The sequence below is a fragment of the Pinus tabuliformis genome, chromosome 8, assembly GCF_031772625.1.
Source record: "Pinus tabuliformis cultivar Carrire ecotype Pingquan chromosome 8, CPIR1, whole genome shotgun sequence".
Lineage (NCBI taxonomy): Eukaryota > Viridiplantae > Streptophyta > Pinopsida > Pinales > Pinaceae > Pinus > Pinus tabuliformis.
In genome coordinates, this window is record NC_142294.1 from 1854170969 (window position 1) to 1854243057 (window position 72089).

The window sequence follows — 72089 nt, forward strand, 5'->3', positions numbered from 1 at the left end:
CAATTGATTGAACAACATACTTTTCTTGTTGTTTTTCACTATTCAAATCATTGAACACCTATCGTTCAATTGATTGAACAACACATTTTGTTTTTATTTTGATTTCACCATTCGAACAACTGAACGACTGCCGTTCAATTGATTGAACAACATTTTTTGTTTTTGATTGATTTCGTTGTGCAAATGATTGAACGATTACCGATTCAATCAATTGAATGACACTTTTTATTTTATATTTTTTATTTTTCCGTTCAAATGATTGAACAATTGTCATTCAATCGATTGAACCACACCTTTTAAGAGCTAAATTGTGAATTTTTCTCATTTTTCTCTTGATCATTATGCCATTTTCTTCTTCTTTTGTATTGCAAATAAGCACCATTTGCTTTGATTTGTGCCTCTTCTAAAGAAAAATGGTACTAAAAATATCATTATGACTTCTAAAAGCCTTTTGTTGGTTATCTTTATCCATAAGCTAATACGGTGTATCTTTACAATGGTTGTTTGAACATCTTTTCTTTTGGACACATCATGAAATGATTCATTATTCTTAATCCATGTTGGCTTATGTTTATACTTCCAAATGGATAAAAATCATTGATATAATGTTAAGGGGATAAGAGTATAACACTTCCATTGGCATCTTCTTACTTCTTACACCATCCCTGACTCTTAAGGAGAAAATGAGCCTCCCTTTTTCTACAAGAAAGATTCCAAAAGAAAATGAAATAGCAAAATTCTTAAAACATTGTCCAAAGAGGATAGGGGGTCTCATCACGAGCCAGGCTACCATGATCATAAGGATGTAACAAGTGACATTCCAACTTGGCTACCAAACCAAGGCAATGACCTTCTTGATAATTAATTTGTCAGAAGAACAGGGGGTCTCATCACGATCTAGCCTGATCATTTTTGTTACACCCTGGTGAGTGGCACTATGGTTATCTGGTCACCATGCTAGCATAGTGGTCTCTTTGTGACAAAAGAAATAAAAATTAACTGTAAGAAGGACTCTAGCTCATTTGGGAGGGTTAAAAAGCAACCCTGCCAAGGCTATGAATGCTTGCTGGCAGTAGTGGCTCTGCTTGTGGTATTGGAGTATCATCTTATATTGCCATATGACATCTACCTCTTATCACCTATGACTTTATTTCTAACGAAAATTTCCATTTGGTAGCACTTTTACAAGCCGAATAACATGGTGACTTTAATCTATATTTATTATATTCCATACGTCCGAGCATTAAATGATAGTCATTAAACATAAACCGTCGATTATGCTGATGTGATTAATTCCACTCACGGTAAAGATCTTTGACATAATGACTTAAAATTGTTGTTTTTATTTGATTTGGCCAATTCACATCTGACGGCGAATATTGCTTAAATTCTTTACTGATTTGCGTGTTGTGTTTTTTAGATTGGTTGCCGACATTTATTTCGCATTGGTTTATTTGCCTGTTTTCCGCATGCTGAAAGGACGTGGACGCCCTTTTCTCATCAGAGGGGGGATGGCCTGCATATGGATGACACGTATTCCAGTTATGGATAACTATGTGACAATCATTCGGATTACCTCCGGAGTACGAACTGCATGATGAGCATGAATGTGTAATAATTAGCAGAAAATTCTGATTGGTCAAAGAATGGCAACCATTATGGCAGGCATGTGAACTTACAATTTTGTGTTAAGTATGGCTGACAGGATGAACGACTTAACTAAAAATGATAATAATTATCCAAGTAGCGTCATTTCCTTGATAGTTGTTGTAATATACATTGTTGTTGTGTTGCATTATAGGGGTAAAACACAGTTGTATATAGAAGAACCAGCCTCAAGTGCAGTAGCTATGGGCGGAAGAGCAATCCGGAGTGAACCTCCAATACTGATGGTATCAGATCAAGCTTAGAAAATAGTTGAACAAATAGGGAACATTGAAAAACAGAATTGCACCCATGACCAGTCGGCCCCTGCTGACAATTTTGGTCATGAACAAACCCAGCCATGCACTGATGCCATGGAGGAACAGAGGGAGTCAATTCTTGCTATGGAAACACCCCTCGAAGTCGAGGAACATGAAGGAACAACCAGCAAAAAGGAAACTCAAGCAGTAGGCACTGGTCTAGTGGACCCCCCAGTAGAAGGAAACCCTGAAGATGAAAACTTGAGAGATGCCAATCAACCAAGTGATATTTCCTTTTCAAAGTCCCTTGTGGACGAGGCCTACCAAGGAGAAGACCACGAGAATGATGATTGTTCAAGAGATACCATTGCATTGGGATCTCCTGAAAACAAAATACATAATAATTATGAGTTGGAAGGAGAAATTCCACCATAAGACACAGTTCCAATTGGGAACATTCCTGATGATGGCATAGTACAACCTATACAGGTAGTAGAGGATAATGCAACTTCAGAGGGAGGCCCTAGAGTAGAGAAGCCCTACAAATCTAGGCTTCAAAAGGTGCTAAAAAATTACAGGAAATAGAAGCAAGTAATCAGGCAGCTAAAATATTGGTTAAAAGAAGAAACCAGAACCAGGAAATTGAAAGTGGAAATGGAAATTACAGGAATGAAAACAGAACAATGTTCTGTGAAGGATGATGAGACTCAAACAGAGTTTCTTAAGGTTTGTCCAAAAGAAACCAGACTAATCCAACTATGAGAGAAGATACTGCCATACAAACTGAGGAGGCATGTATCTTTTCACAGGGAACTCAAACGGCCTACCCCACTACAGACATTGTTGTCCAAACAGATGTTGAAGAAAATGTTCAATTTTATTTTATAATTCAGGAAGCAACTGAAGCTTCTATGCATACTAACCTTATGGAGACCCAGGATGCAGAGGTCCAAACAGATGAAACACCCCTTTACACCCCCTTGGTAAGAGAGACTGTTATCAGAAAATTACAGAATGAGCTACTGATAGTTCACTGAGAACTGGCTCAACACAAGGAAAAGGTGGTCCCTCTACATGAACATCAAGGGTTAAAGAAGAAGTTTGAAGCACTTACCATGACTAAAGATGAGATCTTTTCTCAATATAAGGCCGAGCAAAAGAAGGTTGAAAAATTAGAGGGTCAATTGAAAAAAGCTAGAGAGAAAATGGAGATTGTTTGCTCTCTCTATTCAAAACACTCTATCTTTTCAAGCCCTCGCCACAAATTATGCTTTATTTCTCATGGAAAGATACCTCATGTTAAAATTTAAGGTCGTTAAGGCTAGTAAACCGGCAGAAATCAAAACCACTCCTAACTTTATCAAATGCTTTAGAGAGCATGATGAGAAGGTTCAACGCCTCCTTTGTGAACTCTATATGCATAATTTTGTTTTAGAGGATGACAGGGACAACCACCCTGCCCCTTTTATAGGAGACATTCAATTTCAAGCGTTCCTCTCATTTGCTTCTAATCAGCTAAAATGGGCCAAGGCTCACAACACGTTCAAAAGGCGTGAGTATGGCATTGACCTATGGGTCAGAGGAGAGCCTACACAACCATTACTCCTATTTGTCCAGCATAAACAGTTTATGAAAAAAGACGGTGTCGTAGGCAAATTAGGGCCACTCCATACTGATATCATTCAAGCCAGAAAGGAATACTTCTAGGACATTAAAGAAGAAGCCTTGGCTGCATCAAGACAAAGGTGGGAAGTCTCCAGTAACACTGTGAGGGGCCGAGAGCCATTTGGATATCAAAACTTCCAAGCTTCCTCTTCCCGTTTTTATAAATATAGCAATATGATTTTAACAATGGGGCCAGATTGGATAGGATACTGTTACAGAACCCCAATCATATCATACCCTCCTCAATACCGTAGTGATTATAACTTAAAGGATCATGAGGTAATCCAGGCTTTTGTTGTCCTTAAGCAAAAGAATGGTTTAGGAATTACAAGGAGGAAGTATATCCTACTTATTCCCTCACTTAGTTGCATCTGAACTATACGCTTCCACGAGGACGTGCAACAAGGTGCGCTGGGGAGTATGTTGGGACAGGAAAAAGATATGATTTATCTTCATAAAATTCTTCATTTATCATTCATCCTTATACAATTATCTCCATTTATAGATTAAAATGACGAAAATATCGGCTAAAGTTCGATGAAACTATTTGGTGATAGAATAGGAAAATCTAGCACACAAATGTGATTCTTTGCTATCTTTGTATGAAGAGATGTGAATTGGGCAAAAGTTGTTCAGTTGGAAAAACAGCACGAGGCCATAAAAGGGAAAAACCATGGCGTATTGGGCAGACAAGGAAGCGGAAGATCAGTTCGAACATTCCTATTTTATCACATGATCAGATTTTATATTGTGAAATCCTCAAGATCCCCTGATCCTGAGGATTCACTTTTATCCAATTTCTCTTTTATGTTATATATAGGGCCGAAAGGCAATTAGATACAGTTCAGACTTTTAATTTGTAATTATTCTTTTTGAAACATATACGTTGTTATATTAGTGACTTTGTCAGCTGTTACTTGAAATTAATGAAAGAAGGTTGCGTTTGATACATCTTCGTATTCTGAGTTTTTATTAAGCAGAGGCTTCTGGCAACTCTAGGCCTAGTCACAAGAAGTTCCACTGCTCCTTTGTGTTATAGTTTTATATTCAGTCTTTGCAATTGATTTAATGTTCAGTTATTTCATTTATCGTGAATATTTGTGATATTGATTTATACTGTTGTTCAATTAGATTCAGAGTGAAGTTGTGAGATATATTTAAGTAGTGCTTTGATTAGAATGAGTGAATTTGTGTTGATAGCGGATTTCTGTTCATTTGAATAGATGTTATCATAGATCTTGAAATATAATATTGATTAACTTCTATAGATTGAAATATAGAACGTCTGACATTTAGGAATCTTTTATCGTTATTTGTTGTTCAATTGAGTAATGCAGATTGATCTAGGTTGTTATATATTAGTAGTGTTGTTCAGTGGTCATAGTTTCTTTACTTGATTAAGTGTGATTAGTCTTAAGCTTATTTGAATGATTCTAAGTGTAATTATTATTTGCATTTAGTTTCAATTGATTTCGGAACAAGTTGAATAGAATTGCAGAGTATGTTGAGAGTATTTCTTCCATAGATAGTTCTTTTCAGAATTGTGTGAATTGAATTGAAGAATTAGCCTTTAGTGATTGCAACGATTCGTCATTAGGTAACCTCTATATTCACTGCACATACTGTGTTGGCACTCTTGAGATAAAAATACTTACCTCGGGTTGACAACTAATGTAGGGATTAAGATTGCCTATAAAAAGACATCTTAGAGAGCCAATACCTGATACCCATTGTTATAAGAGAACTCTACCAATGGAAGGTACACTTCCCACTTTTGATATTGATGTATCATATACATCCTCAACATGTCCTCCAATATCCTATTGATCCTCTCTGTTCGTCCATCTATTTGCAGATGATAAGTTGTACTGAAGGTCAACTCTATGCCCAAACCTGCAAATAACTCCTTCCAAATCTTGGAAGTGAACTTCACAACCCTGTCTGACACAATCTTCTTCGGAACTCCACACAATCACGTCCCTGATGAAGACCTATGCTACATCACTCACTGAGAATGTAGACTTCACTAGAATGAAGTGTGCTACCTTTTTTAACCTCACCATTACTACCATGATGGAATCATTTTGTCTCATTGTCCTCAGAAAACCTGTGATAAAGTCCATGGAAATTCACTCCCATTTCCACTCTAGAATTGGAATCAGCTGTAGCATTCCACCTGGATGCTTACACTCTACCTTCAACTGTTGAAAATCCAAGAACCTAGCCACAAACTCTGCTATGTCTCTCTTGAAATTCGACCAATAATAGAATTTCTTCACTGTTGTCAACATCTTCTGATAACCTAGGTGACTTGAATATGGTTTCACAAGAAAATCCCTCAAGGTCACCTTCTTGAGATCAATACTATTTGGTACATATATCCTATCCCTAAATCTAACCAATCCATCTGCCGTGAGACGATATGTAATAGCCCTAGTGAAAATTCCATGTAATAAAAATTAATAAAGGAAAATATAATAACCACAGTTGATAGGACACTTATTCCAAGCTGAATGTTGGGCAAGACATCCTAGTGTGGGTGTTCATTTGGTTATTAATGGCTAAGGAAATTGGAAAAGGAAATGACTAAGGATTTGGAAAGGAAAATTGGCATTTTTGGCACATTTATTTATGAAAATAATGGAAATTAGGAGAAAATGGCGATGAGCGGTCACAAGTTGCATGTGAGAAGGAAAATGAAGGAAAATAGTGGGAAATGAAGAAAATAGAGGCCTCATTCATAAAAAGGCTTCTGAGGATGAATTGGTAACCTTTTTCCAGTTTAGTTTCGGATCTCTTTCATTATTCTCTCTCTCTCATACTCTTGGATACTTAGAGTTTTATTGGAGCACTCTTGGAGGGTGTCGAATACTTGGATTTTTGGAGCAAGAAGGCAAAGAAAGAGTAGGAAGGCATAAGAGGACATCGAGATCAACAACTACAACAAATTTTGATTGTAGGTATCGAGTTTCATGTATGTTTTTCTCACTATTTTTTGCATGCATGGCATATGCATGTGGTTTGTTGGTTGCGATATATCATTGGCATGGAGGATGGTCGAGATTGATAGTGGATTTCCTAGCCTTGCCATTTCCTGGATATCCATGGTGATTGCGGATTTGTTTTCCTTGTTTTTTTTTGTTGGTTCTCATGTTTCCCTAGCTTGGGTTTATTTATTAATCCCGGAAGCCCTGATTGGACAAACGCTCTGGAAGCCTTGTAACAACTTGGGTTGAGTTGCTAGTCCTAGAAGCATTGGTTGGAAAAACACTCTGGAAGCCCTTGGTGTGTTGAGTTACTAGTCGTGGAAGCCCTGGTTCGAAAAACGCTTTGGAAGCCCGGTAAAAGCTGTGGGTTGAGTTATTAGTCCTGGAAGCCTTGGTTGGACAAACACTCTAGAATCCCTAGAAGGCTTGGATAGAGACCAATCTGATGATGGTTTTGTGATGTATGATTGTGAGGTGGAATCATTGTTTGATGGCTTGAGGTGGATGGCCTCTGGAAGCCTTGGATGGTTTTTGATTGATGTGTTCTATGAGATCTCAGATTCATGCTTGGAATATAGCACGAGGGTGAATGGCTAAAGAGAGATTTGTCTCAAGCATTCTATGGTCGGGTGGAACGTGGAAGTCCCATCCTGGGTTTGGATTTTGCATCATCAATATGAGTTTATTTCTCATTGTAATTCTACGAGTATTATATTGGTTATATGTGGTTTATGTGACTGTGATTTCATTAGTATACTTGCTGCTATTATGCTGGTTATATATGTTTTATGACAATAGCTATGTATGGCTCTCATCATGTTTTTACTGGTAAATGAATGAAAAATGTATTTATGACCTAATGGATGAAATGGCAGTTGATGTGTTGAGGCATCAATGTTTCTTAGCGATTCTCAGCTAAGTATGAGACCCCTATGCTCAGATATGTTATTTACACATGTAGATTACATATTCATGATATGTTTGACGAAATTCCTATCATGGCTAGTAGGGATCCAGTCAAGGTCTTATTCAAGTAATTGCATTTGTATTGTCATTTCTCTGTTATTTTATTAGTTCTGAAGATGTCATTCAATTCTAGGTAGTGACCTGGGCTCTAGACCTGAAAAATTGGCTCAAATTCCAGGGACACTAGCACAACATTGTGCAAAATACTCTCTGGATGCTGGCTTGTAGGCCTATGAGAGCGTCTAGAGGTCCTTGGATGTTGGCACGCCCATGGCATGAGAGCGTCTAGAGGTCAAGTGGTCCAAAATCTCAGTACGACCTAGGGGTTGGTTGGAAAAAAGATTGGATTGGTTCCTAAGGGTCCTAATGTTGATGTTGAATGTTTTTATGGTGTTTTTCCATCGGATCCACTTCCTTAATGTGATTTAGGAGGTCAAATCATATCATAGTGGCCTCTCGTCACATGTTTACCTTGGCTAGGTGGTTGCTTGGGTAGATGTGGGAGGAGTGTGTTACACGATAGTCCACATCCTGTGCATCTGTACCTGTACCTATACCACTACATGAACCTATACCTATACTTATACATTTACCACCACCTACACCTGTATCTGTACCAATACCTCAACTCTGTTGTAACCTGTGCACAATCTCCATATACTTGACATCCCATTGACCTACTTGCAAGATCATATCCTATAAATCTGTTACATAGGAGCTCATCAATGCTACACGATTTACTTGTATCTGCTTGCTAAGAGCATCTTCCACCGTGTTTTCTTTACCCTTGATATCCTTGATCTCAAAATAGAACTCACTGATCGTGGCCAACCACCAAGCCTGCTTTCCATTTAGATTCAGTTTTTCAAATAGATACCGCAACCCACTATGATCACTCATCAATAAAAACCTCATGCCAAGAAGATAGTCCCTCCACATCTTCAATGCACATTGTATGATCACTGCCAACTCAAGATCATGTTTCAGGTAGTTCTATTCATGCTCATTCAGTTTCCAGGACTCATAGCATACCAGCTATCCATCCTGCATAAGGACTCCACCAAGTTCTCTCTTGCAAACATCTATACATACTACAAACTCTTTGTTTGGATCGAAAATATTTAACACTAGTGCATGTGTCAATAACTGCTTGAGCTAATCAAAATTGGACGCACACTCCTCTACCCATTCAAACCTCTTACCTTTCCTATGCAATGATGTGATAGGATAAACAATCTGCTAGAAATTCCCGATGAAATACCTGTATTAACCTAGTAACCCCATGAAATATCTCATCTCATCCAATTCCTAGGAGATTCGCACTCCATGATAGCTCTTACCATTTCTGGGTCCACTACTATGTCATCCTTGGAAACCACATGTCCCAAGTAGTGTACCTCATTCTAAAAGAAACTACACTTGTTGAGCTTAGCATACAACTAATCCTCTTTCAACAATATCAATGCTGCTGATAAATCCTTGGCATTCCCTTCTTCATTTTATGAATATACCAACGTATCATCAATAAACACAATAAAAAATATCTTGTTTAAATATAGATGCAACACGCTATTCATCAAGCATATAATGGTAGCTGGAGCATTAGTTAAACCAAATGGAACTACTATAAACTCATAATGGCCATACTTGGTCCGGAAAGTTGTCTTGTAGACGTCATTTTCTTTAATGTGTACCTAACGATATCCATATCTCAGATCAATCTTCAAGAACATTGTTGCTCCCGTCAACTAATCGAACAAGTCATCAATCCTTGGTAACAAATACCTTTTCTTCATGGTCACTTCGTTCAATTTCCTGTAATTAATGCATAGCCTGAGAGTACCATCCTTCACCTTTACAAACAGTACCGATGTGCCCCATGGTGATACACTTGTCCTAATGTATCCCTTGTCCAACATTTCCTTCAACTACAACTTCAACTCTATCAACTCAGGTGTACTCATCTTGTAAGGTGCCTTTGATGCTAGAGTTGTCGCTGGTACCAACTCAATAGAAAAATCTACTTCTCTGTGAGGTGGAAACTCTAAAATATATGAATGAAATACATTTTGAAATTGATGTCGAACTGGGTACCTTCTCAAAACATCTGCATCCTTAACTTCCTTACCTTTATCACTAGAAATGTGCACTACAAATAACACACACCCTTTCCTATGACTATTCTTGGCCTGCATAGCTGTCACCATTCTAACTGATGTTGCTTTCTTCTTACCCCGCAAGACTCTCTGTTCTCCATTGTCAACCAAGAACTCAATGGATTTTTCATAACAATCCACCTTGGTTCTATGAAGGTACAACTAATGCATGCCCAACAACATACTATATGATCCCAATGGTAATACATTCAAATGTGCTGAGGTATGCATACCATTCAGATAAAATGTACAAGCTCTTACCCAATGATGAACCTGCTTCTTTGTACCTGTAGCCAACTACATTGACCAAGACTCTGCATGCACTTCTTTATTTTAACCACACTTATCCACCAGGTTGGAATTAACATAACTATAATTAGATCCAGGGTCAGTCAAAATAGAAACAACTTGATCACAAAGCTTACCATCCATCTCAATGATACATTCCTAATGGTCTGCTTGTTTGTTATCCAACGTTGCACATATCCTAGGAATGATTTTCCCAACATATCCCATTTTCTGTGCGTCATGGGCACTGTAGATCCGCGGTCTACCACCCTTATACCATGGGAAATATCTCCTACAATGCTCTCCTCCACAAGTCCAACACCACACAGGATCCTTATTCTGCTCCTTAGATTGAAGTCCCTATTCTCTATTAGATGCATTGAACTTCTTAGACGATGCTACATTCTCTTTATTAACTATCCGTGAGTTATTTCTCACTTCTTGTCCCATTTTCCTTTGTTCTTTGCATTACCTTTCCATTCTAACTTAGTCTAAGATCTATGATTCGATTTCTTATAGCAATGCTCTAGATTTCACATGGCCTCCTCCAATGATCTAGGCATATCGAACTCAATCCTGTCTTTGAATGAAATCGATAATCCATTAGTGAATCTATGAATCTTGGCCTTCTCCTCCTCGAGGTAAGGCACATACCTTAGTAGCTCTAAGAGCCTTCTAGTGTACTGCTCATCTATCATCGATCCTATATCAAGCTCATTGAATTCTTTTTCTCTATCATCAAATTATCTCTACGATAGGTACTTCTTCTTGAATAGTCTCTTGAAATCATTCCAAGTCAAGTACTCCTCATGAATACCTCTGAAATTCTTCACATCTTCCCACCAAATATCTTCTTTACCTTTGAGACTGAATGTAGCTATTCTAGATTTGATGGTCTAAGTAATCATGCAACCTGAAGAACTTCCTCATACCAAGCAACCATGCCTCTACATCGTGTGATTTCTTCATCTCTCCATCAAATGTAGGTGGATTTACTTTTTGAAACTCATCTGGCATATATCCCTTGTCACTCCTCCTGTAAGGGTGATAAGGATATCGATCATAATGCATGTTAGAACCAGAACTAGAATAGTACCTTTGTCCATCACCTCTCCTATCCAGAGTATTGAAGGACCTTCCATCTTTGATTATGTCATCTATATCTGACCAGTAACCACCATGAGACCTATTGATATATGCCCCATTAGTTATGTCCTCCTGCTCATGGTTGATCTAAAGGGGTCCATGCCACTATAATTCTGACGAACTCTGAAGTATCACTGCATTTATCTCTGCCTGTTTCTCCTGTGCCTATATGATTCTATCATTGTTTTCCTTACAACTCCTTATCTCTACCTTTAAGATTCTCAATGTGTTTGCCAAATCAGAAGAGTTTTGAATACCATTTTGTTCGCCTGATCCATGGAGAGAGTCTCAAGTACTATAGTCTACCATCTTGCTAGTCATCTTTGGTATTTTTCCTACAAGGTATATCATGTTATCTAATCCAAATCACAATAAACCAATGCACCTTAGCATAATTAGGGGAGGATACCTCATCTATAGGATCAACAAATCAACATAATACATGTATAACATAATCATGACAACATATAGAAATATAACACATAAGCATATAAGCAATCATTCTAGCTAGAGTCCAATCAGCAATGCATAACCATATCAACTACACATACCATAACCTCATGCATGAAAACAACCACCATGTCACTGTACACTTGACCACATGTGAATACTAACTTGCATAAGCAATGCATAATCAACCAGACACTCATGATGAAACACTCCACAACAACACCATCAACATATTTACCAAATTCTGAACATGCTCTTCCTCATTTTTAGAATATACCAATGTGTCATCAATGAACACAATAAAAAACTTCTGAAAATAGGGATGCAACACACTATTCATCAATCACATAAAGATAGCTAGAGCATTAGTCAATCGAATTAAAGTACAACAAACTCATAATTCCCATACCTAGTCCGGAAAGATAGCTTATAAATGTCGTTCTCTTTAATGCATACGTGATGGTATTCAGATCTCATATCTATCGTCGAGAACACTGCTACTCCTTTCAACTAATCAAACAAGCCATCAATACTCCGAAATGGATACTTGTTCTTGATGGTCACTTTGTTCAACTGCCTATAGTCAATGCATAATATGACAATACCATCCTTCTTCTTCACAAACAATATTAGTGTGGCCCATGGTGATACACTTGGCCCAATGTATCCTTTTTCAATCATCTCTTTGAGCTGCAACTTTAACTCTACTAAATCAGTTGTACTCATCCTATAAGGTGCTTTTGATGCTGGAGCTGCCCTGGCACCAAATCAATAGAAAAGTCTACTTCCCTGTGAGGTGGAAACTCTGAAAAATTCTCGAGAAAAACATCTTGAAACTACTATAGAAGTGGGTACCTACTCAAAACATCTACATCCTCAACTTTGTTACCCTTGTCACTAGAGATATGTACTACAAATAACACACATCCATTCCTGCAACTACGCTTGGCCTGCATAACTATCACCATCCTAATTGATGTGTCTTTCTTCTTTCCTTGTAATACTCTTGGTTCCCCATTATCATCCAAGCACTTAATGACTTTGTCACAACAATCCACCTTGGTCCTGTGAAGGTATAACTAGTCCATACCCAATAGAATACTATCTGATCATAACAAAAATGTGTTCAAGTTCTCTACTGTAGACATGCCATTCAACTCAAATGCACAAGCTCTTACCCAATGATGGACTCTTTTCTTTGTACCTATAGCCAACTGCATTGTTGGCTTGAGGGGGCCTGACCCAGGTTCAGTTTTAGTTAGCCAAACAAATCCCTACACTATTGGCCCTTTTGGCATGAGTCCGCAAAGCGCAGACTGAAGTCTCACCCGAAGCAGTATGGGGGGATGCTAGAACCAAGTTTCCGCACCCTTGAGATGGTTGTGATGTCGGTTTATTCCAACTATACCTACCTTCATGCAAGTTGCTTAGACCTCTGTTCCACCCTTCAGTACCTTCACAAAAAGGTACAAATGGCTTTCATGCAACCCTAACCTGCGGCTCAAGGACTTTCTCACTGCTAGGGCAACGAAATGTGATATCTCCCAAACTAGGCTAAGTGTCTTACTTATCTTTTTAACCAATCTTAGTTAGCTTCGCGTAAACAGATGTTCTTACTTGCATTCACTTAACCAACACATTTACATACATTCGCGCATCATATAAGCATTATAAATGAAATTCATACCCAACATAACAAGATGCATAAACAGGAAATAAAGATGCAAAAATTGTAGAATGCTTCTCTTTATTGATAATTCCATATGATTACATACTCAACCCACCTTGTGCACTCAACTGCAGGGGTCCGCGCACTCAACTGCGGACTTCTACCCTAGGCCTCTGCGCACTCAGCTACAGAGCCTCTACCTACGCTACAACCCAAGACTTAGACTTCTACTTTAGAGCTATCACTCATACATCATATCTTTTTGCTTGCTCTCAAACTACTTAGAGCTCAGCTCTATTTATACAATTCCATGGACTGCGGACCATGGGTAGATCTTCTACAACCGACATTACAATTCCAAAATAAGGGCATATGACCCTATGAATCTTTAACACCTACGCGCTCTGCAACCACAAAATGCAGAGTTTTTACACTTGGATTACAAAATTTGGCCAAAATATGGGCTTTTAGCCCCAAAACTATCCTTGGGGGATCCCACACCCAACAGGCCCCCAACACAAACATCATGACTCGCCCTCGAGTCACTCAGCAAGCATGGAGATCTTAGCGTGAAGACCTCCCAGCTCTGTTTGGGCAACCGAAACCTCGAGAGCGCACTGAGTGGCCACCTGCTAGACTTCTTCCACTCTCTGCTCGGTGACTGTCATTGAACTGCCACCCTAAATATTCTGCTGAGTTGTCTGCAGTGTCGCGATCTTTCCTTGAATGGAAGTTGTGATCGTATAGGCCTCATTTATCCATGGCTGTAGGTGCACTTTTAGGACCGCTTCTTTATGCCGAGTGGCATCCACCTGTTCCTTAAGTGCCTTTGCCTCCTGCATCCTTATGAGCCTTTGTGTAAGGGTGACCGTTTGCGCAGTCCCTTTGACCTCATCATATGTTTGTTGTAGCTCACACGCCTATGTCTCCAGGCGCTCTACATTCTGGTCCTCCTGCAGGGTGGTCAAGACCTTGAATGACTGTTCAAAAATTCACGTGCAGTCTACTACTACATTGTCGACCACCGTTATTTTTGTTCCAACAGCGATGGAACGCTATTCCCTGACTTCCGGCAGGGTTGAAAGCTGAGCCCTCAAATACAATTCTGTGATCTACAGGTTCAACTCGAGTTGAATCCTGGCCATCTTTGTTCGAGCGTCACGCACCCCTGTGGCCAACTTGCAAACGCACACCTCAACTAGTTCTTCTGCCTGAATGTCCAACTCCAGGACCATTCGGCAGGCTTCCTCCACTACCTCCACTGCACCATTGAGTCATCTCCGCAACTCTGATTCGATCATTCCACCAGCCGTATTAATTCGTCAGCTCATTAACTGCTCAATCGCTAAATGCGGGAATTTCTCGTGATCTGCAAGGTCCCAATCTTCAAACTTTATTACAGGAACCCGCCCTAAGAGCGACCCTTAAAAAACAATTTCATCTGGGAGCAACGGAGTTTGCGGGGTGCTCTTGCTCTCGTCTATGTCCTTTGGCACTTTAGCTTTTCCCTTGCGCGGTGGAACATATTTTGGTAACCTAGTAATAGGGTCTACACCCTAGGTTTCAACTTCCATTTCCAAATCCTCCTCATCCACCAGGATTTCTTCAGATTATTCCTCATCTTCCTCCAAATTAATGGCCTTCACCTTTTCCTGCAAAGTGAGCTTGGTCCTCTGTGGGTTTCTTGGTGAAATGCACACTGGTAGCATAGTCTGCTTATCTATTACACAACATTTTTTCACTGTCTGTGTACTCCCCATTCCTTGATCCTGGAGCACCTCTATAGTGAACCCCACATGCTTTGCCTTCATGAAGAAACTCCCATTGTGTCCCTCTTCATGAGCAGATCATTTCCCTTTTGCACCATTTCCCCTGAAACTTCTGTTTTGCCCAGTTTACAAGATCAACGCTAATGGCCTTTATCTCCCCCGCGCCGATGTGTAGAGATTAGCACTACTCCTCGTGCCAACCGGAGTGACTGAGATGTGTTCCAGTCACACCGGTCCTGTTATGGAAAGTTTTTTAAATTAGAGTCGAAGCTTCCAGCTCTAAAAGCTCCATAACGGAAGTCTGGTAAATGGTTTGGCTGGATGGGGTCGAGGATGATAGTTTGGGCTCCTTTCCCCTATAATGATGGAACTATCTCAAGGGATAATTCCTTCTCCCATGAGAAGAGGATACATCTCCCATCCATATTTCCTATATAAACCTCCCTTCTTCCCAAGCACAAACTAGTGTTAGAGTGTGAGTGTTATAGTTGCAAAGTGTTGATGCTATTTTGGTTTGGAGTAGACAAGCAAGTTATTCCTTGTTGTAGCTATCTAGTTGTGTGAGGGAGAAGTGTGTTTTGGTTCGGAGTGAAGCCTAAAGGGAAGAGCTTTAAAAATATTTGTGTTTGAATCCATCATGGAATGCTAGTAGAAGTGTGTGGGAAGCTGGTCTTGTCAGAGGAATACTGCAACGTCAAGACGAATGGTTGTAATCTCTCTGTTATCACCTGTATTGAACCTTAGGCTAAAGGAAGGCAATGCCAGCATAACCACAAACCACACTTAGCCAAGTAGCTAGCCTTACTAGGCCGGGAGAGGGCTCTCTTCGTAAGGATCTCAGCCAAGATGGTCACTCCAGCTAGGATAAAGTTTGATTTTCCCAAGGTCACTCCAAAAGTGCATCAACTTTCTTGAGACAAATGATATTTTGGACATTTATCCCAAATCATGAGACCTATGTAAAAAATGAAGGAGGTTTTTATTCTTGGGTCTATGTTGGATAAAAACCTCTCTCACATTTGTTAAATTCTTTTTTTCTTGCTCAGAAATATCATTTGAATAGAACCTATCCCAATGTGTAGAACAGGGGATTTGTAGAAATGAAGCGAAATGAAGGGGATGAGGGGCTTCTAATTTCTTGAGAAAATTTTGAGAAGTAAGGAGGGATGTTAGGAAGTAGGGGAAAGTGGAAGTTCAAGGATTGAGTGAGGGAAAGGTGTCCAAAAGGGAAAAACATAGGCCTAACCTAGAAAAGTGTCAAATTGTAGCAATATGCTAGGGTTTGTGAGAAAATGATGAATTTGAGGGATATCAGTGATGGGAAGTGTTTAAGAAGGTATATTAATGATAGGGTAAGGTGTATGAGCATCAGGATACAAGTTTTGTTGATGATTTGACCATCCAAGAAAAATTACCTTCAAAACCCTAGGAGAGGGAAATGAGCCTTACCTAAGCATAACTGAAGCAATAACAAGGTGTAAAATGACCCATTGGAACCTAAAATAATGATGACAACTCTTTGAATGATGGTACACTCAGCTGAATGGTGACATGAACCAATACTTGGAAAACTTTGGAAGGAGTGAAAACAATCCTAGACCTAATACCTAGTGACCAAATTTTACTTGAAGACTCACTGAAATGACAAAATTTGACTTTGACACCCTAAGACCACTTTGTAAGAGCATGTTTGATCGCTGGTGGAAGGCTGCAAATACTGACACTAACATTAGCTCCATTGGGGATGGTAGCTCCTTGGAGGTGCCAAGAACACCGTAGACCAAGTAGCCTTATCCATTGGGCATGGAGTAAAAAAAATCTCAATCTGAAATACATGACTGAATACTGATGACTGAAAGACACAAACTGACTTTTACTCAACTAAAAATTGACTTAATACTAAAACACAACTGACAAACTGGAAAAGATGCTCAAAATGGAGCTTATTCAATAAAACCTACTCTAACTATTCCATTCATCACCTGATCAAGTGAAATGAAACAACCAATGCAACCAAGTAAGAATTCTGGCTACCGTTTGAAATCTCCGCAAGTGCTTGTTTATGAGCAAGAAGAGAGAACTACTGAAATGCAACTCCCATGAAAACTTGTAAACAGATCCAAATTTTCTGAGATTGAATAATGTGAATTCTCTATCTGACTCCAAAAATACTACATGAGGATCTTGAAATTCATGTGCACTAGGACTTAGCTCATCCAATGGACTACTTTGCTTCTCCTCATACCATGAATGCAAACTTTCATCTTAACTTTGTGACGAGACTCGTACTGAAAATGACAAAGAAACTGACTGTCGGATCAAGTTTGTATCAATACTTTTTTCAAGCTCACGGTTAACTAATGGAGAAGGAATTTGACTGCAGACATCATCCAACACATCAGCTATTGGATCGTGAAAAAGTTGAAAAGACTATTGCAACCCATTTTCTATTGGTTCCAATGAGATTGCATGATTTTCTACAGGTTGTTCTTTTGAATATATACTATGCAAAATTCCCTTCAAAAACTAAGATGATTCAAAACATAATGGTACAAAATCATCTTGCATCATTTGATCATATGTTCTAGCTTCCAATTATTCATATGCACCCTGACATTCAAAGGCATTTGGGGGCTGCAAATCTAGATATGATAAGTCTTGAACAAGGATTTCATTGCCCTCTAGATGATCAAGATCAAAACTTATCGACAGTTGATTTATGATTGCACGAAGTTGTCTCTGATGAACTAAAACAAAGTTAAACAAAGAGGCAAAGATCCTTCACTTACTTCAAAAATTTTTGCACTTTCCTCCTCACTTCCATAGTTGATATGCATCATCTAATCACTGTATTCGAGCTGCTGAAAGTGAACTTCCTCCTTCCACAAACCAGCTACTGATTTGTCTACAAGATTAGCTTATGTTTGGAGAACATAATCATCATCATATTGATCAAACTTAGGCAAATCATCAGTATAAAACAAATCATCAAGAATACATGTTAGATCAACAGATCTCTCTTCTCCAAGCTGATCTATAAAACAATCATTATCAAATCTATGACAACTGGGATAAGAAAGAAAATGTTTTGGATCAGCCACTTTTTCTTCTTCAATCAATGAACCATGGTCTTGAACATCATACTCATTCCTTGTGGTGATATTTTGGATCATCTCTTCCACTGCACTCACCAAAATGTCGAGCTTTACCTCTAAAGATGTCAATTCCTCTGGATCTATATTCTTTATCTCTTTTTCCTTCAACTTTTCCCTTCTGATCAGCAGATTAGCCTTTGCATCTACTGCACTTTTTTTCATCTCTTCAAGTGTTGCAAGGTTCCTTTCCCTAAGCTGAAACTCCATTTCTGGATCAAAGGCTTCCGGATAATGCAAGAGAGATGAATCGAGAGGAGGTCTTATATTAAGAGGCATCGAACAATAAGCTTGGTTAAATCTGGAAGAAAATTGTTCTACTATCTCCCTGGCTATCTTTTCAGCTGGTTATACTCTTCTATAATCAAGAAAGGGTTTTGTATGACCACCCACTTATCGAGGAAAACTTTGACGAATTGTTGGAAATTTGAGATGCTTGCATCAAGCAGGGTTTTGAACCAACTCTTGACTTTTCCTTGCAAAGAAAGAGAAAAAAGCCTAATACTAACATCCTCTTCATCAACTTCAAAAAGGACAACAAAAGACTCAAAATTCAGTACATGTCTCTCAGCAGTGATGTTGTCACATTCACCATAAAATCTTGGTAGATATAGGTAATGATTTTTAGGGAAAGCATGGGATATAGGAGGTAAAATCAGAGGCTTGTATCTATCTGGAATTTTACAAGGTATAGGAGTATATACAAAAGTTGTAGAATTATTCTTGATCTCTTGAGGCTCATCAGTTTGAAGACGGTCATCATAAGATTTGGAAGAAGGGTCTTGATCAAGATCAAAGGCATGTGAATATTTTGTATTCGCAATCTTCAAAGGGAAGGAATCACATGCAGGTCTAGGATATTTTCTCAAATACAGTATACTTTGTAAAGCCTTCTTGACATTCTCGAGAAAAGAGAATAAATAATTTATAACTAAGAAATTAATGTCTTGGATGAAATTTCAACTTGAATACTTGACCTTTCCATATTGTCCTATCATGTTTTTATTGGACGGGTTCATCCTCCAGTGGAGTCCTTGGATCTGATCTCGAAACTGATTTGGAGTCGCCAGGTGAATGATTTCAGCCTTCCGGTGTCTGATCGTTGTCCACCATCAACAATCAGATCTGAACTTGATACATTTTGTTGAGGAACATAAAACTATGTTCCCCAGTATGGTCACCACTATGTTATCACCTGGATTGAACCTCAAGCTGAAGGGAGGCAATGCCAGGGTAACCACAAACCACGCTTAGCCAAGTAGCTAGCCCTACTAGGCCGGGAGAGGGCTCTCTCCATAAGGATCTCAGCCAAGATGACTGGATCAGGAAAAGGATATTAGGCTAGGTATAATAGCACAAAATTTTGATTGGATTTTGAAGGGGTTTTGCTGGATCAGGAGGAGCTGGACAGTTTAGGTCTAGGGAATTAGGTCAAAATTGCAGGGTATTCAATGGGGCAAGGTAGGCATAGGCTTTCGCACTCTAGGGCTTGATGGATGAGGTTTTTAAAACTGGTGAGAGATGTTATCTCAAAATCAGACCCTGATAGGCTGTTGTGATCAGGTAGACTTTAAGTAACTATTTCAAACCTACTTTAGGCTGAGGCTTAGCCTCCCCAACCTGAGAGGGCTCTCTCACAAGATTAAAGATTTGGATAATGAATAAGATGGCTAACTCTATGAAACAAAATGAACAAGTATAAGAGGTTGAAACACAATTAAAAAGTATCCATTGGGCTTATGGAGTCAGATATGCTTCAGTATTGACAGTAAGGTTAGCTTTGCATAGAAGTCAGGGCATTCAGAATCCAACATATGTAAACACACCAAACACATAGAGGACCAACACAGTTTACAAATGTATGAAGGAAATTAGAGCACTGTTAATGATTTCTAAGTAATTAGACATTCATAACATTATAGATAATAGGAAAGAGACAACACAAGACATCCAAAACATCGAATTCCTTTTGATTCCTGAGAAGCAAGGCCAATACTGTATTACTAGAAAATAGAGTCTTTACACAAAGCACAATATGAGAGATTTTCTCAATAATTTTCCAACCTCAGGTACATTTCTCTTTCTCCTATATATAAAATTCTTTCAATAGCTGAGATTCCTCCTCCAGCATGAGGGGAAGTCGAATTCTGCTTGCTATGACACCTACTCAAACTTTAACTAACTATTAAATGCAACAAACTGCTAACTAGAAGTTTTAGAGACCTAAGACAATTAGGATTCTAACTCCACATCATGCTGGTAATAACATTTATTACAATCAAATCTCGTTCTCTGACAAGTGGTCTCCTTCAGTTTTACTTGCTTGTAGCAGTGTCTCTTGTACCTGTCTTGAATGCCTCGTCACAAGTCTTCTTGGCTTAAAGAAAAATTTAGCAACCGAATCATCAAACTTGAGATTTTTCGAGGCTTTGATCTTTTTGGTCTTGTCCTTTCCTAGTTCTATCAAATCTGCTCGAACCAAGGGAGATTCTTAAATATCAATAGCTTGTAGTAAGTCATTAAGACTTCCCTTTGAAACCGGGCTTTCCTCAATAACCATTGTCTTGCCTTTTTCTTTAGCTAACTGGCTCCTGGTCATTCTTCTCTGGATTACTTCACCTGCAGATGGTTCATGTACACCCTCTCTGATCTGAGTTTTCTCTTTCTGGGACTGTTGGGGTGTGTCTTGGATTATCAGTGGTTTGGTGGGTTCCTTTACCTATTTCCTAGCCTTCAATTTTACAAATCTCCTAGATCTTGTTTCTGCATGATGGCCGGTTGCTGTTGGAGAATCTTTTGCAGCTTGAGGACTGAGACCAGTCTCGTTCTTGAAACCAAACATAAACATGAATGTGGGCCAGTCCCTACCTACTTTCTGGAGTTCATGCAAAACAATTAATTTAACTAAGCCGCGATGAAACAATGAGGTCTCACAGGCTTCCCTTTTTTACTGCGCCTTGTCACACATTTTACCTATGCTATGAAACAAGTAGAAAGGTAAATCAAGAGATACCTTTCCTGTGAAATGCAACAGAAGCTTGAAGTGATATGAATACACCTTATGATACCTCCCTTCACAAGTAAAGTACCTATGTATGCAGGTAAGTAAATTTGAATATGAGTCCTTGACAAAATTCCTGGGCACAGACTTGTTTAAATCTAAATCCATAAACTCCTGTTTGAGAAATTCCTTGCAGGGGGTCATGTCAAACTTGAAATTTTTAAACCATTTCTCCTGTCCCCTCGGAATCTCAGTGACTGTAGATATGACCTCTGGAGTGATTGGCAATTCAAGCACCCCAACTTTTGAATTCAGTCCTGTGAAATTCAAAGCAAACTCCTTGGTGATTTGCATATGGCCTCCTTGAAGCTTTTCGCAGAAATTCCAACAGCCAACCTGCTTGAATGCGCGTTCAACTTCTCTGTTCTTTAAGATAATGTCTAAACCTTCAGGTTCACTCCTCAAGCACCTGCCTGACCTGTGCTTCTTTCTTTCTGTAGCCCTCTCCATGGGATTCTTGCAGAATAAAAATTTGAAATACTGACACTGCCTTAATCTTTGATCACTGCCTCTCTTGAAAGCTGCCTCGCTTGATCTTCAAGGAATTCAAATTGAAGGCTTAACAATTTATTTCTCATGCATGAACCCAAACACAAATCATGAGTGTGAATACTTGGCTCTTCTTGAAACTTGAAATCTGAGCGTACCAAGGTACCTAACGACTCTAATGATGAGGATAAGCGGTTGGACATGATAGGTGAAGTGTATAAGCTGAAAAATGATGATGTAAACATAATGGATTTTGATAGATATGACAGCTAAGCAAGATTTGGTACGAATCCACACGAATCCCTGATTTCATAGCGCATCCAGTGCAAAATCTGGGTTTTGCGCTACGAAAACACCTAAACAGAGTTTATGCGCTACGAAAACTCCTAAACAGTTTCGTAACACATAAGAACCTTCGAACAAAGCTGATACATGGAAACTATGTGAGTTATGAGACCAGTGATGAATGAGAATGGATAGTTGACCTTTATTTAACCATACCACCAAGACTCCTAGGACTTAGACACTAAAGCAAACAAAAAATTAAACCTAGACTAGCACCTAACCTTTACAATCAAACTGATGTGAACAATTTGGAAATTGTTTCTTAAGTGATAACAGTGGCTCCACTTGGGATAGTGTGCTCCTGTAGTACACTAAGAACTCGTAGGTCCAGTGCTTTATCCATTTTATGACAAACATAGATTTGCTTGACAAGCATCCCTTTCCAGCTTCTTGGGCCTTCGCCTCGGGCTTAAGCCTTCTGTTTCAGCTTTTCATTATTTAGAACAAAAAGAAAAACTGCTAAACGGATATATACAATGTTATGAGAAATTGATAGTATTAATGCAATTCTAAAGCTAGATCTGCCAAGAAGTAGGAAGGAGATTCAATCTTTCCTTGGAAAGGTGAATTTTGTTAGGCGCTTCATTCCAAATTTTTCTGAAATAGGCTGCTTCAGGGGTTTCGTAGCGCGCTATGAAAACACTGATTTCGTAGCGCAAAACAGGATTTTTACACTGTCTGCGCTATGAAAACGTGGATTCATAGATAATTTGAAAATTTCTCCAAAATGATGTGAGATATGACTTCTAAACGCATGGTGAGGCTTCTAGGAAATGGAATGAGCTTCTCAAACTTTATTTGGAAAAGAGATATGACCTTAAAAGACTTCTAACCTTATGATGTAACCCTTTAACACCATGACTAGAAGAAGGGTTTCTAAATGAGAATGACACTAATTGTGATGAGATGACTCAAAACTTATAAGACTATGACTAGAAACAAGGCAACTTTCCAAGGCTTAGAGACAAATATTTTAAGGTGATAACAGTGGCTCCACTAGGGATAGTGTGCCCTTGTGGTATACTAAGAACTTGTAGCTCCAGTGCCGCTATCCATCCTCTAGAATAAAACTCTGAACCTCTGCCCAATTTTCTCCTCAAGCCTTTAATGATTTCTGAACGAAGAATTCAAACTGCACCTACTGAAACAAATGCTCAGTCAACCTACCCTGAGCTTATTTGCACATTCCTACCTACCCTATCAGCTGCAATCTCCACTTGTAGCTCAAGGAACATGAAACTTCCAATGAAGCCAATCATCAATCTGATCTGACACTTGAATCTCTTGACTGTGCTTGAAGAAAAAATAAACCAGATACTGAAATAACCAAGGCAGCATGAGGTGTAACTGTTCTTCAAGATGAACATATAACTGGAAGCCTGAATAGTAAATCTTTTCCATGTAGTCAGCTATAGGGTCAAAAAATAGATGGTTAGTTTGATGATTCTCATAACATTCTATATCTTCAAACAAATGATCCTTAGCCACACAAAATTTATTTGATATGCTATCCAACTTCTTTTCTGAATGATTCCCACAAACAATGCAATTTTCTTCATTATAAAGATCATTCTTTGATGTAAGCTACTGCAAGGAATTACAAAAATGAACAACCTTTTCCTCTGCCTGAGGGTTATAAAAAATTTCTTCTAGCATTTCTTTTTGATGTTTGTAATCATTTTCATACTCTTTATGATCAAAATACTGGCAAGTTTGCTGCATTTCTACATCAATCTCGGAGGATGTAATATGATTTTCATAAGTAAACCCCTGCTTATTTTCATGTTGCATTTCATTTATACTTTCTTCTTGGTGTTGAAATGTATTGTTATGAAGAGCCTCTAAAATTTCTTCATCCATAAACTCATCATCATCATAAAAATCCTCCAAATATTGAATAAAACTCATAGAATGTTTACAACAATCTTTGACCAGCAATAAGGAGGGATGACACTCTTTATACATGTCATAGAATACATCATGGAAATCAGCAAGAAAATATAATGAACCATTTTCCAAGCTTTTATACCAAGACCATGCTTTTCCTTCTAAAGTGATCATAAACATCCTCATGAGACAATCATCAGGGAACTGAACCTTAAGACTGCGTACATGCATATGAAACCTAACCAAATGAAGAGCAGCATTGTCTTTCTTTTCATCCTTGAATATTGGAAGATCCTCTAACCAATCAACCTTTGGCATAGGATTTGGAAAACCAGGGATATGAGACCGATTCATAGGAGCATACCTGGCATTCATTCTTGCAATGGAACTCATTTTTAAACTTCATCAAGCTACTGATCTTCTAGCAGTGGAGTCACCTTCCAATTTGTTATTTGATGTGTGGAGTCGCCAAGGTAGTTTTGCAGCCTTGAAAAGATGTCTGAGCTCCTGCTACCTTTAGAAGTTAAGCCTCTTGATTTCGGGAATGAATAATCTTCAGGCTCCGGCAAACGCACCAAAATGTTATCACAAAAATCCACCCTGATAGGCTGCTGATCAGGAAGACTTTGAGTAACTATTTCAAACCAAACTTTTGGCTGAGGCTTAGCCTCCTCAACCTGAGAGGGCTCTCTCACTGGATTAAAGATTTTACTTTGAAGATTAGATGGCTAACTCTATGGAAAATTTGAACAACAATGTATAAATGGTTGAAATACCAATTAACAAACTTCCATTGGGCTATGGAGTCAAAGTGTGTTTCAGTACAACAGCAAGATCAATTTCACATGGAAGTCAGGGCATAGAGGGTTTTAACATAAAAGCAAAACAGAGATATAATATAGAGAACACAGCCTACAAACACATGAAGGAAGTTAGAGCATCATCAAATGAATTCTAAGTAACATGTGTCTATACCACTGCAAGTAAGTATATGAAGGAATCCATGAGGAAAATCAAACATTGAAACCCTTTCTGAATCCTGAGTAGTGAAAGTAGCTCTTTGTATTAACCTGAAAACATACAGTCATATACAATAGCACAATGTGCTTGTTTCTTTGAAAATTGCCAACCTCAAGTGCATTACATCTCTTGTCATATATAGAGTTCATTACAAGCTTGGATTCCTTCCTCCATCATGAGGGGAATTCGAATTTTCCATCAGTGACACCTATTCTAACCATAAAACAAACCTTTAAATGCATTTGACAGCTAACTAGCAGTCCTAGAGACCTAATACAACTAGGAGTGTAACTCCTTATTATGACTAAACCACCTCAACTAAACATTAAATGCATTCTTTGACAACTGCAACCTCATGAATTCGAATTTGATAAAGCCTCCCATGTTGTCCTGACTGCTGATGACAAACCCTAGAAATTAGGGAACATGTTTCCCTATTTTTAGGTTTAGGATCCTTGAAAGTTGGCACGTGGGACAGAGCCTTTATCTCCTCATCCATAACACATTTTTCAAAAACTGAAGAAGGTTTTTGTAGTCCATGATGTCTAAAAAAAAAACCTCTCTTGGTTTTTTAAAACACTTCTCCAACTGTCCAGAATCTGTCCTTGAAAAACACGTGTAAAACAGGAAAAATCTGTTTTCTGAAATTAGGGTCTCAATGAAAGCTTAGTATCTCCCAACTGAAAACACTTATGAAGAAAGTGAGATAGTTTATTGTATTTGGAGAGTTGATGAAGAGAAACCTCTCTCAGAATTCCAAAATAAGTTTTCCTGTAACCAGAAAGTGATCTTGAAAAAGACTGCTAAAACTAGAAGACAAAACTGCACCTACAGCAGTTTCATAGCGCAAGTTTAACCATAAATTTCTCCTACCTCAGAACGAATTTGAAGAAACTGAAAGAGGTTTTTGTATTTTAGTATGTCAAGAAGAAAAGCCTCTTTCATTTTTAAAAATTGATTTTTCAGCTGCTCAGGAAACCTTCTGGAAATTTACTAGTAAAAATAGTTTTTCTGCTGAAACAAGCTGCTTCAGGGGTTTTGTAGCGTGCTACGAAAACACTGATTTTGTAGTGCAAAATAGGATTTTTACACTGTCTGCGCTATGAAAACGTGGATTCATAGCTAATTTTAAAATTTCTCCAAAATGATGTGAGATATGACTTCTAAACACATGGTGAGGCTTCTAAGATATGGAATGAGGCTGTCAAACTTTATTTGGAAAAGAGATATGACCTTAAAAGACTTCTAACCTTATGACCTAACCCTTTAACACCATGACTAGAAGAAGGGTTTGTAAATGAGAATGACACTAATTGTGATGAGATGACTCAAAACTTATAAGACTATGACTAGAAACAAGGCAACTTTCCAAATCTTAGAGACAAAGATTTTAAGGTGATAACAAGAGGCTAGGAAGAGCATGTGATTATCATGGATCCTTCCCAAACTGTAGAAAACATGAAATGGTGAATATTTTCCCAAAGCAGAGCACTGATGTAATGAATTTTGACTATCAACTTGAAAGCATTCACTTAGAAGTAATGAAATGATTAATGGAATACACAAAACATACTAACATATGATCACAAAAGGAAAAACTGTACTAAAACTCCTTACCACATGGATCCCATAAAAATAGCTGGAATTCTTATTAATTTCCTGTTGAACTGCTACAAAATGATGTACAATCAAAGTCTAAGCATCCAGCTAAGTCCAACCCTTTACAATGAGAAATAAGAAGAATATACAAGCTTTGTTTCAACCTCATCCCATCCTTAGGGGTTGAATCCCTAAGATGAGGAGCTAATCTAACCAACACTGAATAAGAAACAAGAATATATGCATCTTAACAACTTGCCTCTAAAAGTGAAAAACTGATTCATTTGAGCTCAAATTGACTTTTAATGCAATGAATCTACCCTCTACTACTAATTATCCATCATATTTACATGCCAAGTCATCATTTACAATGTTAAAACATCATCCATGAGAGAAAATCCATGAACACAGTCAAAAAATGGAAAAATAGCCATCCTGTGAAAAATTTGCCCTACGCGCAACGCCACTGACCCAACGCGCAACACCACTTTCAAGTCCCTTTTGGAGGCCTTCCCGGCATCCAAATTGAGCTCATGATAGCTCATTGAAAAGGTCGTCAAGTATAGTTTCCAAAACACCTAGAAGTTCTTCCTTTGAAGCTCATTTGGCCCCTCACAAGTTGATTCTCCCAAGACTGCTTCTGTGTGTCTAAAAAGTGGCAGAAAGGTCATTTTTAGGGTGTTGTTTGACCTTTTGGTGGACCAGTTCTGCCCCAAAAACTTAGCAAACCAATAGGGTGTATGTACTTATCGCTCTATATCCAAAAATGCAAACCATTTGTGCATTGGGTGCCCCTAGGAAAATCACAGCGCCAGTGGCGCTGTGCGTTGAGTGTGATTTTCTGTGTTTAAAATTTCAAAATTTGCAAATGACAAAAACCCTTCCAAACTTGTTATAGACATTTTTGGGCACTGCAAATCCAATCATAAATGTCCATAAACCAAGGGCTCCTAAGTCCCTAAAAGTTTTTTTCCAACCCCTAAAAGAACAAGGTCAACTGATTACAGCATCTCCCAGAAGTTCTCCATGAAAAACTACTGAGAACTGGTCAAAACTGGACCATTTCACCTGCTACATGGTCAAAGTGCATTGCATCCCACCTGAATACACACAGTAGGTGCGATGCATGTTGAAAATCCCTTCTATGGGGTGCGATGGGCGAGAGTGGACAAATGGCAGGGTCAATCCGCAAGGTGGAGGAGCATGGAATCTTCCAGAAACTTCTCCTGTGACACTTGCCTCTCTGCATTCGACCAGGGATGAGTAAGAGATCATCAATCTCCAAGTGGAATCAAGAACTACCAGAGAGAGGACACTAATCAAATCTCAAAAGCTGACTCATCTCCCTTGCAAACATCTATATATGGATCCCTCATCCCAAAGATCCAGAGGCTGGAATTTTGTATCTTGTAAGGAAGTGTTGTTGGTTTCTTGGTGCAATATCATAGTGTTGGGTGACCTAAGCTTTTCATGAGATGAAGAAGGGCTTTCTTGTTGAGAGGATGATGCTGGGTCAGAACAATTGGTTGTAATCCTCTTTGCTCTTTCTTGATTATCAATAAAGCTATTCAATTTTTCCTCCACATTCTTGTATGATTGATGATTTATGCATTTATGTGGTCAATATACATCTGGTCCTATAGTGTTTATGATAATAGATCTATGTTCTTGGATAGTGTTATGCTGCTTTGATTCTGCAAGTACTCTTTGAAGCTGGGTAGACAAGGAAGTGGGTGGAAAAGACCTATCAGAAGAGAGAAGAATCGAGCAAGGAACCAAGCGCAAGATAGAGGTTGGTCTCCTTATTCTTCTCTTATCTATTTCTCATAAAGGAAAACGAAAGAAGTTTTTAGTTTGTTTGTTTCTAAGGTAGCTACCAGCCTTAGTGGGACTAGCAGCTCTGCATAGACACTAGTTCTCCCGATAAAAAAATGGTGACTCCACTGGGGAGCGAATAGATTGTTTGTGTATCTACATTTGTTTACTTTATAAACTTACAGATGGAGCCTGAAGTCAAGCCAGCTAGCCTTCGAACTACATTTGCTATGCAAGTGCAAAGTAGATCAATGCTGCTTCAGTCTATCTCCGGGTTTTGTTTATGAATTAAACGATTGATTTACTAGCTCTCTAATTGCCCTCGTGGTGGCTCTAGTAACCTCTTTAGATCTACCCCTGTGATTGATTTACTGATTACCACTTGCTCGGCCTAAATCCCTGAACTGAGCTACAAACTGTGACCCGGAACCCAGCTAAAGTCTCATCCCTGGTCCATCGCACTATGTCTTCTCTAAAACCTGAATGCATCGCACTTCCCGAGTGTAGTAGGTGCGTTGCATTTCAGTTTCCCTGTGCTACAGGTGCGCTGATCAAACCTCCTCTGCTCTTAGATTTTGGTTTCTATGTTCATACTTTTCAGCTCTATTCAGGAGTTTTGCTGCCTGTAGTCAGTACACCTCTGTTTGAAACCCCTTTCCTTGTTGTTATTCCGCCTCCATTGTGCAAAGAACTGTAAATGTTTTTATGTATTTTTGAGTCATTTTCAGTTCTCTTTTACAAAGAAGTAGTGTAATTGTACTGTCGTTTCTTGATTTGAAAGTGTCGCAAGTGTCATTTTCAGTCATAGAAGAGAATCTGATTGTTCTTGATAGTCAATTACACTGTTACTCTTGTATTTGATTTGAATTAGTAGTTTTTCAAGTGTCGAAAGCAAGTTTTCAATTCCAAATAACAAAGTGTCGTCATTGTCCTCATTTTGTTTTGAAAAGAAGCTTGTTAGTAATTGTCACTTTGAAAAATAATTCAGATTTGCGCTTAGCTTTCTTTTTATCATTCACACATTAAGAAGGCTAAAAACAAATACATGCATGTGCATTTGCATTTAGACTGTTTGTTGGTTTGATTTAGGACAGTGCATATAGTGTGTGTTCTCTGCTCTATGTTGAAATAAAATCATCTCTCTTTCCTTAGTAGCTAGGATTTTCATTGCAAAAAGAAGATTAAACGACTATTTATCATCTTAGATTGCATTTTAGGAATTGTACATCTACATCATGCGGTGAACCTGAAAGGTAAATTTCTTAAGCAAGATCAACCATAAAATAAATTTAATGAATCTAAAAACACTTTGGAACCTAACGCACAACATCTAGAAGTCTAGGCTAGAGACGTATTCCGGCGTCGTAAAGCCTGGTAACTGTTGTTTTCACTGTTGGTTGGGTGATTCCTCCACTTTGAGACGATAAGTGCCAGTACAGACTTGTGCTCCCACGTACCATCAAGTATATTTTTGGAGACCACAATAGGCTTAATTCTTTATCCATAGGAAGCCATGTCTGCCGCCCTATCGATCACAATGCACTAAACACAGCATTCGGGAAGATTGACTGTCGTACCGTAAAAAGTATTCTGCAGTTTTGTGATTGGTTTCGTAATCCCTCTATCTGGATTTCCAGAGTAGTCCCTTTCGTTCCTTTTCAGACTCCTCAACGGAAAAGGTCCATCTAAGCACTTGTCACTTCAAGCTCATTAAAAATCGAAGGAGACTAGAGTCATCTTTTGTTTTTTCTCGACTCTTAAAAATTGAAAAAACAAGTTCTGTCAAAGCATCTAAAATTTATTTTAATGGGAATAACATCACTGTTCCCTCATTGGTCTTAGAAGTTAGTCTCCCTTCATCGCAAGTTCTTGTAGAATCGCTAAATAACATCACTGTTCCCTTGTTGGTCTTAGAAGTTAGTCTCCCTTCATCGCAAGTTCTTGTAGAATCGCTAGGAAATCTTTTGGATAGACTAGATATGTTTGAACAACCGTCGACATCCAGGACTGTGTCATCTGACGCAGTAGTGGCAAAGCCTCCTGCTGCTACTCTAACAATGTTCGCCGGTATACCATCTATCCCGGCAAGTTATCAACAACAAGCCGGAGTCCAATCAGGGACTGTTTCGACGACATGGTCAGTTCCTATTTCTTCATCTGGATTATCATCTGGTATTTCTTATGTTGAAACTCAACAAATTGATCCAATGTGTCTTCAAAGGCCAATCTACCCTTTAAGTACTGGATTGCCACCATATGGAGGGCAGTATGCCTTTTCATTGTTCCCTCCCGGAGAACAACCATATGAGAGTTTACAACAAAGTTCAGGTCAAACTGGAATTACATCCAGTAGTTGGGTACCAATACTGCCTCGGCAACCAAGGGTTGTATATTCAAAGCAACCAGTCCACCCTGTGTCAAATATTCCCACTATACCTGCTATGGTGACTGCGTCACAAGTACAAGCACTACCTGTTGTATGTCAACCCCAAGTTTCTCAGGTTGCAATACAACAGCCTCTTGTCTCAACGACTCAATCACAACCTCAGGTTAGTGCCTCCTTATCTAGAGCGACTCAAGCTCAAACAAGTACTATGACTCCTCATCTTGGTCAATCATCCAGTATTGGGCAACAAAAAATGGTCCAACAACCATGGCTGATTCAATCTCAACAACCGATGTTGGAGAGGTAAATCCCCTCTACGGATAGAGGCGATCCCTACTAGCCCAGAATGGGTCTAGCAACAATCAATCAATGCTACTGTGCAAGTTCCTAATTGCGATTAAAAGAGAGGCAATGAACACCTACTTGGATTCCAACGCTATTGTTTGATGAAGAGATGCCGCTCTCGCTCCTTCGCCCTGGCCGGTCACAATCCTCCACGATATCCGTGAATAGATACCTGCATACACGAAGAGAAAGACAAACACAAGCATGAAATCTAATAAAAGCAATTATACATCAGTCAGAAAGGATGTAATTCACATCAACCATTACAAAGACAGATGAGAATGGAACCATAACAGTAGTCATCTATTATTAAATCAATAACAGAGAAAGGTACAACCAAAGTTCTGACGTTGAGTCCTTCTCTTGAGGGTCCAGCCAGCAAGTCTCTTAAGCATTCACCCTTGGAGGTAGATTCTCCCAACACAAAAGCTCTCTCTCACACAAGCAATACTCACAACCTTCCTTAAGCTTCCTCTAGCAAAACCACACTTGTCACACCAACTACCTACTAGCAGCAGCAATCTAAGCACTATGAATTCCACACTATCCAAAAACTAAAACTCCAAAAACTAGCTGCTCATGGCAATGGTAGAGGCTTAAATAGGAGAAGGAGTCTCCATGAATGGTGGGAGGATGAGCTTATCTCCAAGGAAGGTGGCTCAAATGATGAAACAAACATGCCAGAGAAGGGAGGGCGACATTGACAAGGCCAACAACCAGGTCTGGAGTCATCTGGAAGACCGGCTGTTAGAACAAACTCGCCCAAACTGGATCAGCGCGGGTCCATAACTGCACTGGAGCGCTGACATCGCAGCTGAATAACAAAGAAGGTCATGTCAGCGCGATTAGATATGAATAACAAATGCGTTGTCTCATGAAATTCGATCAGCGCGGAAAACACGTGTGCTTCCGCGCTGACAGCGCATTCGGTCTATTATGGAGCGCCCATCAGCGCGGTTATTTGGCCAAAATTCGCGCTGATAGCAAAAACTTTGGCAAAGTGGGTCATTTGGCCAGATTAGAGAGCATGAGCATGATTGATTTGAATTCATGACATAGTAGGGAGACTGACAGGGAGACAGTGACAAATTACTGTGTAACAGATGCCCCCTAAAGCATGAAGCCCGAGAGAGTGGGAGGGGTGAAATGCTTTACAAAACTGCTGAACCGGAACACCACCAGGAAGGACCTGCACGTATGTACAACTGATATCTCGATTACATGTAGTCTAGGCATGGGCGCAGCCATCCAAAAGACATATGAAGAAGGTCTGTGGTATGGACGCAGCCACCCAGCTGAAGAGACCATGATGATAAGAAGGTATGGACGCAGCCATCCCAAAGACTCAGGTATGGGCGCAGCCATCCATCAATGAGTCATGTAATAACAACCACATAATTGCAGCCTGGTTTGTAACAGACAAAAACCAGGGTCTTGCGCTCCATCCCAACCCGAACAAAGTACAAGTTCAAGCATGTGAATACACGAGCTGGAGTCGAACATGCATGAACATCGTCTGATTACCAGTCAATGATGAAAACCGTTAACAGACGCGAGAGGTACCACCAATAATGACGATGGTCCTCATGGTACTTATAGGTACAATCCGCGACGTGTGAATCAATGAGTTGGTGTCGAACACCCGCAGAATCATCCGATCGGAGGCCAATGATGAAAAACTCACGTCGAACACGAAGAACCTGCCATTGAGGCATGCAGGCTCTAAGGCACCTGAGGGGAGTCTCTAGGTCACTTTCCTGGATAATGAGCTGAAGTCGACAGGAAGTAACCTTGATCGAAGGTGGGCCATGATGTTTCCCACATCATCGACACGAGACAGAGAAGGATAAAATATTTTGTGTGAGACATCAGAGGGAGGTGGTAATCTTGCAGAGGCCAACTTCTCTTGAACATATCGGCGGCACAATAGCGGATTTGGCAGTATCTGACATCAAGTGAGCAGAGGTCATGGTGACAAGGAAAATGAGCAGATGAGAGGTCAAATAGGGTAACCCAAACCCATGGAGGCTAGTGTAAAACAAGATGAGAAATCCCCATCCAGACACGAAAGTAGATGAGTGCCATGTTCAAGAGCGACATACTGCCGACAAGACCATTATTACAGTTTCATTTTCCCCACCATTTCTGGCAGGTACCCCAGTTATTTTTGGATGACAAGCTTTGACGGGGATAGCATATGCTTGGAAAGCGTCATTTTGACAATGTCCGATGTCAGTGAGTTTTAACGAGCCTGAGAAAGCAGGAGCTCGGCGTCTTTTCTTGTTTAGAGAGTCTGAAAAGACAGCGGAAAAGGAAACTCTAGGGGGGTCCTTTTTCGTAAAGTTGTGTCTCTCGAGCCCGAAAAAGTATAAAACAATGCTCGAAAGAACCGCCCGACCAGTATGATCGAGGAGTATTTTTCGTAAGTAGTGACTTCGACCCGAAAAAGTAGAAAAGAGGTTAGAAGTAAGTCGTTTTGGAGCCAATAACGACTTCGAAACGACAAACACACGGCAAACTTTTTAGTTTAAACGGTCGAAAAAAGAGCTTTAAAGGCGACCGCCTCTCGTTCCTTTTAACGAGCCGAGAGGGGGACTCGGTCATCTTTTCATTTTTAAACGGTCAGAAAAGAGCTGAAAGCAGACCTCCATTTTTATTCTCTTTAACAAGTCAAAAAGGGAAAAATACTCGGCAACCTTTTCACTTTTTACGAGTCAGAAAAGAGCTTAAAAGGAGACTCGTCCTGGAGGAACGAGTGGTATAAAGGGTAGCAACTGGTTCCGGCAATGGTGGAACTGCTCAAAACATGTAATGGTCAAGAGGCTGGCTAACAAAACCACTCATCATTGCGGTTCCTCAGGAAAGGATAAACAACCAAGTGAGAGCATATGATCGGCCAAAGAGATGGTAGCAATGGAATGAAACAACCAAGGCTCATCTAGCAGAATTCAGCGGATAAAAATGGCAATCACGAGATGTAAATCGGGTATGGGTTCATTTTTACACAAGCTTGAACCATGGAGAACTTTGCTTGGATTTAGTTTCATGTTTACACAAGCTTGAAACGAAAAACTATGCTTGTTATAAGCTCGCATGCCCCCAGCATAATGACGCAAATCGAGGTACATGCCCCCCAAGCTTCATTGCATTCAACAAAGTGGATGGAATGAAGGTTCAATCTTGAGATCGATGAAAGACTCGACTTGTATTTTACGAGATCTTAATCGAAAGACTCGATTTGGAAAGGGAGGTGTTTCATTTTTTAATGAGGTTGACACAGTAAAAGAACTATCCTCATAACCCTTGTTTCATTTTTTAACGAGCTTGACACAAGACAAGGAACTATGCTCCGACCAAGCCTAGTTTCATTTTTTAAGGAGCTCGACATAGGAAAAGAACTATGCTCCACCCAGACCCAATTTCATTTTTTAGGGAGCTTGACATAGGAAAGTGAACTATGCTCCGACCAGACCCAATTTCATTTTTTAGGGAGCTTGACATAGGAAAGTGAACTATGCTCTGACCAGACCTGATTTCATTTTTTAGGGAGCTTGACATAGGAAAGTGAACTATGCTCCGACCAGACCCAATTTCATTTTTTAGGGAGCTTGACATAGGAAAGTGAACTATGCTCCGACCAGACCCAATTTCATTTTTTAGGGAGCTTGACATAGGAAAGTGAACTATGCTCCGACCGAACTTCATCATAATGAACAGGAAGTCGGTGCTTCCAAGAGTGTTACTCCCGGTGAAAGGACCACATCTTGGAAGTCAGGACCTAATGCCCCCAGGACACTATGCACGACGGTGTCATCACTGGATACAGGCACGGGGTAGGTGGCCACGTAGTTGATCTGCGGTGGGGCAGATACAACTGGTGGATAAAAACTAGGAGGGGGCGACAACTGCGCAGGAGGCATTGGGGGACTAACGAACGACAATTGATCGATAGTCACAATTCTTCCATCGTGTGGAAAGAAAACATCACGGAAAAGCGAAGAAACGAGGGCCCCCATGGCGTAAACATAGTCGCGACCAAGGAGAAGACTAAAGTCTAAAACACCCTGGGTAACCAAGACGTCTATATAGACGGTTTTGCCTCCCAAAGTAATAGGGAACTTCGGGAGAACTCCTAGAGATGGACAGGCTCCTCCGTCGAAGGCCAACAGATTCTGAGTGACTGGCCTAAGCTGCGGGGAACCTAAAGCTTGCCAAGTAGTGTACGGCATAAGACTGACAGACGCCCCTTCATCCAAAACAGTGCCAGGTATCGCCTTAGCACAGGCATGTACTGTGATCTGGAAAGGCATATGGGATGGAAGGTGACCGACAATCAGGCGATTCCAATCAAAGGAAGCGACCAGACTACTTGGTGGGGGAATCATATGACTACCCCCATGTGCTAAAGGAACCGAAGGAGAACCTTCGGGAGTAGCTGGGTTAGGAGAGTCATTTCGGGACTCAGGAGAATCTAAAGAGACGAGAAGAACATGGGCGTGATTCTCTTCCGAAACAGAGTGAGCGAGCGGCGGACTCGAGTCGACACTCTTTCCGACCAATGCTTGGTCTGGAACAGGCTGGGGACAGCCGGGTTCGAGAAGAGGGGCCTGGACAAGAGAAGAATTTGAAGCAATCTCTTTGTCAATAGGGGGACGATGATCTGCAACTGCAGAAAGACGTTGATATCCAAAGCGAAGTTGGGGTGAGGGAGCTGGGAGACTTTCCAAGACACGGGAGGCTGTATCCATGAGTGGACAAAGGTGAAGGGGATGATTGCCTTCACAACGTCTACAAGGGATTCGAATCTTCCCTTTTCCTTTACCATTCCCAACTAATAAGGTAGCATCGCTGTGAGCTTCAGAGGACGATGAAGGGTGGGCCGAATCGCGAGACCATATTTCTAGTACCCTGGGAATGCCAGGACAATCGCGAAGAAGATGGTCCTCCTTGCATAATCGACAAGGAAACTTAACCTTCCGCGGGGGAGCAGAAGGTGGCCCGACTTCAGGTGTACTCGAAGGAGCAAGAGTTATACTTGTAGCCTTTCCCTTAGGAGACTTCTTCTTCTTGGTCTTCTTCTTCTTCTTCTTAGCCACCTGGTTAGTCGAATCGAGACTTTCACCAGGCGAAGTACAAGAGGAAGACGTAGAAGTAGGCATCGAAGGAGAGAGGTCCACCTTAGGATCAACATGATGTTGTTCAGGTGGAGGGACTAATGGACTAACAGCCGACACGGTAGGGACCAAAGAGGTTGAAAAAAACCAAACAGGCAACCCGACAGTTAACCCTGGAAGGGATAACTTTGCCATATAAGGAGCACCAACATTCCCGAGAGGAGGGAAATGACCAGGGTTCCCGTCAGGAGGGGAACTTGGGTTGGTGAACCCCGGAAAAGTTGCCATGGCAAACAAAAAGAAGCCTACTCAAGCTAACGCACACAAGATCTAACCAGGTAACGTTAATCGTGGCCAAATAAATTTTAAGACGCAGGAACTAAACTTGACCTTTTCATGTTTCAAGAGTCGAGAAAAGGACGAAAAGATGACTCTAGTCTCCTTCGAATGTTTAATGAGCACGAAGTGACAAGACGCTCACTGGCACCTTTTCTTTTAAGGAGTCCGAAAAGGATCAAAAGTGACTACTCTGGAGACTCTAGGCAAAGGGTTTACCAAGCAATCCGTAAAACTGCTTATACACCTTGGCAATCGTATGAGAACCAAGGACTTTCCATACTGCAGTCAATCTTCCCGAATGCTGTGTTCGGTGCGTTACGGCTCACAAGGCGGCAGACTCGGCTTCCTATGGATCAAGGATAAAAGCCTAGTGGGGTCTCCCTATATACGCGATGGTACGTGGGAGCACAATCCGTGTTAGACCACTATCGAGACACAGAAGGAGGAATCACCCAACTGTAATGTGAAACAATAGTGACTATGTTTAAATACGCCGGAACACGTCTCTAGCCTAGACCTCGAGATTTTTGCGTTAAGTTCCAATGCGTTTTTAGGTTTATTCAGTTTATTTTATGGTTGATCTTGAATTAAGTTTCGGTTTCAGGCCCTATCGTGTGATCTCTCACAATTACTTAGATGCAAACTACATGCCAAAGAATATCATTTCGTTCGATGAATTCTAACTATGAGAGGGTTAAGAGTTTTCAACCAAACAAAATGAACTCAATCAATCAAACAATCTAATGCAGCTAATGGCAAATAAATGAAATGTTTTCTTTTGAGAACACAAATCAATGAAATTCTCTTTTTCCCATTAACTATTGAATGCAAAAGATATTAGTTTGATTTCTTTTCCAATGGCACAATGCACCAATACACCAATCTCACGATGCATCGACACTACTAATGAAAGATTTAAATTTTGCTTTTCAATTTCTCAAACATGAAAATTCATAATGCAAATGCACTTTCACTTCCGTATGCTAAATGAATGCAATTTATTTTTTTGTGAATTCAAGAAGACAAACAAGCAAGTGTGAACTGATCGATCCAAACAATTGTGATCTATGCTTGGTAGTGAAGAAATTGAATCAACATAAAAAGTGGTTCAATAATCGACACTAAAAATCAACCAGCAATAAGCAGTGAAAAAGCCTCAAGCAAATCAATAAGAGGGTTGTGGATGAACCTTGAATAGACAAGTAACCTGAGCAAACGGTTTCTCGATGAAACTTCTAAAGGGCTAGGTCACATGGTCTAAAAAACACAAGACTCACTCGAATGAAATCAAAGAGAGAGCGTCCCTTAACCAAAAGCAATCAAAACAAGCTAATGAGGGACAAGAAACAACAGGGGATAAGAAAGATTGATGAATTCAGGAGATAAAGTTATAAAAACAACTTTTCAGGAATCAGCGCAATTTTTACACAGACCACCCGAGATGTCAGCGCAAATTTTACACAGACCACCCGCGCTGATCCCAGAAAAACACAGTCGTCGCGGGAATTAAGCTAGCAACCCAAGGTCAGCGCGGGTAAAAAGCATAGCAAGTGGCGCTGACATCGCGACTGTACAAGTCTTTTCCGCGTTGATCCGATTTCCAGGATCGTCGCGACTGTTAGGTGTAATTACGCGATGACCACAAAGTCAAAGAAACAGTTATGCACTGTCAGCGCGACTGTTTTGATATAAACCGCGCTGAGGCCAAAAAACAGGAAGAATCAAGCCAAAAACTCCCAAACCAAGGCAAGAACTCTTTAAACAATTAAGACACCTCCCAGACTGAACCAGGAAGTCTAAAAGCAGAGAACTAATCCCCAATTTTGAAAAGAGAGTAACAATCAAACTCAAACACAAGAATGAACAAAAAGAGACAAAAGGCCAGCTCCCCAGCGAAGTCGCCAAATTGTTGGAGAGGTAAATCCCCTCTACGGATAGAGGCGATCCCTACTAGCCCAGAATGGGTCTAGCAACAATCAATCAATGCTACTGTGCAAGTTCCTAATTGCGATTAAAAGAGAGGCAATGAACACCTACTTGGATTCCAACGCTATTGTTTGATGAAGAGATGTCACTCTCGCTCCTTCGCCCTGGCCGGTCACAATCCTCCACGATCTCCGTGAATAGATACCTGCATACACGAAGAGAAAGACAAACACAAGCGTGAAATCTAATAAAAGCAATTATACATCAGTCAGAAAGGATGTAATTCACATCAACCATTACAAAGACAGATGAGAATGGAACCATAACAGTAGTCATCTATTATTAAATCAATAACAGAGAAAGGTACAACCAAAGTTCTGACGCTGAGTCCTTCTCTTGAGGGTCCAGCCAGCAAGTCTCTTAAGCATTCACCCTTGGAGGTAGATTCTCCCAACACAAAAGCTCTCTCTCACACAAGCAATACTCACAACCTTCCTTAAGCTTCCTCTAGCAAAACCACACTTGTCACACCAACTACCTACTAGCAGCAGCAATCTAAGCACTATGAATTCCACACTATCCAAAAACTAAAACTCCAAAAACTAGTTGCTCATGGCAATGGTAGAGGCTTAAATAGGAGAAGGAGTCTCCATGAATGGTGGGAGGATGAGCTTATCTCCAAGGAAGGTGGCTCAAATGACGAAACAAACATGCCAGAGAAGGGAGGGCGACATTGACAAGGCCAACAACCAGGTCTGGAGTCATCTGGAAGGCCGGCTGTTAGAACAAACTCGCCCAAACTGGATCAGCGCGGGTCCATAACTGCACTGGAGCGCTGACATCGCAGCTGAATAACAAAGAAGGTCATGTCAGCGCGATCAGATATGAATAACAAATGCGATGTCTCATGAAATTCGATCAGCGTGGAAAACACGTGTGCTTCCGCGCTGACAGCGCATTCGGTCTGTTATGGAGCGCCCATCAGCGCGGTTATTTGGCCAAAATTCGCGCTGATAGCAAAAACTTTGGCAAAGTGGGTCATTTGGCCAGATTAGAGAGCATGAGCATGATTGATTTGAATTCATGACATAGTAGGGAGACTGACAGGGAGACAGTGACAAATTACTGTGTAACAACCGCCATTCCAGCAATCATATCAAGGACCTGAGCAACAAGTCTTTGTAAGTAATGGGCAACTGCATTTCCAAAGTGGTTATCAACAACCATATTATAATGGTTATGCCCATCAACCCTATCAAAGTTACCAGCATCAAATACATTATGTTGGTATGCAAAGACCCACTGCTCAGGCGATTCCATCTTATCCTGGGTATGCTTCGCCTAACCTGAATCAACAGTTGCCCTTTGTAGCAACTCTATAATTACCAGATCTAAACCGGCTGATGAATGATCCAATTGCTTATGCCCCTTGGTGGCCAGCGATTCCGCATAAACTTCCGTCAGATATTCCTAAATTTAATGGAAATCTGGGTGAAGACCCGTCGAATCATGTGATGACCTTTCATCTATGGTGTTCATCTAACGCTCTAAACGATGATTTGATTAGGCTTCACCTTTTTCAGCGAAGGTTAACTGGTCCAGCAGAAAAATGGTATATCGAATTGCATAGAGCTTCATTCGATAACTTCAGCACCCTAGCCACAACCTTTTTAACCCATTTTCACTTACCAATAAGTTACGAAACAGGAACAGAGCTTCTTACCAATTTCAAACAGACAACGACCACTCACTTATCTGATCATATTCATGAGTGGCGACGTCATCGCAGAATGGTAAAAATATATGTTCCTGATCAGCTGCTAGCTGAATGGTTTATTAAGTCATTATTACCTTCTATCACAGAAGATGTGGCAAAGGGAGGAGTCATCACTTAAGAGCAAGTTATTTCTCGTGCACAATATCTAGACTTGATCTATACTCAGTCTGGCATGCTCTACGATAAAATACCTGATGCTCCTAGACCGGAATTTTTTGTTCCTCCCCCTCCTAAATCAAACAAAGACTCTCATGCCGGTGATGGCGTGATAGGTACGACAAGCACGAAATCGACAAAGGCTACATCTAAGAAAGCTCGTAAGATTTCTGATCAAAATGAAAATGAAGAACTTCTCGCCTCGGAGGTAAATGCCGTGTCGACCGACAAGGGCAAACAACTGAAGCAACCAGGGGGCAAGAAGAAAAAGAAAGGGAGAAAAAAGAAACAGGAGGAATCATCACCTGAAAATTATTCTGCAAACCCTTCTGGGGAAAGGAAACCCCCTGCGGGGTGTCAGATATGTGATGAGGATCATCGGACGAGAGATTGTCCACATAAAGCTGAAGTTAAGAAACTCTTTAAGAGTTCAAAAACCTCAGCAGTATTGACTGATCCGTTTCCAAACCCGGGAACCAAACTGGTTGCTAATCAAAATGCTTCCCGATCCCAAGTGCTTATGTTGTCTATCTCAAAGTAGCAAAATGATGCTTTGACAAAGAATAAAGATTATGGGAATCCACTGCTGTCAAATAACAAGGCTAATGAACGACCTAGTAGTTCGACAACAACTTTGACCGAAGTTGTGCCACCCATCATTCCTGAACCAATGATAAAGTCGCCAAAGGGAGTAGTACACAAATCGACATTTAATCCTCGTGCAAAAGTAGCACAGAATTATAATATAGTAGAGGACCTGGCCCAATCGCCGTCCACTATGTTGACACTTGAGGTACCACAAAATTGCCTCTACCAAAAGCAGGATCTATTATCAGTAATAGGTGGGATTGACCCAACGGATTCCAATATTGTATCCTTTAATCACAAAGGATATGACCCTCAGTTACCAGCTCAACTAGCTTTCCTTATTCAAGTGAAAGCCCTCAACAAAACTATTCATCGAACAATTATTGATGAGGGGGTATCTACATGTATTATGTCGATGAGTTGCTGGAAAAATTTAGGCTCACCACCCTTGTTGCAATCGTCAACAATTTTAAAAGCATTTTATGGACGAACATATACCCCATATGGGATTTTAAGTAACTTGCAATTTGAACTGGGGGGAAAAATAGTAGAAATAGATGTTGAAGTAATCGATGGAAACCTCGATTACAACATCCTACTGGGAAGGCCCTGGATATATGCCATGGCCGCAGTTGTGTCGACCTACTTCAGGAAGATTGCATTTCCCTTTAAAGGAGGAATTACAATCGTCGACCAACAAACGTTTCTCCCCAACAGTTCACAAGTTACGGGAAGCATTCCAATGATCCATGGAAGCAATCATTCGCTTCAAAATATCAGAGTAGGTCTCCTAAAAGACCCTGCCTTAATGGGTACTTTTTCCCTACCGCCTCCGAATAATCTGGCGGAAATGGCCACAGTGGAAACCTGCAATATGAAATCTTCTATATCTAATGGATTCGAAAGATTCCTAAACGTTTTGTCAGCATGGATCATCGCCATTTTAGAAATATTGTAGCAATCAATTTTCTTGGCCTGGGGGGCAAACCCAAATCAATGCTCATCGAGTGTTTGGATAGATAGGTCTAAGGAATATGGTACCTCTTCAAATCCTTCGTCACATGTACATTCTACAGAAAAAGGAATCATTCAATCAATGATGTTAGGGGAGGCACCATGGGAAGATTACCACCATCGTTCCCATCTCCCAGATTACAACGAAGATTATTCCAATGACCTTAATCATCCTTCAGTTTTTTATTTTCTATCAAATATTGTAAATACGGTGGATTTCGAAGATGGTTCTTATCTTGTGTCGACCTCGTTAAAAAATGAAACAAGGAGTCATGAGGATAGTTCTTTTACCGTGTCAACCTCATTAAAAAATGAAACGACTCCCTTTCCAAATCGAATCTTTGATTACAATCTCGTAAAATCAAAGTAAAGTTTTTCGAAGATCTCGAAGGTAAACCTTCATTCCAACCACCGAGATGAATGCAATGAAACTTGGGGGGCATGCACCTCGATTTGCGTTATTATGCTGGGGGCATGCAAACTTATCACGAGCAGTGTTACCGCAGGGTTAAAGCTCGTTAAAAAATAAACCCGCCTCGAGCAATTTTTTATGTGGAGTTCAAGTCGTTGAAAATTAAACATAAGCAATGAGCAAATGTTTCCCCCAGAGTTTAAGCTCATTTATTAAAAAATAAACCAATTCCCGGTAAATAACCATCGTTAATGCATTATCATCAGACTTTGAGCCTTGGTCATGTTCTCATCATCAGCTCCACTCTGTATTGGCTAATCATTCACCTCCATTTGATTGTTTACCCTTTTTTAGGAACAGCTGCGAAGAGTGATCCTATTAGCCATCCTTGTGACACTGCCATGATTGGAAAATTCCAAACCTTACCTGGAATCAGCTGCTACCCGAATTTATCACCCGTTCCTCAAAAAAAATGAGTCTCCTTTAAGCTCTTTTCAACTGACTCGTAAAATATGAAAATATTGCCGAGCCATTGGCCTCTCCAGCTCATTAAAGTGACCGGAAGTGCTATCCCTCCTTTAGATTTTAATCTTTTTTGGACTTGAGGGATTATTACACAAAACGATCGAGCGCTTGTTTTGTTCGGCTCGTTAAAAGTACCGAAAATTCATCCCTTTTGTATTGTTTTATACTTTTTCGGACTCAAGGGATTATGTGACGAAAAAGGATTTTTGGAGTTTCCTTTACGTCCCTTTTCAGACTCTCTAAAATTGAAAAGGACCGAGTTATCTTTGTCGTTAAACTCGTTAAAACCGAATAGCGACAAACTTGTCCATAACAGGCAAGAATGAGTTTCACTATCGCTAGGCTCATTAAAACATAGCGATGGGTTTGCCTGAAGGGAAAATTATAGAACAAGCATATGTTATCCTCCTCAAGCTTGACAAAAATAAAGAGGTACTGGTCAACAATGATTGGGGAAAATTGGGAAGAAAACTTGAAGAAACTTTGTTGGTAGCAAGTCGCTCTTGAACATGACACTTTCACTCCGCATCCGAGTCGGGTTGGGTTGTTCCATTCACTGGTCACATCACCATGGTTCCATCACACCATCCACATTTGGGGTTAATGCTACCAATTCATCATGTCAGTGTCGCCGATATGTTCAAGAGAAGTTGCTCAGAGAATTCACCTGTGTCTCACCCACTGCAATACATTTACGCTCCATTCTTTCATGACCGCCACCCTGAAGCTTATATCACCAGACCGTTTTCACCTCCATTAAAATCATTTGCTCCGTTTCGTGTCATTGATGTGGGATTCACTAAGGCCCTCCTATGATGGATCGCTTCTTGTCGACATCAGCTCATTATCCAAGAAGTCGATCTAGGAACAACCCTTTCAGTACTTGGAAGCTTGTATGCCTCAATGGCAAGTTTCTCACTTCCGGCGACAGGTTTACATCAATGGCCTTCGACCGAAATATTTTGCATGGTGTTCGATGCCAAGTCCCTTATTCACACCACGTGAATTGTACTGTAGTACCTTGAGGGTCATCATCATTATCGGTGATTCCTCTTGCGCCTATTAACAGCTTACATCACTCGTTGGTAATCAGGCGATGTCTTTCCATGTTCGACTCCAGAACATCTCTCACATGGATCGACTTGTACTTTGAGTGAAGATCGAACAAGATTGAAGACCCCGAATCTAGTTTCATCCATCCGGGCTGCGAAATATATTCAGGAAAATAAAGACATCAAATGTACATCACTGCTGCACAGATAATCATCCAATCTAAGGGATGATGGCTCTACCAGAATCATCTGTCTACACTCAAACGATTGTCTGTCTCATGTACATGAAAATGAATTTATAAAGCTGAGCATGGGAATGCCCGCCTCAGATAGATCATGAAAATATTATGAAGATAATGTATTGTATTGTATCTTATTACAGGTCGCCTTCCAGCTTGAAAAAACTTCGGATCCTCATGATAAAGCATTTCACCCGACATCAAAAGACTAACGACCTCATGCTTTAGGGGGCAACTGTTATAGACATTTTTGGGCACTGCAACTCCAATCATAAATGTCCATAAACCAAGGGCTCCTAAGTCCCTAAAAGTGTTGTTCCAACCCCTAAAAGAACAAGGTCAACTGATTACAGCATCTCCCTGAAGTTCTCCATGAAAAACTACTCAGAACTGGTCAAAACTAGACATTTCACCTGCTCCATGGTCAAAGTGCGTTGCATCCCACCTGAATACACACAGTAGGTGCGATGCATGTTGAAAAGCCCTTCTATGGGGTGCAATGGGTGAGAGTGGAAAAATGGCAAGGTCAATCCGCAAGGTGGAGGAGCATGGAATCTTCCAGAAACTTCTCCTGTGACACTTGCCTCTCTGCGTTCGACCAGGGATGAGTAAGACATCATCAATATCCAAGTGGAATCAAGAACTACTAGAGAGAGGACACTAATCAAATCTCAAAAGCTGACTCATCTCCCTTGCAAACATCTATATATGGATCCCTCATCCCAGAGATCTAGAGGCTGGAATTTTGTATCTTGTAAGGAAGTGTTGTTGGTTTCTTGGTGCAATATCATAGTGTTGGGTGATCTAAGCTTTTCATGAGGTGAAGAAGGGCTTTCTTGCTGAGAGGATGATGTTGGGTCAGAACAATTGGTTGTAATCCTCTTTGCTCTTTCTTGATTATCAATAAAGCTATTCAAGTTTTCCTCCACATTCTTGTATGATTGATGATTTATGCATTTATGTAGTCAATATACATCTGGTCCTATATTGTTTATGATAATAGATCTTTGTTCTTGGATAGTGTTATGCTGCTTTGATTCTACAGGTACTCTTTGAAGCTGGGTAGACAAGGAAGCGAGTGGCAAAGACCTATCAAAAGAGAGAGGAATCGAGCAAGGAACCAAGCGCAAGACAGAGGTTGGTCTCCTTATTCTTCTCTTAACTATTTCTCATAAAGGAAAACGAAAGTAGTTTTTAGTTTGTTTGTTTCTAAGGTAGCTACCAGCCTTAGTGGGACTAGCAGCTCTGCATAGACACTAGTTTTCCCGATAACAAAACTTGACGAAAATTGGTGAGAAGCACCATCATCAAGTATCCTGATGAGCCAAGGAAGCTTCAACAAGCATCCTAAGCCTATCCTCCTCCTTTTTGCCTATTAGAGCCTGCCTTAGCCTAGCTTTCATCTTTTTGACCCTCATGTTGCAAATTTTGTTTCGAGTCCTGTAATGGTAGGCCATGTGCATGATCATCTGATTGTCTCCACTGGCCTTCTGCAACAACTTATTTGGGTGCAAATTGACTCTCTCAAGCCAAGTCTCTCTATCATCCTCAATTTCCTTCTCATTAGGAGACAAAGTGACCGGCGCCTCCTTGTCACCTTGTCTTTTTACCTTGAGAAGTTCCAGCTCCATGAGGACCTGCTTGTCACTCAACTACTTGTTCTCTTGTTCCAAATATGTGATGACATACTTGGCTCTCTCCAAATTGTCCATCAATGCTTGTACTTGAGCCTCCTTTTCCTGTATGATGATGTTCTTTATTGTTTCTTCATCCTAAGCCTCTAAGTCAATTGTCTCCATGCCATGATGAGTATAATGCTACTCCGGCTCATCATGCTCTGTCAAATCAAAGTCTTTCTTTTCCTCCTCATCATCAAAACTTTCCTTCGACATCTTTTCTTTCCCTTTGTGTAGCTGCTGCACCTATACCTGCTGTGTTGATGAAGAAGGCAAAGCCCCTTCCACATCTTGTGGAGTTAGCATTTGCCTATGAGTTGATGAAGAAGGAAAGGCCCCTTCCACACGAAGTGGAGCAAACACTTGCCTATCAGCTGCAAAAAAATTTCTTGTCCCCCTCTGGTATGTCTTGTAGGTTTCAGGCACCTCAATGGCTCTAGTCTCTTTGGCCTTCTCATCTTTCTTTACCTGAGCACTGCTGGAAGGTTTTCCTTGTCCATGTTTGCTAAGTTTTGAAGCTGTGTACCCCTAGAGAAGGTATGGTGGGAGTGAGTATGGGTGATTAGGAATAAGGGAAGGGGAAAGATCTTATGTGGTATTTTGGTGGACTAATGAGAAGGAGGGTATAAACTATGAAAATGAGAGAGAGGGACTAGGGTTTTAGGATATTTCTTTGGGGATGAAGGAATAAGGGATATGGAGGGATATGTAGGAGGGGTTAGGGTTTTTAAAATAGGTGAAAGGAGATATGGGAGGTTTAGGGTTTTTAGGAATAAGTGATGGGAGGTATAGAAAGAGTTAGGGTTTTAAGGAATGATTAGAGGAAATTTAGGGTTTCAATTTAGGCATGGCAAATTAACCTTAAGTAAATTAATTGAATGCCAAGAGTGAAGCTTAGGGGTAACACTTACCTGTTTGAGGGCCAAAGAAGAAAATCACAGTGTTTTTGGGTGGCAGGAGGGTGTTTTGGCCCTTGCGGGTCCTACGCACAAGGCCACCTCCTGAACGCACAGTGCCACTTCAAAATGTCTTTTGACTTCCTTCTCAATGTCCAAATTGAGCATGGGATAGCTCGCTGGAAATATTGTCGAGTCTAATTTCCATAACATCTTGAATGTTTCAATTTGGAGCTCATTTTCCCTATCAAAAGCACAATCTCCCAAGACTGGTCAAAATGTGCAGAATGAGGTTGCCAAAATGCAGAGTGCTATTTCAATCAACTTTTGGAGGTCTTCCTCAACTCCAAATTGAGCTCATGATAGCTCATTGGAAATATATCTATGTCTAGTTATCATTTGATGCATCAAGAAAGTCATTTGGTCACTCCAACTTGGAGAGAGATTGATGTTCCCAAGGTCACTCCAGAAGTGCATCAACTCTCCTGAGGCAAATGATGTTTTGGACATTTCACCCAAACCATGAGACCTGTGTAAAAACTGAAGGAGGTTTGTATTCCTAGGTCTATGGTGGACAAAAACCTCTCTCACTTTTTTCAAATTCATATTTTCGTGCTCAGATATATCATTTGAATAAAACTTATCCCGATGTGTGGAACTGGGGATTTGTAGAAATGAAGGGAAATGAAGGGGATGAGGAGCTTATAATTTATTGAGAAAATTTTGGGAAGTAGGGAGGGATGTTAGGAAGTAGGGGAAAGTGGAATTTCAAGAATTGAGTGAGGGGAAGGGGTCCAAAAGGGCAAAACACAGAATTGTAGTAATAGGCTAGGGTTTGTGGAAAAATGATGAATTTGAGAGATATCAGTGATGGGAAGTGTTTAAGAAAGTATATTAAGGATAGGGGAAGGTGTATGAGAATCAATATATAAGTTTTGTTGATGATTTGACCATCCAAGAAAAATTACCTTCAAAACCCTAGGAGAGGGAAATGAGTCTTACCTAAGCACAACTGAAGCAAAAACAAGGTGTAAAATGACCCATTGGAACCTAAAATAATGATGACAACTCTTTGAATGATGGTACACTCAGTCGAATGGTGACATGAACCAATACTTGGAAAACTTTGGAAGGAGTGAAAACAATCCTATACCTAATCCTAGTGACCAAATTTTACTTGAAGACTCACTGAAATGACAAAATTTGATTTTGACACCCTAAGACCACTTTGTAAGAGCATGTTTGATCGCTGGTGGAAGGCTGCAAAGGCTGACACTAGCACTCTCTTTAATGTTAATATATGAAACTATCAATTGATTTCCTACATGTTTTGTAATATTACATATTCATGTCTTAATGTTTCTTGACTTGTTAAGTAGGTTGAATTGTGATTTGTCTATTATTATGTTTGTGTGTTATTGTTGTTTACTTGTTTCATGAGCTTGAAGAAGGAAGCAAGAGATTGCTAGAGTGAGCAAGTGAGGAAATCATCAAGCAGGATAAGCAACCAAGAGGTAGGACCTCTTAATTGATTCTAACCTAAGGAAATCTTCCATAGAATGTATCTGTTGTGGCTAGACCCATTATCGGGCTAGAGGAATTCATTTGTGTCCACACTTATAATTTTACTTCACCACAAATTGGCGACTCCTCTAGGGATCCCATCTTTTTGTTTTTCTTGGATTTCATGATTTCGTGAGAACTTTTCTAGTTTCACGTTTTCTCTTCGATTTTGTTTATTTTCTCCTGCTTACTTTCCCAAGTCTAAAATTCATAGAGTAGATCTGGTCCCTGTTTTGATTTTTTTTTTCCTTAGCTACCTCAGCCAATGCGCTTAATCCACTAACAATCGCGCCGACCAGCGCATATTGCTGAGGAACAGTCGCACCGACCAGCCTCTGGCGCTTGTTGTCAGTTAGGCAATCACGCCGATTCCTGTAAGTGAAGATTAGGGATTGACCCCAACCTTGGCCAGTGTGTTCTGCTATTATGGTTTTGACTCCGTAAGATTTTTGGGTCATTTTCTCCCTAATTATAAAGCTACTTTTCATTTGGTTTTGTTTGCTTGTTAGCTTATGATCTTTCAATTTGATTGATTGAGTCATTGAGTGGCCAGCAACACTAGGGCATCTAGTTGGTCGCCCATTCAGCAATTTGTGAACTCACTAGGTCAGGTTGTAGGTGTGTTTACTCTTTTCATTTGTTTTTGGTCCTTTTTACGACTTTGACCTATTTTTGCACAAGTTTGAAAAAGTTTCATTTACTAGCTTGAATGTTTCTTTTCCAGCATAGATTACATTGTTGGCCTTGTGTTTGGTAAAGTTGGTGTTTCATTGATCTGAATGAACTTCTCTTTTCATGTTTTCATCTATTTGAAGAGCTTATTGTCTCGAGAATTTTTTCATTGAAAGATTGTATGCGAAAAGTTTGTTTCGTTGTTTCATGAAAAAGTATGAAATTCTAGCTTGTTGCATCATTATGTTACGATAATTTGCATCTTTTAAAAGACTAGAATTACATCAGCATTTGAAAAAGGAAGATAAATTTTGTTTTTGAAAGGACTAATAGATAAGTGCTTGTCAGGAAATTAGGAATTGGAATGCATTTTTCATTAGTTTATTTTTTGAAAAAGTGAGGTAGTGAAAGATCATTTCGTTTTCAGTTGCTTGATTGTTTGCATTTGATTGAGTACTTTCTACCCTCTCTTGTGTAGACATTTCATCGAATTGAAAGGGTCTTGTCTCATTTAGTTGCATTTGAAGTTTTTTTGAGTAGCATCGTTAAAACCTGAAAACTGAAACTTAATTCAAGATCAACTTTAAAATGAATTCAATTAATCTAAGGTTCATTTGACATTAACGATCAAATCTATAAGGTCTAAGATAGAGACGTGTTCTCATGTCTTTAAACCTAGCAGTTGTTGTTAGCTTCGGCATTAGACAGCACTAGTACAGATTTGTGCTCCCCATACCATCAAGTATATAATGGGAGACCCCACTAGGATGCAATCCTTTTATCCTTAGGAAGCAGAGTCGGCTGCCTTGCAAACGTGATACACCGAACACAACATTTGGGAAGATTTCATGCTCGTACTTCTTGGTTCGCTGGGAGGTATTCTGCACTTCAAGATTGCCTGGTAATCTTATTTACCTAGATCATTCAGAGTAGTCATTTGATATTTTTGACTCATTAAACCTAAAACATCATTCGAGCACTTGTTCTTTTGAGCTCGTTTCCAATCGAAAGTGATAGAGTGATCTTTCTTCCTTTCTCGACTCTTAAAAAATTAAAGAGCATTAGTCTTTTATGCATCTTAATAATTGATTGCCCATGATCCAAAACATCCTGTTAGTCTTTTTGACCAAATAATGAGTTCCCTTAAAAGGCAATTTTAAAGCCTTGAAGTTATTTGTTTCGTTGACTAGGACAAGGTCATCGTGGTTGAACCCTCTGGTTCACCCAATTTGTTGTAGCTCTGATACCACTTGTTGTAGCTCTGATACCAATTGTTGTAGATGTGATCCAAAAGATATACGAGAACAGAAATAACCCAAGAACAATAAGATTGAAATAGATAGAAATGATTCTCTTTATTGATCAAACCCTTAAGGTAGGGCAACACTATACATTCACTCCTTAAGGAAGGAGAACACTCCACAATCCATATGCCTGTTCATACAATAATCCTTCTCTTCATATCTCTCCATGTGGAGTCTCTAGCCTCTATATAGGCCTCATACATACAATACCATGCATCATTACCATGGTTTCCTCATACCATCAACTAATACCATGGGCCCTTTACATTATTATTAACTACTTGTGGTCCCTTACATGACATGGGTTAACCACCTTATTTATTACTATGGCCCATCCCATTATTACATTATTACCTTGGGTACCTCCCTTGGTCCCCCCTAGGTATATAACATTCCACCCCCCTAAGCATGTTTCGTCAACGAAACATGGGAAGAACACAAATAATAAGATCTACTCAAAAGAGTAGTCCACTGATACCATGCACGTGCATCTAGCCATCCAAGAAAAAGGTGGACCCTCGATCTCGCTGGTGCCTCGCTCGCTTGAGATGGAAGTTGACCGTGGCAGCTCTTCTGTGTTGATGTGTAGTAGGTGGATCGTCTCTCCTTTCTATCCGTCATGTGACTACTTGGTTTCCATCTTGATGGTTGTCTTGCGGAGTGATGTGGGTGATGATATGTTGAAGTTTTAACCCACGATGGCTTTTGCTTGACTTCACCCTGCTGTGGTGCCTGTTGTGGTGTCTTCTTTTTCAATATGACTTCAACCACTGAGCCCTCCTCTGATGTATCATCACCTGTAACCTTTTCTTCTGCAGCCTCTGTTTGTGTTTGATTGTCAATCATCAAAGGCTCATCATCTGATATGTCAGTCCCTTGAACATCTTCTGCTTCAGCCTCCATGTGCTCTACCTGTTTATGGATGGAAATATCTTGTAATGTAATTTTCTTCTTTTTATACCATAGCTTCAGGAATTTCTTCTGCACATTAATATTGATAGTACCCACGGATTCCATCCAAGGATATCCCAAAACAACATCTATGTTATCCATATCTGAAGCATAAAAATCACCATGAAACACATACTTATCCATAGAAAGCTTCAAATCCTTATAAATTTAAACATCATAATCATCAACCTGTGTATTTTCAATTTGTTTTGCTTGCAATTTCTTTGTCAAGTTGATATTTATGAGATTTTGCTTGCAACTCGGATTTATATACACAATGATTTTCTCCTTCTGAATCAATCCATGAACCTGCAATAAGGAGACACCTGTAGCAAATAATCCCTTATGTTTCGCATTCTCCTTTTTTCTAGCCCTAGACCATTTGTCCAAAAAGACTTTTTCAAATTTTGCATCTGAAAGTTTGGTCAACTGCTTTTGGTCAAGTGATGACCACCAATTTGCAGCCTCATCTCTCAGATTAAGCGTCATTGAAACCTTCCAATATGGCCCATGTATGGACTTGTGTCCCTGTATGAATTCTTCCATAGTAGGACCATCATCTTTCCCTGTAAAATATAGCATCTCCATGAAGAGGGTTTGAGAAAAATTCCTCACTTGGCGAAAATTTAAAGTGGCCACAGTTTAGTCAATATTGCTCAGAATCTTTATTATGACCTGTTTTCGGAAATGGAATGACCATTCTGCATCTGCCCATGTGATAGAAATCCTGATCCAGGCACTAGAATTCCAGATCTGCGCTGCAACTCTCCCGCCGTCACCAAAATTTCTGCAAAAAAGAGCTGATTTTAAATCAGTTGTATCTCCCCCATCCGGACTCCGATTCGACTGATTTTTTTTTTGAAATTGGGTGATTTTTCTCAAAAAACTCAGATCTACAATTAGATTTTGTAGATCTTGCACCAAGACGTCTAGATCTGCGCCGCAAACTCGCTGCCCTGAAAATTGTCTGCAACCCCACTGATTTTTAAATCAGTGATATCTCCTTCATCCGGACTCCGATTCAACTGATTTTTTTTTTGAATTCGACTATTTTTGCACAAAGAATCCATATCTATAGTTATATTTTACAGATCTTGCACAAAAATGTACAGATCTGACCTGCAAAGTCGCCGCCCCCGAAACCCTGCAAAAAATAAAAAATAAAAAATAAAATAAAATAGAATAAAAATAAAAAATCTCCACTTTTGTGCCCAAGAAAGTGCTCTGATACCACTTGTTGTAGCTCTGATACCAATTGTTGTAGATCTGATCCAAAAATATACGAGAACAGAAATAACCCAAGAACAATAAGATTGAAATAGATAGAAATGATTCTCTTTATTGATCAAACCCTTAAGGTAGGGCAACACCATACATTCACTCCTTAAGGAAAGAGAACACTCCACAAGCCATATGCATGTTCATACAATAATCCTTCTCTTCATATCTCTCCATGTGGAGTCTCTAGCCTCTATATAGGCCTCATACATACAATACCATGCATCATTACCATGGTTTCCTCATACCATCAACTAATACCATGGGCCCTTTACATTATTATTAACTACCTGTGGTCCCTTACATGACATGGGTTAACCACCTTATTTATTACTATGGCCCATCCCATTATTAAATTATTACCTTGGGTACCTCCCTTGGTCCCCCCTAGGTATATAACACAATTCCTCTTCCACTCCTCCATCTGAAAGATTGTCTGAGGAGCCATTTCCTGAGTTATCGGAGTCACTCGAAGACCAAAATGTTGAATTCGCAATTGTTTTGAGTGCTTAACCATTGTCATCTCGTCCTCCACCTACTTTCGATATAGGGTCGTTTGTTGATCTTGGTCCGGAATCTCCAGACAATCTCGTTCGAACTCCAGAGAACTCACTGACCACTGACAGTCAGCTTGGACTGGTTATCTATCCTTTGAACCCTCTGTTTGATGTTGTTGAGATATCACTGCAGCGTCCTTACAGTCCGTACGACCAGCCAAGTGTTCCTTTGGAACTATCCCCCAATACACGTTCGGCCATTCGTCATCGTTTGTTTTCAAACATGGAACCCGAAGGCGATGCTCCAGTCACATCTTCGGATGAGTCCGAAGTTTCTACTCCACACACTGTTGAGGGGGAAGAATTGCAATTACAGTTTCCTCCTGAGGGTTTCCCTTTTTCGGAAGGTATTCCCACCAGTTTGCCACCCAACTATGTGTCTTTGGGGCACTTAGTTTCAGGCACACCTAGTGCCTCATCACTCTACCATAATCCTGTATGGGCATCAGGCATTAGGCCTACGTCAGGTCTGTTCGTCATGAACACGACTTCCCAACAAGTTGTTACTTCAGTCCCGGTGCAACCCACCGTTCTGAATACTCTTGTATCATCGATCCCAGTTACACGTCAGTCACAACTGGCAGTTTCAAAGATTGTCTCTATCAATTCCTCTGTCCCATTAGTCAGTGGCTAGATTGTGCCACTGCCTGGGGGGCAGAACCTAAATGTTTTTATGGTTTCAGGTGCCACTAATGTGAGTAGCTCACAAGCTCACATGCTTGGTATAAACCAACCCTCTTCTGGTATTATTTATAACCCTGCTAATCCTACTGGATCAAGCAATGTCCAGTACCAACAAGTTCAGAATCTCGTTGGTCTGTCTAGATCGAGCAATGTTCAGTATTAGCAGCTCTATGGGGCTCAGGTCCAATACCAAAATCCTTACGTTCCATATGGTTCTCAAGGATTGGTTAATCAACCTTACACCCTCCAATATGGGTAGTACATCTAGCCTAGCTATGGCAAAATTTAGTTCGGTAATTTCTCAGGCACTGTTCAAGTACCCTTGCAACAGCAAGGACAACCTTTACAACAACTAGGGTAGCCTTTGTTACCACAAGGGAAACCTTTGTTGCAGCAAGGGCTCTCCATGCAACAACAAGGGAAAATTATCTCGTAGCAAGGTCACTTGCAACAACCGCAAGGTCAATCCTTACAATAGTTGCAGTAAGCCGCACAACAACAGATGCAATATGCTACGCACACCTATCAACCCATGCCCTCATAGGGCCAACCTATGCAAACCTAAGGAAAAATTTTGCAACTACAAGGTCAACCCTTGCAACAACAAAACCAACTAGGGCAGCAGTAACCCTTGTATACATACCAACAAGGACAACCCTTGCAGGGGCAGGGTCAAGGTCAAGTCCTGCAGTAGCAGGCCCAAAAACCTCATGTCCTAGGTCAACAGGTTCAGAATCCTTTCGGCTAAGGGCACCAGGTACAAAACCCCTACGTCCAAGGGAAACAAGTGTATTAACCTTATGCCCAAGGACTGCAGATTCAGAATCCTCTTGTTCAGGGACAACAGGCTCATCATCCCTATGTTCCAGGACAACAGGTTCCATATCCATATGTCCAAGGTCAATAGGCTCAATAGCCTTTTAACCCATACGTTTCCTATCAACAATCTATCCCTCGACAGTTTCAAGGTATTCAAGGTCAAAATCCTCCCTATGGTCAAGGTAATCCGCAATGGGGGTAGCCTTAGATACCATATGGCCAAAATCCTTACTAGCAGGGATGGGCTCCTCCCCATGGGCCCACTTATCGACCTCCCATGCCTTTTAATACTCAATTACCTTTCATGGCTACACTTGAGTTTCCAGATGTATCGCGCCTTACGAATGATCCAATCCTTCATTCGACGTACTGGCCTCCGGCGCCATCCAAGATACCAAGTGATTGCCTAAAGTTCGATGGAAAAACTAAAGACGATCCTTAGGCCCATAGCATGACATATCATCTCTCGTGCTCGTCGCACTCGTACATGGACGATTCCATTCGTCTTCATCTTTTCCAATGAACCCTCACAGGTACTGCAGCGAAATGGTACATCAAGCTACCTCGAATTACTTACCATGACTTTAACTCTTTAGCCATGGATTTCCTCACACATTTTCAGTTGTCGGTTCACTATGAAACTGGCACCTATTTGCTCACATCGCTTAAGCAAGATAATGCGACACACATCTCTAATCACATCCATGAATGGCAATGTAGACTTCGCCTGATCAAATTTGAGATTGTTGATCAGTTGCTCACTGAATGGTTTACCAAATCATTCGTAGCCCCAATTTCTTGTGATATAGCTATGGGTGGATGCATTACTGAAGAGCAGGCCATCGCCAGTGCCCAGTACTTGGATCTAGTTTACTCTCAGTCTAGCACATTATACAAGTTATTACCCAATGCTCCATAGCCATCATTTGATCCCGCGGCATCAAAGTCACCAGCTATTTCTCCCGTTGATGGAGTTATTAGTTCAGTATCCCAGACCCCTGCTAAAACTTCTTCCAAACAGAATTTGGTCTTGAATGTTGTTCCTAATAGTTCATCTCAGAATCCACCTGGCCTTGGTAAAACCTCAGAGGTCCACGTTGTCCAGTCTACCGCAGTGGACAAATCCTCAAAAGGAAAAAAAGAAAGGCAAAGAAAAAGCTAAAGCCGATGCCCCAAAACAGAGTCCTCCCAGAACGTCTGCTGGCAAATCTTCACAATGAAAACCTAAGTATCCCTGCCTCATTTTTGAGGAGGATCACTACACTAAGGATTGTCCTCGATGATATGAAGTTAGTCGCTTGCTCAAAGGGAACCCTGTTGTCCTCAAAGAGCCATTTCCATCTTAGCAAACCCAAATGGTAGACCAACCCCGATTTGCTTCCTCCGAATCTCAAGTGTTCATGATGAGCATGCCCATTAATGTGGCTACCTGATCGAAATATTATCAAACTCTAGCTCCGATAGCTAGGAAAGAGAAAGAAGTTGCATCTTCTTATTCTACCCTGAGTTCTAGCCCTCTGCAAATTGAGCACCCTAACCTTGATTCCGCTACGCAACCACCCTCTCGAGGTGTGCTGCGGAAATCCTCATATAATCCCAATGCCCGAACCGCTCAACACTACAATGTTGTTGAGGATTTGGCTCAGGTGTTGTCAGCCATGTCGGCTCTCGAGGTACTCCAAAGCTGCCCATCGGAAATATTTGCTGTCAGCTATTGGGGGCATCGATCCCACCGATTCCAATGTGATATGTTTCGATATGCAAAAACATGTTCCACGACTTCCTCATCAGATTGCCTTTCTTATTCAGATAATCATCAATGAGAAGACCATCCACCGCACTATCATCGATGAAGGTGCTTCCACCTACATCATGTCAACTACATCTTGGAAGGTTATCGGTTCCCCTGTGTTGACCCAGTCTCCGAACAATTTGGAAGCTTTCAATGGGGAGGATTTGCGACCCTTCGGTGTCTTACCTAACCTTGCCATCACCCTGGAAGGCAAGACAGTGCAGGTCGAAGTAGAAATTGTTGACACCAATCTCAATTATAATCTTCTACTCGGCCGAAGTTGGACTCATGCCATGCATACCGTGGCCTCCTCCTTGTTCCGCGTGATTCATTTTCCCCATCAAGGGAAAATTGTCATTGTTGATCAGCTGTCTTTTTTTTCCTCTTCCTCCTCGAATGGTAATGTTCTGTACGTCAAGCACTCTCGTGCTCCCTATGAGAGTGTGGGGGAAAGTCTCTTCAAAGATTCTACCTTAATGGGAATTTTTCAAGACCTACCTCCTCATGTTGCCTCTGTCAACATGATCTCGGTCAAATAGTAGGAGTGGCAAGAATGGCTTGACATTTCCATGTCACCAAAAATTCCATGTCAGTAGTGTCATGTCATGTCATGTCATTAGTCATCATATGACACATCATTCTTGTGGATTATGTAATTTCTTATTTGAAAATGTATTATAAAGTGGAAGTCCAAAGGACATGTACAGAAGATGAAGGGTCATGTAAAGTCAAAAGTCATAGGAATTCAAATAATCGTGAGGGTAGTCAAAGAGTCACAAGAGAGGTGAAGCATCACCCCATGGTTATGTATACACCTTCATTTTATATAAAAAAAGGACTTTTCATCTTGGCTCCTCCCGCAAGGCATCAGCAAGCTAGTTCTTTTGGGGAGTAAGTAGTGGCTCCAACACTCCACTATTGGAGCTAGTGGTGTTCGTTGTATACGTGTCTGGGTAATTTTATTTAATATATGAAGTATGATGGCCAGCACATTCTTCATGCATGGATTATTAATGTTTGTAAGATTGTTTTGTGAATGTTTATAATTCATGTTTGTTTTCACCTGTACTAAAGTAGTTGAACTATTTCGGTTATTTTAGTGCTTATCATATTGAGAATATGTTGTAGTGGTTACAATGTCCGTCACTTCTTTTTGGACTATTCCGTTGGATGTTAAGCAGATCTCTCTCATTTGTATGTGTTTCTACCAGGGTGGTACTATTACCTCTCTCTTATAGGCTCACTTTATTTCCCTCCACAGTAGAAGAACCTTAACACACCTACAACAGAACATTCACTAGACACACTTACTTATTTTTTAAGGCACAAGTAAGAGCCAACGCAAATCTATAAAGGCTCTCTCTTGCTTAAAGTTAGAGCCAATGCAAATCTATAAGAATATATGGAAACTGGGTTGATACTCTGGATGTGGCTCCTATTCCAAATGGTGTGAGGTCTAATTGGGACTTCACAACAGGGAAACCCCTTTGGTTAACAGATTTCTAGCACCATCAACAAATGGCACTAGAGGGAGGGGCCAGACGACAGGCTATGCCCGTTGAGTCTGATTTGAATCTCTTATTCAAGATGGCTCTTCTCCAAATCGTAATCTTGGGATGTTTTTCTAAAGCGCTTAATCTTATCATCCCTTCAGAATTTTTCCATAACCAATCCCAATTTAAGTTTGATGGAGAGGGTGAATTAACTCTTCGTGAACATTTGTTTCAAGTTGTTCGTTTTTTCTTCTCTAACAGAATAAATTTCAAGGATGTCATGGCTAGATTACTCACCCTCACATTTGAAGGTCTCATTAATCGATGGTTTCATACATTACCTGTTGCTTCTATCCATTCATTCCACTAGCTTGCAAAGGAGCTTCATAAATCATTTGACAAGTATGATTACCAAAATTTTCTTAAAATAATTAATCAACTAAGAATAAATCCTAATGAATCAGTAGAGGATTTTTTTGATCAATTCATTCACCTTTGTTATTAATTTCTGCGAGAATACACAGATTGGGATTTCTATAAACAAAATTTTAAGCATTTGGTTCATATCTCTTTGCATGGTGAATCTAAACCCCCTTCTGCTTTTACCTCATTTTCCAGTCCTAATGTGGGTGCCTCCTTGCAATGATAATAAAGTTAGAAATCCACAAATCAAATTCATAATTCATCTCTTCATCCTCCTTTTGCTTTTCATGATTCAGATCTAATGAAAGAAACCCCGAAGTGGCTCATGGAGCCTAGGGTGAAGGTTAATCCTTTCATTCTTCAAGATGACATTGGCACTCTTAACATCAATATTGAATCTGGTTCCATTGAAAGTGTTACTTCTTCAAGGGGAATTTTTCATCCTCTATCATCTACATGTCATGACTCTATGTATCATGATCTGCGTGATCAATCTGCTCCACCAACTAACCCTTCACGCTCTCCTAATTTTCAAGTTTTTCGTTCAAATTGTGATCAGATACAAGGTAGTCACATTACATTGGTAGAGGAGGAGGAAAGTGAAGAGAATTTTGATCTCTCTTCCCTTTTTCAGTGTCCCCCGTGTCAAGATTATGTATTTCCATTCTTGGATGATTTTCAATCTACTAATCTCTATAATGAATCAAATGCAACCAATTCTTCTAATCAATCCATAACCTTGGGTAATAATCATTCCAATGATGATGACTATGTTGATGTATGTGATCACGAATGCCCAAATGCACCAACTGATCTTTTAGTTTCTCAAGAAGCTTATGTTTTGAAAGATCTAGATCTTAAATCTGTTTCGGTCAAAGAATATTCGCTTATGAGTGATTCTTCCTCTTCACTTCTCTATCCTTTGTTCTTTACTCTTTACAATTCATCAACTTGTGATGGAGATTCTCAATGCTCTTTAATTTTGTTATCTCATGAGTTGAATCTTAAAATGACATGGGATAGTGAGAATATCCATGAAGAATAAGAAAGAGATGAAACTATAGAGCATCCATTCCATCCCTTATCATCTCTTGTTTTGTATGGGGGGAACTCTTCGAATCAGTGTGATCACGAGACTTTTCTGATTCATACATCCTCAGATTTGCGATCAAAGGAATATCATGACTTGAGTAATTTGTTTGTTGAAGTTGGAAAATCTAATCAAACCAGTGATGTAGATAGTTTCCATCCAGATAATGGTGATCATGTTAACTTAATCGATAATAGTTTTCCACATGCAATTTGTGATCTGACTCAGTTTATAAAATGTTATTATCTATCTTTCCAAAGTTCCAGAACTTGTTAGGAAGTCGAGGCACTTCAACTCTCGTTGATGGTTATGTCAGGTTCTTACAATCCTGGTAAAATTCCTGAACCATGTTAGATTTGGATTTTCTCGCACAATTCTTTCATTTGTATTGTTTCACTGGATGCAAACTCATTCTTGATGGATTTTGGAATTCCTCGTTACAATTTTCCTATTTCTTGAGATCAAGTTTTTTATCATATTGTTGTATTAAATTCATCCTCATGCAAATCTCTTGTATTGAATTCGGTTTTGGAGTGTATACCTTTCATAAATGTGTGGAATCACAAAGATGATCAATTTGGATATCATCCTTGGCCGAAAATTCCATATTTGTTGAGTGCTATGGCGAATAATCAGCTCCTAGTTTTTCTTATGAATGTCTTCACTGCACTAGAAATCCTCGAGTGTTGGAAAGCACTTGAGCTATTTTTTGAATCAAGTTCCTCTTTTTCACCAATTTCATCGAGACTGGTTTCGTATATTTTCTATACTGGCATTCCTTTTCAATTCTTTCTATGATTTCAATGCTTGTGTGATTTGTCACCAGTTACCAAAAAAAATTTCACATTCGGCATGTGAGGAAGTTGGTTCTATTGTTCATAGCACTCACCAAGTTGTTAAAATTGATTTATCTTAGTTAATTACTAATTGGGAATCTAATTCTTGAATCAACGCATATTATCATGATTCTATCTCTAATGACTTTCATTCAACTTACCATTTTCCCATCAGCACATCCAATGACAAATCGTTTTCATTCTTTGGTCTTCATGGTTTAACATCTCATCCTTTGAGTACTTGTCAAACGATTGAGGCACTTCAACCTTCATTGATGGTCATGTTGGGTCCTCACTATCTTAACAAGCCAGCTGAATATGATCAGATCAATTGTCTCTCACAATATTCTCATCCAGACCTTATGCTTCTAATTGAAAATTCATCTTTTCAAGGATTGTGGGGTTTTCAAGATTGTTTTGAATTTCATGATCCAATCTATGATTTCTTGGAAGCATATTTCTTAGCAAGCCCTTTCGCTAATAGAAATTTTTGTTCTTTTCTCATGCTAGCTAAGAAGGATGACACAGATGAAGGTGCATTCACAAGAAGCTTTCATGGTTTTTCTGCTTATAATGGTCATCGAAAAAGTAAGAATGTGAACTGGTTAGAAGTAGTGGCTATGGCCTATCTTTCTGCTGACATGCAAGACCTTCTATTTGTTGTGAAATTTATTCAAGCTCTTATCTTTTATGTGGCACAGTATTTTGTATTTTTTTTAATTGCTCACATCTTTGTGTATGCACGTCAGGAGCAACCATAGTGGCTTCACTAGAAATTTCATTACACTTGACCCTGACCTTCTAGTTGTTTAGGTTAGGAGTAGGATTAGCTGCATTCTAGTTTCCCCTCTCTTGCACTCATCCTGCACTTTTTCTCCTTAATATTTCTTGTGTTTTCCTACTTTTGTCTTGCATCGTGTTTGGTTTAGCCTCCTTTTTCTTGTGCTTTGGTTTTTCTTTCTGGTTGTGTCGTGTTTTTATTTTCTATTCTATTAATGAGAATTTGCATGAAGGGTGTCCCATTTCAGCTCAAAAGGCAATGTGGAAAAATATAAAAGGACTTTGTGACATTGTAACATTTAGCTAACCTTCGGTCCTCTTTTACTGTGTTGGCTATATCTTTTGGTCGATGATGTTCTAACAAAAATGTGATCCACCTGTAAAGAGAGTTTTGTGTCGAACCACGATACCTGTGTCTATTTTGGAAACCTTATACTCATGTTCAGTTCCTTATGTTTCGTTGTTTTCACGCTTCTTCGATCAATAGAGGAGGAAAAGGGAGAAAACTCAAACGAGCAAACCTAAATCAAATATCTCTATATGCTTCTCTGAAGGAACAATCTCTTATGCTCTCAATAAGTTGAGATCCCTCTTCCGCCCATAAAATGAATAAGTGCCTATGCACAGTCTTGTTTAAATATATAAATAAAGGTGAAATAAGAGAAAGGGTTCCTACGTAAGGAGGTGAAGCAAGCAACTCCATCAGGGTACTATATAGGCTCGTTGACAGCGGATCAATGTTTGTGTTCTCGTAATGAATCTGTCGGGGTATTGTCCAAGCTTGTAGGTAATGGAGCAACACCAGAGATGAAAAACTGTACTCTGAAAATCTAAAGCTCACAAACTATACTACCATTTCCGAATCGAAACATTGCGATATTGTTGAATCTTATGTTTGTACGTGTGTTTAACCGAGAAGGCACAAAGGGTACCATTTTTATTCATGAGGTAAGTGGGGAAGCCAAAGTGATCTGCACAATGAATCAATACTCGTTGAAGAACTGAGACCCTGCAAAGAAGAGTCAACCAAGACAGAGAAGCTTGAATTCTGTCAGTGTGTCACCATGTGTTGTCATTGCTACAACGACTTCCAAAACTTTGGCTTGCACCAAATTTCAAATCCTACCTTGGCCTTGCATATTGTCATCGCAAACATTGAAATCCATTGTATGTGTTTTCTCTAAGTGTTTTGGTCCCTTTTGCAAGAAAAGAAAAAATGTTGTTTTTCTTGCATGTTAAGTGTCGCACAATGTATATGAACTTGTTTTGGTGGTTTCAAGGGGTTACCTTTGTATAAATGAGTTTATCTTACCATGCAAACATTTGTCACACTCATGTCCAAATTTGTAAGCATTACCACAAAAGTGTCGTCATGGTCGTTGCAAAATGTATCTTCAGTGTTGCACTTGTCGTGATTCGTCATAAAGTTATCGCACTTAGGGAAGTATGTTGTTCATGTGTCCTAGATCATCTATATTGTTGTGTCATCAAGTGTTATAATTTTGTGATCACAATCGAGTCTTATCATTGTTCACATCATCTTCATCGATCCCACACTTAGTCAAATTCTGAAAGCTCTCCGACCAAGCAACTTAACCTCATCCAGCCCTCCTGCACTGCACATTACGCAAGCTCAACCCTCTAGATGCAACCCTGCTTCTTGACACTGTGTATCGTGTAGTTCATGCCTCCCAGGACTGCACACTACGTAGTTTCAATGCTTAAGCATGGACCTTGGCCTCCAAAACTGCACAATTCAACCTTCTGCGCATTCCAGTCTTTGACCTCAAGCCAAGCCCTTGAGCTCCTGAGATGCGCAATTGCGCAATCACCCGGCCTAGTCTGCCTTCTAGAACTGCGTAGTAGGCAAAATCAGTCCTCAACCCTCAACCTAGCTCACTAAGCTCCAAAAATGTGCAATCTACTTGCTCAGTCTAGCCTGAAATGTGCATTACGCAGTCTCAAGGCTCAAGCTTCACCTCTGACTGCCTGAGTTGCACAATTGCGCAATCACTGAGCCTCTCCCTTGGCCTACCACCCAGTTCTAGCTTAGTCAATGGATCAACATGCTGCATCTTAGACTACGGGTTTATCGAACTAATGTTGTCTTGTCATGAGTGAACTGCAGACGCAAGTACTCTATCATACCATGACAGGATGATGAAGGATATGGAGAAGGGAAACATCCTGAAAGACACCTTTGTAGCTAATTATGTAAGTTGATCAATCAAGAGAAAGCAGAAAGACACCAGTTTACGACCGTAGCTCAAGACCTAATATCACTAAAGACTCCTTATCTCTAAGCCATATTGAGGTGGACAGAAGAGCATTCCCAAGAAAACACATAGCAAGGAGCAGCAAGAATGGATTGACATTGCCATGTCAGTAGTGTCATGTCATGTCATGTCATGAGTCGTTATATACCACATCATTCTTGTGGATTATGTAATTTCTTATTCAAAAATATATTGTAAAGTGGAAGTCATAGGATATCAAACAGTGATTAGGGTAGTCAAAGAGTCACAGGGGAGTTGGAGTATCACCTAATTGGTTATATATACACCCTCATTGTATGAGAATGACTTTTCACCTTGGCTCCTCCCGCAAGGCATCAGAGAGACAAGCTAGTTCTTTTGGGGAGAAAGTAGTGGCTCCATCACTCCATTATTGGAGCTAGTAGTGTTCATTGTATACATGTGTCCGGGGACTTTTACTTAATATATGAATCCCGATGGCCAACACGTTCTTCATGTATGGATTATGAATGTTTGTAAAATTCTTCTATGAATGTTTATGATTCATGTTTTTTTCCCTTGTACTAAAGTAGTTGAACTATTTCGGTTATTTTAGTGCTTATCATATTGAGAATGTGTTCTAGTGGTTGCAATGTTTGTCGCATCTTTGTGGACTATTCTGCTTGATGTTAAGCGGATATCTCTTGTTTGTGTGTTTCTACCATAGTGGTATTATTACTTCTGTGTTAAAGGTTCACTTTCTTTCCCTCCGCAATAGAAAAACTTTGACACACCTACAACCAAACATTCACTAAGCACGCTTTCTTTCAAAGGCGCACATGCATTCCTTCTCTCACTGACAGTTAGAGCCAAGGCAAATCTATAAGAATATATGGCAATCGGGTCAATACTACAAATGGGGCTCCTATTCCAAATGATGTGAGGTCTAATTGGGACTTCACATCGGGGAGACCCCCTTGGTTGACGGATTTCTAGCACCGTCAACAATTCCGCATGAATACCATGGGTCTTTTTTATTTTTTTATTATTAAATTTTATAGGGTTATTTTTATTGTGTTATTTTATTTTATTTTCACCAAGTTAAAATGTTTACATTATATTATGTTACATTAAGTCACACTTCTCTACCATATTTTATTTTTATTTTTGCCGAGTCAAAATGTTTACATTAACATGACACATATGTAGCATCTCGGGTTGGAGAGCATCTCTAAGCCCAATAAAAAATGAATACTTTTATTAAAAATAAATAAAAAATTATATTATATTTTAAAATAAAATTATTATATACAAATTCTAGAGTCCACCAACGTGAAATTAACTATTTTTTTCAGATCGAAAAAGCATAATTATATTTATATCAGAAATATAAACATAGCATTATGAACCATTACATTTCAGGGACTATCTCTCATATAGATGAAACTATGCAAAGGGATGGAGAACTTGTCACAAAATAAACCCCAGCCATACTGATGGGCACCAACAAAGCATGCCAAAAGAAAATTAACAGCCATGAGAGATATGAGTCTAAAATAGTCTAACTGTGCGTAGAGAAGGCAATATTTCGCCGCTGAAAACAAAAAAGATCATAACAATCTGCCTTTATCAAAAAGAAAGCCAGATTTGCAGACATCAAGCTTGAAGGACCTACGCTCACTGGAAACAGCAACATTAGAAGATTACAACCATCAACATCTGGAAAGAAGCAGCTGAACTTAATGGAAACAAAATCAAAAGATGATGAAAGAACCAGAATCGAAGCAAAAACAAGGTTAAAAGTCGGGAGGAAAGAAGTCCTGAGTGGAGAAGATTTTGCCCTCATGAGAAACTTGCAAAAACCATAATCCTGGAACCGCCTGAAGACCTTTTTTTGATAAACCATCTGCCTACTGATTTAGGGTCCTCTTGATGTGATGAATGGAAGTTCCCTTTGATTTATTCCATAAATATTTGATCCTATCTAACCATCCAATGAGCTAAGGCTTCATAATGATATTCTTACCAAGCACACAATCCACCATGACCTTAGAATCGCCAAAAATGGATACGTCCTGGAGATTGAGAAAGAGACAGAAGTGCAGAAGGCCAGCAAGGGCCATCGCTTCAGCTTTGCTGTTGGACCCTCTCCCCCCATTCCAGAAAATGAGAAAATGGCTATTTTCATTTACCCAGACAATGACCCCACAGCCACATTGACCTCCCTGTTCAGCCCCGTCGAAAAAAGCCCTTGGTGTAGACGACAAATCCTGCGGGACCTCGTTACCATTATGTTTCGGCTGCTTGGAAAGGCTCTGCAGAATCGACTCATAAATAGAAGTAATGTTGGAGATGATTTCCAGAAAAGGGGAGGCCTTACCATTGAAAATAAACTTATTACGCCACTTTCAGATACACCATACAATTATGTTGATAATTGATCTCCATGACTTTTTTTGAAAACTGCTCCATACGAACGCTTCCAAAATAGAGGAGTGAGACATATGTTGAATACCATGGCATTCCTCCAAAGCTCTCCAAAGAAGACAAGTTTTCTTGCAATCTAGAAAAAGGTGGAAGTTGCTTTCTTCTTCAGACCTGCAAATGGGGCAAACACCAGGACCCTGCCATCCACGTTTCCTTAAATTTTCCCAAGAGAGATTTCTATTGTGGAAAGACAACCAAGAGAAAAGGATCATTTTTGAGGGGCAGACCGATTTCCAGAAGATGGGAGGGAATGAAGGCCTAAGGAGAGACTGCTTAAGGCCGATCAGGTCTCTATAAACATCTTTTACCTGAACAGCAGACAAACCTTTCGAGTTTTTCCACATGAGACAGTCCTGATTCTCCGTGCGAAAGATTCCACAATTTCTAAGACAGATTCTGATTTGATCCCATTGTATAGCAATGTCTATCGGCGTCCCCAGACTATCAGCTTCCTTCCAGAGAGGAATCGGACCCTGCCAGCCTGCTATTAGACTATCCCAATAAAACAGACCTTTCCTGTGAAGAAAGTTTATTAATGAATCCTGAATCTCAATCACCTCAGCACCACTCATAAAATGATCTCTCCCAATGAGAATTCTATTACCTGATTGGAAATGCCAAGATAAATTTCCCAGGAAAAGTTTCCCAATCTTTCGGAGGCTTAACTAAACTGGAGACCCTTTAGAAGAGCCTAACCTCTCTTTTCTGAGCCAAAAACCCAGATCCTTCCTTCTCAAATATTTCTTCCGAACTATATTGCTCCATGAACCATTTTCAAAGATGCCTCTCCACAGAGTTTTACAAAGCAGGGCCCTTCCAAAAGTTTTCAAGTCTAAAAGCCCCCATCCGCCGCAGCACTTCGGCATGGAAATATTGGATAAAGTTGAGAGATGAAATTTCTTTTTACCCGCTTGACCTCCCCATATGAAATTTGCCGTAAGCTTGTTCATTGCCATAATTATGCTTGCTGAGAGGTAATATAAATGAGCCCAGAATACTACCATCTGATTTAAAACCGATTGAGCGAGGATCACCCTTCCTGCAAGTGAAAGGCACCTGAATTGCCAGGTCGATATCTTCTTGTAATACCTATCTAATATCCACAACCAGACCGCCTTTTTATAACCAGAAGCTTTTAACTGAAAGCCCAAATATTTTAATCCGAGACTGATAGGTTGAGCTTTGATTCCAAACAGAGCCGATAACCATTCAACCTCGTCCTGGCAAGAATCATTATGGAAAAAGACAAACTTATCGTAATTTATTTGAAGACCTGTTGCGCTCTGAAATTTTTTTAGAATCTCATAGTAACATAACCATGTAAGTCTGCATAGCATTCCGAACATTATAATATCATCAACAAAAAGATTATGAGAAATCGAAATACCCCTGCATATTTTAAGCGGATAGCATCTAAATTCCTTTACAGCCTTATTGATATGAAGGCTGAGAGTATTCATCGCCAGAATGAATAGAAGCAGGGATAAGGGACATCCTTGCCGGAGACCTTTGGATGCAAAGAAAAAAGGAGAGGGAATCCCATTGATGATCACCGCATAATTCACCTTCTCAACACATGCCATTATCCAGTTTGTCTTGCTAGCTCTTAAGCCAACCTTTGCCAGTAAACACCTTACGAATCCCCAGTCGAGGCAGTCATATGCCTTTTGAAGGTCAATCTTGAAAATGACTGCATCTCTTTTTTTGGCCTAAATAGCAAACAAGCCTTCCTGTGTACTTGCCACCGCATCCTGAATGTTCCTCCCTTTAAGAAAAGCGTGTTGATCTGATGTTAAGTATTTCGATAATGTTCCTTTTATTCTCTCTGCAATTACTTTTGCAATAATTTTGTAAGAAATATTACACAGAGAGATCCGTCGGAAGTCCATGAAAGACTTCGCCTTTTCATTCTTCGGAATGAGCGCTATGTTGGTGGAAGCGACCTTTGGATTGATACTGCCCGACATTCTTGAACCCTCTATCATCCTTAACAAATCAACTTTGAAGAGGTCGAAGAAATGAACAAAAAACTCTATTGTCCAGTCGTCCGGCCCTGGACATTTATCTCTTTTAAATGATTTCATAATTCCAAGCAACTCTTCCTCAGAGATTGGTTGAAAAATTTTATCATTTGTTTCCTCATCAAACATCTGTGGGAAGACTTCGATGGCCCATAGAATATCCTGAATCTTGCACTCTTCAGATCTTTGGTACTGTTTACCAAAATAGCTTACTGCCTCATTTGAGATTTCCTGTTGAGAGAAAATGAAATGGACTCTTCCATCTCTAATCTTCCAAATGGAGTTTTTTTCACGCCTGGCATTTGCAAAGTTGTGAAAAAACTTGTTATTCTTATCCCCTTCTTTCAACCATATCGCCCTACTTTTCAATCGCCAAAAGGATTCCTCTTGTTCTAAAATTTTAATTTTCTTCTTTTGCAACTCCTTTGTAAGACACCTCATTTTAAAAGATAGTTGATGAGTAGCCATTGCCTCCGATGCCATGTCCAAAGCCCTTTGAATGTTCCTGAGCTCTTTTCTGTTGGATTGCCTTTTCTCATATTGCCATTTTTTCACCACCTTACGCATATAAACCATTTTGTCCCTAAATGTCATCAAGAGCGAGGAAGGATTATTATATGCCAACTCGTTCCATGTTTTTTTAATGAGGTCATTAAAGCCCGGATCCTCCAGGAAGGATCTATTAAACTTAAATGAGTATCCTTTCCTGAAACTTTTTTCCCTCCAGCCTAATATGATCGGCCTATGATCTGAGATGAAGATGTTTTCAATTGATGAAAAAGGCATACCCATACAGTCAATCACACTAGCATGAAGAAGAAACCTATCCAGCCTTTTTGCAACATATGCTTTCTCAAATCTGCCATTTTCCCATGTCGGAATCATTTGAGGAGGGAGAATGTCAACAAAATTCCTCCTCAGCAGTTCATTCTTAATCCTTTCAGCAAGAGGGTCCTTCTTCTTGTTACTGCCCCAAATCTCGTCCATATTTAAAGTGAGATTTAAATCCCCTGCAATCAATAAATTTTCCACATCAAGCATTTCAGAGTCAAAAATATTCTCCCAGAATAGCATTCTATTCTTGTAGGGGGCATATATATTCAAGATATTTATAGGAAATTTGTGTCCTCTCATTTTTGCCGAAATCAGAATTCCTGCAAAGCAACTATATGTTTTTGCCTTAATCCAGGATGGATCCCATAAGACTACTAATCCCCCCGAGAGACCGGTCGGTTCGGTGGCAGAGATATGCCATGAAGGAAACATCTTTCTGAAGTAAGAGACTGCAACAGAGGAGGCATGCATTGTTTCCTGTATTAGAATAATTTTGGGACTTATTGAGTAAAAGAGATTCTCTTTTTTAGGGCCAAAAACGTGGGTCTTGCCCCCAAGCCCCTTATATTCATGGAGATGACAAAATTCATATTGGAGATTTTCCGGCCTTGCTTGCTCTAAGAGGACTGTCTTCAGTCATGTCTACGAGAAATTTCTGACCCCTCTGCCCGCTCCCTCTCCTCTCCCCCTGAAATGCCTGCTTCCCCCTTTTGTTTTCCTCCTCACTGTGATATTTCTAGCAAACTTTGGACTAATTTTAGGGGGCGATTGAGTTGAGGGTTTATGAATTGTAAGCGCCCTGAGCTGTAAAGATTTTTTATTTAACAGGAAGTCCAAGTCACTGCCTACCGAATTTGTGAGCGAAGCTGTAGGCGAGTTTACAGGGGTAGGAGTAATCATTATCTCTTTCCCTCTTTCTGTTGAAGAAATAATTTTATTCGGAGATGGAGTAGAGGACTGGATGGATTGAATTTCGTTGCTAAGCATTTTAAGAGGATGCGGAGTCAGACGAGGGCACGGGATCTCATGATTCGAGGCGGGTTCCAATGGGGGCATAGAGGGAGATATAGGCTCCGGGATTTGGGTATTGATAGGAGCCTCGTGGTCCGAGGCAGGCTCCAAAGGGGGCATGGAGGGGGATATAGGCTCGACGAGAGCATGAGAATCAATCGGATGAAACAGAAGCCGATGATCTTTAGCAAAGAAATCCGGTTGGGCTTCTGATTCTGAGAGAGACAAATTCTTTGAGGATGAAGATCTCTTTGACTCCCGGCATAGAGATTTGACTTTGTAAGGCTTTGCCGCATAACGATGATGATTGTGCTGCTTTCGGTTATTTGCAAGGAGTCTTGGACAGTGCATTATTAGATGCCCAGTGCGATGGCAAGTTGTACATGTAAAGGGAATCCCCCAGAAGTCGAGCCTTTGCCTGATTTTTGAATCCCTCCAGTGAATGTCTATATGAGCCGGAAATCCTCCTCTGAAGGGTTTGTGTATTAATATCCAAGCTACTCGTTTGTCTTTCTCACCTAAAACCCAAGGATCCACATATACACATCTTCCAATTGCATTCCCGATTTCAGCTAAAGTTTCATTTGACCACAATTCTAATGGCAATCCGAGACGTTTGACCCAAATTAAATTATTGGATGGAATGTTCTTCAATGGATTATAGCCCAAATACCATCTGTGTAATGCCGAAAAGCTTCTTTTATAAACCCATTGTTGTTTTAGGATGATTTCCAGGTCATTTGAATTCAGAAAGTGAAAGCAGTACCATTCTTTCAATAACCTGGCTATAATTGGAACATATCCAATTAACGGCTTCCATTGCTTCTCCAGTCAGCGCCTCATCATCGAGTCATCTAGTTCCGGGAAATGCCATCTCCCGACCAAGGCCTTTGCTCCATTCATGTTTGTATTCACTCATCAAAGTGCATCCTTTCCACCGTAGTTTGGGAATTTGGTTTTCAGTCGGCGTCAGGGCTCAATTGTGGCATTGAAGCAACCAATCTTCCAATAGCTTTACAAAAAGCTATGCATCCAACTTTAGTTGCTCTTTTGTGTGGTGAATTGGGAAGATTCAACACTTTGGAATTCTGGAGATCAAGGCTCGCATGTTCAAAGACCTCCGAGGCAAAGTTTGAGCTTTGGTTTCATGTGGTCTTCAATTTGGTCAAGGCTCCATTTCTGGAAGGTGCATGTTTGTTTCTTGTTGTTAATTTTGGTTCTTTCACTCAATTATTCTAGAATGGAAACTCTAATTTTAGGCTGAACTGGGTGGCCCAGTAGCTAAGTTGGCCTTCTTCCCTAATGATCTATGCATGTCCTCAATCCAATGGTTGGGTGTAAATTTCTAATTCATTCTCCTAAACTAGCCTTAGACTTCTATGATGGGTCGTCTGGATTTTTACTTGGTTCTTATACCCTTTGAGGGGCTCGAGTCTCACACAATGTAAAAGTGGAATTAAACCTCTCATGTTATGATAGTCCTAAAGCCACAGAGGGGAATCTTGGTTTGCTTCTATTCACTAACAAGTTGATCAAAGTTTTATTGAAAGTTTCCTAATGAATTTTGGCTCCAACTTAGAATCCTCTCACTATTTGCCTACTTCATGAAGCCCTTCATAGAGTAGATTGTGACCTACAAGTTAAGTTTCGCCAAATGTATCACACCCAAGTGGATCTCACTAATGAGTTAATGGCACTCCAGCACCAGATCTTTCGCTTAACAGATGAAGTCAACACGCTCTGAAATATTATAATGGATTTCAAACTTATCCAAGAAGTTCCCATAGGTCCAGACCATCGATATGCAGATTCAAGCAAAAAGGACATTGATCTCAACAAGCCAACAACCAAGAATGATTAAATTTTACGACCATTTCTTCATGTGGGGCTTTTGCATTTTTGCAATTTTGCAAATCTAATGTAACTGGATCTATTGTTAGTAGTTTTGGAGTCCTATATGTAATGGGTCAATTATCTCTCCAAATTTTGATCAATTTTGAATTTCAAGGATGTAACTCTCGTATATTTTCTGCGACCAATTGAACACCAATATACTCATTTTCGTGTTAAAAAAATGTTTATTACAATCCATAACTCTTAAATTTTATTTCAATCTTGTTCCCTTGAATTCCTAATTATTTTGCTCGTTACCCATCTTATCTTATTATATAATAGAAATTTTTATTTTTTATTATTATTACATTTTAAACTTTATTTTTGTTATTACAATTAGACATATGAAAGCTTTTTTACAATAAATTATGCATTCAAATGGACATCCACCCCAACCATCATCACAAATAAAGGAACAAACAAGTCAATAAAGAAATGCATTAAAAATATTATAAAAAGTTTATATAGATTAATTAAACAAATAAAAGATTTTTTTTAATCAAATTAGGGCCTTAAAAATTATGACTAATTATTATGAGGAAAGATTTTTTATA